General features: G+C 36.4%; 1 protein-coding gene across 3 annotated transcripts; it reads right to left on the bottom strand.

The window, feature by feature from the left end:
- Window positions 1-18,892: 18,892 nt before the first annotated feature.
- MYBL1 (MYB proto-oncogene like 1) lies at window positions 18,893-60,176 on the bottom strand. Of its 3 annotated transcripts, XM_069466433.1 has the most exons (16): window positions 59,785-60,176; window positions 50,113-50,218; window positions 49,740-49,811; window positions 47,476-47,568; window positions 45,921-46,141; window positions 44,157-44,331; window positions 41,669-41,743; window positions 40,702-40,806; window positions 31,266-31,499; window positions 29,795-30,163; window positions 27,720-27,862; window positions 27,168-27,282; window positions 23,602-23,718; window positions 23,402-23,506; window positions 22,777-22,956; window positions 18,893-21,506 (listed from the first exon to the last, which is right to left on the bottom strand). In XM_069466433.1, exons 1-16 carry the CDS (start codon window positions 59,802-59,804, stop codon window positions 21,378-21,380), a joined length of 2,259 nt encoding a protein of 752 aa, XP_069322534.1. In that variant the 5' UTR covers window positions 59,805-60,176; the 3' UTR covers window positions 18,893-21,377. The 3 variants fall into 3 exon arrangements, with proteins under 3 accessions (XP_069322534.1, XP_069322535.1, XP_069322536.1); XM_069466434.1 differs by lacking the exon at window positions 22,777-22,956; XM_069466435.1 differs by lacking the exon at window positions 22,777-22,956 and having other exon boundaries at window positions 31,266-31,496.
- Window positions 60,177-72,089: the final 11,913 nt, after the last annotated feature.

The raw sequence follows: 72,089 nt of genomic DNA, 5'->3' as shown, positions 1-72,089 counted from the left end.
GGGGCGGCCGAGAGGCGGCGCGGAGCCACCGGCTGACACCGCGGTGCTCGAAGCCGGGGCACAAAGGCCCGCGGGGGCGGCGCTCACCCGAGCGCAAACGCCGCGCTGGTCTCTGTCCCCAGAGGCCAGATGGCAACTCCCCCTCATTTGCTGGCCTGGGTCTGACAGCGCAAAAGGCTTTTATCCCAGGAGGGAAGAGCCCAGTTCCGAGCGGCAGCCCCGCCCCCGCGCGCACACAAAGTCAAAAAGACGTTTGTCCGAAGGGCCTGTCACACAGAAAACGTTCTTTTATTTATTTTGTTTTTTAAAAATGTTCTCTTCCCGCCAAAATGCCTGTAGCAGAAGCGGCGGCAGCAGGTCCACGGGGAGCCTCTCCTCGGACCTGCTTGTCACGTTCTCAACGCGTCCCATCTGGTGTCTGGCGCGCACAAAGGCCGCTGTGCCCCGGCCGCTGCGCATTTGTGCGGCGCAGCCTGCGGCCACCCCGCGCCGGGCCGGACGCGACACACTTCTGGCAGGTGCCAGGCCAAGGCCCCGCTGCGGCCCGTGCGGCCCTCGGGGACGCGGGGCAGACAAAGGGCGCGCCCCATGCCACGGGCCTGTGTCCCTTCCCCGCTCCTGGGCTGGTACCGAGGACATTTTGTCAGCCCCGGGGCTGACAGGTGATGTCGGTGGACTGGCCCTCAGCAAGAGAAAGTGGACGTTGGAGTCCAAGGGTCCCATCAAGTGTTGACAATTCGTATTAAAGTGTGCGTGCCTCCGACTCAGCAATTCACACCTTCTAGGACTGCATCCGGGGGCATCACGCAGAGTTGTCCTAAGATAAGGCCCCAGGTGTGCGCAGCACTACCTTTTTTGTGTAATAGCAAAACTTTGGAAACAAGAAAGCGTTGGATTACTTAAACTGTGGAAATATATGTTACGTAGCGATTGAACTATCAAAGACACTGGGGACAGGTGTAGGTTGGTGTCAAAGGATACCCACAAAGTCATTCTTAAATTTAAAAAGCAAGTTACAACATAATGCATACAGTATAAGTCTGTTTTGTTAATGAGATATATATTAATGTTAAATATACATGCATGAATGGATGAAGAAAAATATATCCAGGCTACAGTGGTTACTTCTGGGTACTAAGTTATGGCTGATTTTATCTTTTTATTTTTTATTATCTGTGTTTCCTAATTTTTTACATACTTTCTATAATTAAAAGTGTGTTACTTGTATAACAAAAAGGAAATATTAAAAATGAACGCTGGAGACAGCTCTCTTATTTATGCATAGATATTGGAAGCCACAGATGAAGCCATATGAGGGGACATATAGACAGAGACGGGGGTGCTGGCAGAGCCCTGGGGACTCCAATATTTAGAAGCTGGACATAGAAGGAGGAGGAGAAAGGAAAGGAAACCGAGAAGGGGCAGCCAGTAGGAAAGGAGGGAAGCCATGAGGATCCTGAAGGCGGAATAAAGGAAGTGATCCAGGTAGAAGAGGGTGGGCTCTGTCACATGCTCCCAAGAGGTCAGATGAGAGGAGAAGGACAGTAAATTGGACATTGGTCTGGCAAGGTGGGATTTTAGCAGAATAAAAGGGAAGGTGAGGAAGAGGAGTTTTGCTGTGAAGAGCAGCAGAGAAATCAGTGGGGGTTATGGAGGGGTGTGGGTTGAGGGAGGGTTGCTTGTTGAGGTGGGAGGCGTTTCCAAACTATTGCAGGATGGTGACTACGATCAGGTGGAGAGGAAGCAAATGGGGAAGCATCAAGGGATGCTGCAGAGAGAAGGGAGGTGTTCAGGGACAGTAAGCTTGGGTGGGGGACAGGGCACAGGGAGGGGTGGGCCACAGAACAGGCCAGCAGTTCACCCACTGCACGGAGAGAGGAGGCAGAGTACAGGCGCAAGACTGCGGGGAACTTGGTAGGGGCGAGGCCGGGAGAAGAGGTATCTCTGGCTGGTTATCACTATTTTGTCTAAAATATGGAGCAGAAACCAGAGTGAATGGAGGGCCAAGGAGAGAGGAGAGGATAAGAAAGATTCTCCCAGAGAGGGAGGATGGCGTCCAGGGGCTTCGGGTAGGACCGGGCCACATCGCTGAGCGACTGCTTGAAGTTTGTGGGCATTGATGCACGTTCACACACGGTCAGTTGGCGCTGCCCTGTGTTCTCCTCTTGCCACCCTCAGGTGTTTCCTCAAGATGGGTGAGGCCTGCAGAGGAGCAGACCTGCCCAGGGTGGTTTAGGAAATGACAAGGGCTGTCCAGGAAGGCTGACCTGCACACAGCTGCTCGCTTGGAACATGGGGTCCTGATGCTCTTCAGCCCCTTGCTGGAAATAGCTTCTGCCATCCCTGCCTAAAGTCTATTCTGACTTTAAGACTTAATTTAGGAGTCATACGCAGCAGAAAGCTGAGAGAGGTGTTGTCACCGAGCACATGAATTGTAATTATGTCTGTGACTGTTTCTAAAATTAGACTAGGAGTTCCTCCAGGGCTAGAAATGGGTTACCTTTATCTCTTGAATTCCTAGTATAGAACTTTAAAAATACATAGTATAAGCTCAATTAGTATATGTGCTGAAGGAAGAAACAAAGGGAGGGAGAGAAGGAGAAAGAAAAGAAGGAATGAAGGAAGGAAGGAGAGGAGGGAGGAGGCCGGGAGTGGTGGCTCACGCCTGTAATCCTAGCACTCTGGGAGGCCGAGGCGGGCGGATTGCTCAAGGTCAGGAGTTCGAGACCAGCCTGAGCAAGAGCGAGACCCCGTCTCTACTAAAAATAGAAATTAGCTGGACAACTAAAAATATATATAGAAAAAATGAGCCGGGCATGGTGGCACATGCCTGTAGTCCCAGCTACTTGGGAGGCTGAGGCAGAAGGATCGCTTAAGCCCAGGAGTTTGAGGTTGCTGTGAGCTAGGCTGATGCCACGGCACTCTAGCCAGGGCAACAGAGTGAGACTCTGTCTCAAAAAAAAAAAAAAAAAAAAAAAAGAGAGAGAGGAGGGAGGGAAGGAATAAGCTTCTCCATTTTAGAACTGAGGAGATCAAAACTCGGAAAAGTAACATAGGTCATCTGATTCCAAATCCTGCCTATAAAACCAACCAAGAGTTATATATAAATATTTGTTACAATATCTGATGCACGATTAGAGCTAGCATGACCTTGCATATGATTTTCTTATGTTTATTGCTCTAGAGTGATTATTAATAGCACCATATTTCAAGCTCCAAACTGTCCCGGGTTTAGATGATAAATTAAATGGTCACTCCAGTTACTGCTACTCTAAAGTCCACAAAGACCCTCTGGGGCACTCTCCCCTGAACACTCTTTCCTGTCCATGGTTCCTGCTGGCACTTCAGCACCTGGATGGAGCCATCGGTGGACCCTGAGTACAGACCTGGGGTGGTTACATGGGTCAAAGCATTCAAAACAATCTGCAAACTGAAAATTCAAAACTCTTTTGTATTCTTCATGTGGTTTAATATCAGATTCTCACTTTTGACCATTCCTCTATAACCTTACACTATTACACATGGATGTGAACTGAGATATCTCTTTCAAAAATGTTTTGCTACTATGTTCTTTTGTTACAGTTTTAGTGGTTATATATACCAAACAAAACTGAATTAATTTTTAACAGCTTTATTGAGGTAAAACTTACACACCATAAAATTCACTCATTTTAAGAGTTCAGTTCAATAATTTTTAGTAAATTCACAGAGTTGTGCAACCAACATCACAGTAATGGGATTAATTTTATTTATGTAATGGAAATCATACATATCCTGAGCTTTCTGTTATATGAATTGTTTAATGTACACAACCTCATCCCCAAACATTTCTCTCTCTCTCCGGCTTCACTTCAATTTTGCAATAATTTTTATCTGTCTCAGCAAATGACTTCACCTCAATCCTTAAGAAAATAAATGGGAATTATAAAATAATGGTTATATTCTTGAGCATGATAGTACTTTAGTATTTTTTTCCAGGACCCACTCCATCCTATGTTTTCATGAAAATGGGGAAAAGATCATAAATGAGAAGCTAGCTCTCTCCTTACAATGTAGGAGAAAGTCAGTAGCTGATACCTGATGATTTAATTACATGGCCTAGAGACATTCTGCCTCTAGGGCTCCTCTAATCACTATCACCCAAGCATTCTACCTCCTCTGCTAGCTACTTTTGTTTTGTGGTTATTACTAAGTAGACATCCTGCCTTGTCATTTAAAGCCATTTTCTCTGGATTACAACAAGAGAAGAAAATCCATGCACCTGCTGAGAATACAGTGGCTTGTTTTTTGGGGTGGGCCTCTTTGTTCTTTACCACCACGACACAACATTCTGTGCCAGGATTCCAGGTTTAAAGTGGCTAATCAACTTCACTTTCAATATGGCTTCAATGACCCAGTTTAAATGAAATCTACCACGACCATGTTCTTATACTTTTGATATCATAAAATCAACTACCGTGCTAACTACTGTGAGTGGAGTTTCTGATATCAACGTGCCAAGAAAACTTAACAGCAACAAGGGCTAAATCTCACTTCTCACCAAGCTCATGTCGTAGTTCACTGGCCACCGAACATACTGAAGAACATGAACAGTATAAGGAAGGACCTGGAAGAGAGTAAAAGTCAGAGACTTTTCTAGAGATGGGGTTTCTTATCCAACAACCACAAGAGTGGTTCCCAAAATTTTAGATTTCATATACTTGTAAGATTTCAAAAATATGGGGGGTTTGGAGAAGTGATTGCTTTGGGATTTGGCATGTTTTCTCAAATAAGTACTCTCCTCATTGTTTTTAAAATAAAGATTATTATTCAAACACACCCAAAATAGGAAGAACATGTTCTCAGAATAAATGATGATTCTACAAGTCAATTAAATTTTGTTTTACTTAAAAACTTATACCCACCCACTTTCCTTGAATAAGAGCATATCCTCACCCAAAATATAGACCATGAATTTGGAAAAATATTTTGTTTATATTTAGCTATTAGGAAACATGGAGATTCTGCCATTTGCCAAAACACGGATGGACCTGGAGGACATTATGCTACGTGAAATAAGCCAGATGCAGAAAGAAAAATATTGCATGATCTCACTTATATGTGGGATCTGAAAACAAAACAAAACAAAAAGTCAAATATATGGAGACATGGAACACAGCAGTGGTTCTCTGGCGTGTAGGAAGGAGGAAAGGAAAGAGGAAATGGGGAAATGTGGGTCAAAGGATGCAAAGTAGCAGATATGTAGGATGCAAAAGCCTAGAAATCTAATGTACAAGATGAGGTGTAAAGTTAATAAAATTACATTGTGTTAGAGATTTTTGTTAAATAAGACTTTAGTTGCTCTTGTCACGCAAAAAAGTAACTATATGAGATGATGTATATGTTAATTTGCTTTAATATAGTAACATTTTACTACCTATATGTATCTCTCTCATAGCATCACATTGTAAACCTCAAATATACATAATAAAATTTATTTTAAAAAATAAAAATGTTTATTTCTAATTCTTTACCCAGATCAAAAGATTGACTTAAAAAAAAAAAATCTCAAACTGAATTCTAGAATTCAGGCAATAAAATATGGTATTGCAATGGTCTAATGAATTCCAGTCACTCTATGTTCCTACCCTGCCATGTCCCACCCTTTAACTGGTAGTATGGCCCAGAGAAATTCTCTCTTATGCCACTCTTTCTCCACCAGCAAACTTGAGAAAACACTCACCTTTAAAATCACATCACAAAAAGTTAGAGTGAGAGAAACTGATTGAAAGAACCAAATCCCATAAAGAAGCTACCACTAGATCTAAAGTGCTCAGACAACCCCATTAAAAAGTGGGCAAATACATGAACAGAAATCTTTCAAAAGAAGATAGACCAGGGCCGGGCGCGGTGGCTCACGCCTGTAATCCTAGCACTCTGGGAGGCCGATGCGGGTGGATCGCTCAAGGTCAGGAGTTTGAGGCCAGCCTGAGCAAGAGCAAGACCCCGTCTCTACTAAAAATAGAAAAAAATTATATGGACAACTAAAAATATATATATAGAAAAATTAGCCGGGCATAGTGGCGCATGCCTGTAGTCCCAGCTACTCGGGAGGCTGAGGCAGGAGGATCGCTTGAGCCCAGGAGTTTGAGGTTGCTGTGAGCTAGGCTGACGCCACGGCACTCACTCTAGCCTGGGCAACAAAGTGAGACTCTGTCTCAAAAAAAAAAAAAAAAGAAGAAGATAGACCTAATGGCCAAGAAACATGAAAAAATACTCAATATCTCTAATCATCAGGGAAGTGCAAATCAAAACCACAATGAGATATCACTTAACTCCAGTGAGAATGGTGTTTATCAAAAAGTCCCCAAACAACAAATGTTGGCATGGATGGGGGGAGTAGAAACACTCATACACTGCTGGTGGGACTGCAAACTAGTACAACCTCTATGGAAAGCAGTATGGAGACACCTCAAAGAACTACAAATAGAACTACCATTTGATGCAGCAATCCCACTACTGGGTATCTACCCAAATTAAAAAAGACATTCTATAAAATGACATCTGCACTTGAATGTTTACAGCAGCACAATTCACAATTGCAAAGTGGTAGAAATAACCCAAGTGCCGGTCAATTTATGAGTGGCTTAATAAAATGTGGTATATGTATACCATGGAGTACTACTCAGCCATAAAAAATGATGAACTAATATGGAAACCATTCTTCTAAGTGAAGTATCACAAGAATGGGAAAACAAACACCACATGTACTCACCATGAAATTGAAACTAATCTATCAATGCTTTTATGTACATACGGAAATAACATTCATCGGAAATCAAACAGATGGAAAGGAAGAGGAGGGGAATGGGTAAATTCCCACCTAAGGGGTCCGAGGTACACTATCTGGTGGATGAGTACATATCCTTGACAAAAGCAATTTATGTAACCAAAATATTTGTACCCCTGTAATATTCTGAAATTTTTAAAAAAGAAATGGGGTTAATTTAGATGTTATCATCACATCTAGTCCCCAAACTTATTTAGGACTACCTGGTGCTATCATACATTTTCTCTTTTGGAAAGTGAACAGTCAACCAAATATAAAAGCATAAATTACATTTACTACTTTGAATCAGTTAAACGCATCGGAGGTTTATCAACCACCAGCTACTGCCCTCTCCAGGTCCTGGGAGAGGACAGAGAAGAATCCGATGTGGCCTCAAAGAAGTGAGTCAGACACAAAGAGCAGCCTCCAAGGATGAGGGGAGTGAGGTCAAGTTAGAGACACAACGTCCAGGGAGAACAAGGGGGACAGTCTTGTTCCCCATCTCTTCCACAATCCCAGCTTTCTTTTGCTTCTTCAAACATTTTTTGTTTAACTTTTCATTTTGAAATGATTCCACAAGAAGAGAAAAGTAACAAGAACAGTATAAGAAATTTCCAAATAGCCTTTCACACCAGGTCCACCAATTACTGACATTTTAGCCATGTTTGCTTTTATCATCCTCTTTCCCTCTCTCTGTGTCTACCCACACACATGCACACGTGAACACTTTTTCCTTGAACTACCTAAGAGAGTTGCTCCTTTATCCCTAAATGCTGCTCTTTTATCCCCAAATACTTCAATGAGTATTTCCTAGGAAGAAAAATATCCACTTAAATAACCATAGTGAAATTCTCAAAATCATTAAATTTAACATTGATACAATATCAATATTTAATCTATGAATTATATTCAAGTGTTGCCAATTGTATGGACTGAATGTGTCCCTCCAAAATTCGTATGTTGAAGCCCTTGCCCCCGGCATGACTGTATTGGAGATGGGGCCTCTAAGAAAGTAATCAAGGTTAAATGAGGTCATGAGGCTGGGGCCCTGATCCAATAGGACTGGTGTCCTTATAAGAAAAGACACCAGAGAGCTCTCCCCACTCTGCTCACAGGCACAGAAGAAAGGCCACCAACGCAGCAAGAGATGGCTGTTTGCAAGCCAGGAAGAAAGTCCTCACCGGAAACCAAATTTGCCAGCACCTTGAGCTTGGATTTCCCAGCCTCCAGAACTGTGAGAAATAAATGTCTGTTGTTTAAGCTACCTAGAGCTTGGTATTTTATTATGGCAGCCCAAGCCAATTAGTACACTAATGGTCCCAATAGTATCCTTTATGGAAATTTTTTTCTGGCCCAGTATCCAATCTTCCCCCAAACTCTTAAAAGCACTCTGTATATCCCTTCCTTTGTTACTTAGGAGAAACTGCCATGTGTTTTTCACACAGTATAAACTTTTCACAGTTGTATGTTCATCTCCCCAGAGCTTTACAATATGAATCTTTACATGAGTCTTGTACATCTGGGATTGCTACACGTGGTCCACTCAGGTCCTTGCACACAGGAGGTACCCAACCAATATTTGTTGATTGATTGAATGGGAATATGTTGTAACCACTAGCTGCAGCTTGGGGCCAGCAGTTACTAAGTGAACATTCCTCGGTGGCCCATCTTGACTGTTCTTCAGTAGGAATAATACATACTTATATCATATTCACACATAAGGTCTAGTTTTTAAAAGTAATTATTTGGTCATGCTCAGAAACATATAGGCTCCCAGATTCCTTCAGGATAAACGTTCAACCTCTTACTGTGATTTTAACGGCCCTCTAGAATCTGGCCCCAATGTGCATTTTCATCGATTGTTTCTTCAAACCAAAGTGAACCACTTGTCATTCCTTAGGTATGCCCTTAATTTTCCATTCTCCAGCCTTTACTTATTCTTGTTCTCCCTTCCTAAAACGCAATTCCTCCATCTCCATCAATCAAAATTACCCTATAACATTGGAGCCCAATATTGGAGTAGGGGAAAAATTCAGTCATTCTTGCGCATGTGCATGTATACACATGCACAATATTAATTCCACAAATATTTATTGAGCACCTGTACTACATGTTTGAACTACAGTAGTGAATGAGGCAGATTTGGTTTTCTGCCCTCTTAGTCATCCTTGCCTCTGCTAATTGGGAAGTCTCTTCTGAGAATTTGAGGCAGGGTTTCTATTTACAATGACTTGCTTTCCCGATGTAATAACACAATAGTTGGTCATTTCGCCAACAAGAATGCCTCACCTTTGCAGACAATTCCGTAGTTGATAGTCATGTACACACTCATTAGCTCATTTCATCCTTACTCAGAGGTTAGTAACAAAGATACGCCTGTTCCCATTTTATAAAAGAGGAGACTGAAGTTCAAAAAGGTTAAGGTGACCAACCTAGACTGGTGTCAGATCTAGGATGATGATCCTGGCCTTCTTTCTGACCCCTCATCCAATTTCCCCACCTCCTTTAGATACAAATGAAACTAGATGTGGAGGAGGGATAAGTGATATTAGCTCTACTTTATAAAAGAAAAACATATGTAAGTACAGTGGATGTCAAGGGTTTATTGAAAAATAAATGCAAGCTAGTAGTATTTGGAAATAAAATTCTATCTTACTTTTTTCATCAAGATAATATAAATCATACATCAATGCCTTCAGAGAAAATAAACTATTTGCCAGAATCTATTTGAATTTACAAGTTCAATTGTTGATAACTTGGCCTCGCTTTACATATACTTAAAACTTGAACAACTAGTACTATAATTTGTTAAACCAGTAAAAATTTTAAATGCAAGTTACTCTTCTGTTTTTCTAGTTTTGTCTTACGCTATTGAAGTCCCTGAGCATTTTAGAATATTTAGGAGGAAAAAAGAAAAAAAAAGCACTAATCCACAGATTCTAACAGATGGCTCTTACCTTACAAGTGTTTCCTTTCAGTATTTTATCAGATATAAAGTTTTACATCATTACAATTATATTGCTAATACTCTGCCTTTAGTTTTTTCACCTGATGTCCTATTGATACTTGGCTGTGTTCCTACATAATCTGAAAAGAAATAGAAATCAAAAGACTCAGATTCCAAACTCAGCTCTGTGACTTACCACCTAGAGGCAGAGGCAGATGCACGTTCCGAGGGGCCCACACCTTTTACAGTTTGCGGGCCCCGTCTTTCAGAATACAAAATTAGGCACAGAACTGATTTCTTTGGAATAAAAAAGGAAATCACAACACATTTCTGGAGATGTGGAGATTTCGCTCTTTTCTTCTGAAATCTCTTTAGGCCATTTACTAGAAATACTTCTATAGAAATGCTTTCTGATCGCTATCTGGTTTCCTCTCCTGCATCCCACACCGTGGGACTCCCCACACCCACAGGGAAACATGCAAGCTTCATTCACTGTACAATAAATCCACAGCTACTGGGATGATCTTGGGCAGGTCAGATAATTTCCCTGGTTTTCAGTTTGCTCATCTATAAAATGGAATCCTTATATCTCCCTGTGGAGTCACCATGAAGACCAAATGAAACCCTGCCGAAACTCGTGCTGGAAAGCACGCAGCCCCGCGCCGGCCGGTGGTTATTCCCCTGATGCCAGTAACCAGGAGGTGCACCCTGCAGTGTGCTCCGGCTCTTTATAGACACCAGGTCCTTTCCGTTATATTATTGCCATTTTTCAACAATCTATTCCTTCCTTTCTTATGTCACTTTTACTGGACCTTGAGACTAGTACATTTTGTTCATTTTTACAAATCCTTCTCTAGCAGTTTATCACTAAAGTAGGAGTTAGGTAAAGCAACACTTTATCTAGGTCTTCCCCTGGATTATCTCTTCTGAAAACAATGCCTAATGAAATCTGATTTGAAGGGCAATGCACCGAAGCAACTAGAAAAGAGGTTAGAGGACTCAGGAGATTCAGCAACTAGAAAAGAGGTTAGAGGACTCAGGAGATTCAACGGCTCTGGCCTGTGAGCAGACGGGCCATTCATGACTTTGTAGTTTCTGATTCGGAGCAGTCTCCAATGAATTTCCTGCCCAAGCTGGTCTGCTTATGGAACAAAAGCCTGGCGAGGCGTGTGTTTCACGCCCCACTGGAGGTGCACACTGCTCGGGGCTGGCCTCTCCGGCGGCCTGCAGTCATCAGAGGGACTTGCCGCCCTCGATGATTTGGCTTTTTACCAATCACTACAGGGAAATCCAGCTTAGGCAACACATAAACGCTTTCCTTCATACCGCAATCCTTTTATCTTATAAGTAACCCACAAAGGTTTCTATTAACTATTTCCTGTTACCGCTTCCTCACCAAGAAAGACACACTTTCCTGCAGTGACTTTTCCAAAATGCTATGAAAACCCTGAAAGTGATCACTGAGAGTTGTCCCTGAGTCATTTATTTCAGAGTTTACAACATAGATCCCTCTAAGGACCGTTGCATGGGGCTACATTTTACCTGATATCCTACCTGCTCTGAAAAATACTACCTCACCTGGTGAAAGGTGCTAATACCCCAACAGGCAAGTGATGCCCAACTGTCTCTTTCCATTTTAAACAATTAACCTTAACTTTACTCCTGCCTCTGTGAAGGAAATGCTTCTACAATCACAGCTACTTCGACCTCAGCCCCAAATTAGCTCACTTTATAAAATAATGGAAGAAGGAGTGGAGGCAGAGAACTGCAAAATGGGTAGGAAGAGATGAACCTAGCAATGGTGGCTTGGCACCATCTCATAAGCAGATCTGGGGCTGCAGGACAGGAAAACAGGCCCTATACAAACTTGGAGTACTGGAGAGAGGAAACAAGTTACCAGTTAACTAATTTAAAAGAGTGGGTGGTGAAGAATAGCTATTACTTCCTAAGATATCTCTGTCTAAATTTTAATTTTTCTCTTTCATATATAACAGTATGTTTAAAAAACTTGGAGATAGTTGAATACTTATAAGCAAATTTCCTTAAATATTAAATGTAAATGTCCAGTAATTGTGCATTCTGTAAGAGAGAGAATTGACCTCAAATTTTTAATTACATTTATAAAAATAGAGAAAAAATAGTGGCTTTGATTTACCAACTTTGGGTTCTATGGTAAACCTCATGATATCATCTCGCCTGAGACAACTTGGCCCAACTCTGCATACCCCAGTCTAAAGGCATGAGAAACTTATACTAATCCCTGCTATTGCCCTTCCCAGAGGTTCAACCCAGATTTCTTCTCCACATCTTTCTTGAATGTTGGCTTCCATATTCTTCAAACATTAGGCTAAATTGATTTGATTGTTGTTTTTTGTCACATCAGTGTAGCTTTATGAACAGTGATCGCTAGTAAGAAGAGTATGCCCAGCCCAGTGCCAGGGGAATACAGGTACATGGATGTATACTTATTGGATAAATGAATGAATGGTACAGAAACCCTCTTCCATGCTAAAATTTTTTTTAAAGTTAAGAATAAAACTGAAATAATTTAATAGAAAAAAAAGAGCATTTAAGATAAAATTCACTTTATATGGGCCTAGATGGATAGCTTTTTTAATCTATAATTTGACTATTATATAATATGGTACATTTACTTCATTATTTAAAATTTGTACATGGACTATATATCTGCCCAAAATGCAACAAATGACAATGTTATAATGGCCTGATGTGAGAGGTGAAATAATGATTCTGCCAAAGAAGTTGACATCTGAATCCCCAGGACCTGTGAATGTACTATTTTACACAGTAAGAGAGACTTTGCAGGTATGATTTAGTTAAAGATCTTGAGATGGAGGGATTATCCTGGATTATCTGGGACACCTTGATTTTGGCCCATTGAAACTGATTTCAAACTTCTGACTTCCAGATTATAAGATAATAAATTTGTGTTGTTTTAAGCCACTAAATCTTTGGTGATTTGTTACAGCAGCAATAGGAATTGAATACAACACAGTACAGTAAAATGATTTCTTATTTTACAAAAAGATACCTAAGATCTTTCTATTTCAAATTTCTGTGATTCAAAATAATTGAACACAGTGGCTTGAATAAAATGAGTTGATATTCCTTGAGTAGAAATGACAAAATGATGGGTCAGAGCCAGCCGGGTGACAAGAAACCAACCAACCTAGAAGTTAAAAGTGTCTAAGGAAAATCCATAAACATAATCCACTGTAAACTCTATTTATTATATTGTTTTTAAAGAATTTATTTAATAACTACCATTATATGCTTTACAAATCATTTCAAGTTTTGTCTCTATAATATTATTTCAATAAACTCTAGAGTCCTGTAGGACTTAATGATAAGAGTGAACTCAGTCTGTTGACAATTATAATAATGGTCCTAATTGTTTTTGCTGGGTTTGATTTTTCCAGATTTAATATAGTTATAGCAACAAATTGTAGATATTTGTAGAGGAAGTTTCTGCCAGAAGTATTTATGTTTGGTAATTGAGAACCAGGAGGTCAAAGGGCCTGTCCTAACAACTGGCTTTCCTTCTTCCAACACTCCCCAATCAGGTGCCATAGCTCTTGTGCCTTCCCAAAACTTTGAAAGATGCAGAAATCATGTCCAGATATACCTGCACCTCCTGCATCTGTGGCCTCTGAGCCTAGAATGCATCGTTCCAGCAGATGCAGTAGGAGCCTGGAAGGCCTGTCTGGTTGAGAGGGTGCACAGACTGGAGGTTCAGTGTAGATCCCAGGTAGCAAATGCCAACCAAAAAATAATTGTAGCCTCATTCTGTTCATATTCTTACATTTTATCTCTCTCCCTCTTAACCCCTTCCCCAGCCAGGGATTCTGCTCGAGCATCAGTTCCTGAGGAAAGTCTTCCCTTCCTGACCCATCTATTGGGTCCCTTCATTATAGACATCCATAAACTCTGTATTCCTTTTCCTTGGAATGTTTATCATGGTTTGTAGTTATATATTCATTAGGGCCATTATGTGTTTGGTGTACGTCTCTCCCACCAAACATTAAATTCTATGATGGGGGCTGACACCAGGACTGATCTATTCCTACTAGTTTATGGTAGGGCACAATATTTGTTGAGTGAAGCAATGAATGAATGTGTAAGGAACTTAGGGTGTAGATCTGGCCTCTCTTCCTCCTCCCCTAACAAATACTTAGCTAAGGTATAAATAAAGTCAATGGAGGTGAGTCTAAATAAAACCAGAGGATAACATTCCAGAACACTTAGAAAACATCTATGGAGGGCCCAATGGGAGCAGAGCTACACTGAGAAGGGGAGCTAAAGCAGACATAAACAGTTGTAACAAAAAATGGAATTAAGGACAACCACAAGTGAGAGGCAGATAAAACATAGTAAGAATTCAGAAGAGGTAAGGTGCCTTCTGGTTAAGGGCTATCCTGCCTTACTCCGTGGACCACTGTTCTTGGTGATATGCCACACTCTCATGCCCCTCCATCCTCCAACATCCATTTGGCAAGTGTATATGCTGTTTGCTGCTGCATTGGACCATCCTTGCCCTGTTGGAGAATGCCAAGGGCAGGATGGATGTATCTCATCATGCACTCATGCAGGGCCTCTGCCTGTGCTTGTGCACCCAACTGAGGGGGCAAGGGGGGCAGATCCAGCATAAAAGTGTCATTATGGACCTAGCAGAGGTCAAGGAATTGCCTCTGCTTACAGGAGTGTTCTTACCCAAGGGCAGGCCCCCTTCCTCGGGCAGCCACTTCCAGTAATAGACCCAGGGCTTTATAGACCTGGTCTCTTCACCCTGACTTGGGACACTTCAGAGCCACCCCATGGAATTTCTGAGGCCTCCATCGAGACTGCTCCGCAGCCCATCTTCTCCCTCTGCCAGTCCTGCTTTCTTCCCTTCCTCTGGTGTTGGTCACCAGATCACTCCCCAGTGCATTTCTTCCCTGCTAATCTTCAACTGAGTCTGCCTCCCGGGACTTCAGGAGCCTCCTCTGCACCTTCCCTCTCCTCCACCAACCTGTTTCAGCCACCCTGGCCCTTGGACCCTTGCACGTGGATGCTGGCTCCTTCCAGAGGGCCTTTACGTGCTGCTCCCCAGCCCTCTTTTCCTATTTACCTCATGCCTATCCATCTGTGAGATCTCACTTCAAATATAGCTTTCTCCTGATGAAAACAGATGTTTCATCTGTCACCTCTCATGGAACTGTACTTCTTTCCTTCAATAGCACTTGGGTTTATGCCTATCCCCTCTCCCAGAATTCAGCCATGCCAGCAGGGCTGCGTGGTTTGCTCACCATTGCATCCTTGGTGTTTTGCACAGTTCCAGGTGGCGTGCTAAATGCTGGACACATAGTGGTGAGCAAGACAAAGCTCCTGCCCTCGGGGAGCTTACAATCCACATAGAGAGAGACAGTGAGGGAGTTGAAAATGCAGAGCTCTATTTCACTAATGAAGAAACGAAGCTAGTGTCTTGGACAAGGCCCAAAGTCAGTAGGGAAAAGATCTGAGATTAAATTCAAATACCAAAAGTGTCAGGGAAGAAAGAAGGAAAAAGAGAAGGGAGAGAGGAAGGAAAGAAGGAGGAAGGGAAGGAGGAAAGGAAGAAAGAAAGCAGGAAGGAAGGAGGGGAAAGAAGGAGGGAGGGAGAGATTACAATGACTATAATTTATTAAGTTGTTCTATTGTGGCCTGAGATAGGTAGTGTTTCTTCTGAATTACAAAATATTTTGTGAATCCCTAGTGATTTAAAACTGCCCTACCCAGTACAGTAGCCACCTGCCACATGTGGCTATTGAGTCCTTGAAATGTGGCTGGTCTGAATTAAGATGTGCTGTAAGTGCAAAATGCACATTGGGATTCAAAGACTTAGGAAGCCAAAAAAAAAAAGATTGTGAAATACCTCATTGATAATGTATGTTAACAATGCTAAAATTATAATATTTTGGACAAACTGGCTTAAACATAATAAATTTTAAAAATATAGTAGAAGCCCTCTTATCTGACACTATCTATACTCGTTAATTGAGCAAAAGTGTTCAATAAACTGGAGAGAGGCCTACTCGCCCTTGGTGAACAGGGACATTGAGAACGATGAAAGTGAATTAATTGGATGAGTAAATTAAATGAATGTTGAATAAACAAGATGTTAACACATTGTGTATAAAAAATGCAGTTGATAAGGTAAAAAATAACTAGCTGACGACAGATAGATGACTATTTGGTGACAAGTGATTTGGTGAATATGGATATTTCGGTCGGAGTGGGAGTGAAAGGAACTTCGAGGTGGAGGGAAGAGGCTGAGCAAAGGTTCAGAGATGAGAAATTGTGAGGATTTATGGAGAACTGGAACTCTTCAATTCGGCTTAAGCGAAGAGTTGATGCAGTGGGGTACAGTAAGGTCTTACATAAAAAATTGGTATACAAAGTTCAAGGAAATAATCATTTATTTCATGCAGAAGTTTAGCGTAAATTTACTTTACCAGGAGAAATGGGCCCAGCACATGCACATGCTGGAGAATAATGGAAAGAAGTTGTGAGTGCTAGCTTTTTTTTTTTTTTTTTTAACTCTTACAAGCAAGCATATAAATGGTATAGTATAAGGAATAATTCATTATATTTTGCTCTAACTGAGCATTTTTATTTTCCTGTTATCCAACATAGGTTTTTAAAAAACTTATTGTCACATAAAGAAAAGTGCACATATATTTAATAGTAGAGCTTGAATTTTTACAAACTGTGGACACATCCATGAAATCAGCACCCAGAAAAGCAAAGCATTGCAGCATCTTCCAACCCTCCTGCCCATGGTGACCACTACCCTGACTTCTAACAGCATACTTTAGCTTTGTCTGTTTTTGTATTTTTATCTAAATGGAATCATATACTAAGTAATCTTTTGTGCCCTATGCTTAATTTTAAACCTTGAATGATTGAATCCTAGCTCAGCATTTTACTGCATGAGTTTGGACAAACCTCTTAACCAAAACCTGTTTCCATATCCATAAAAGTGGATTGATTATTAACAGCGTTTGCTTCACTGGGTTGCTGTGAGGATTAGATAATGTGTGTAAAGGGTCTAGCACATGTGTCTGGTACACGGCTGCAGCTGCTACATTGTATTCAAACTTTTAGTCTGTGAACTTCTTGGGTGCTATAAGACTCCAACAAACCACCTACCCAACCAATTCTGCACACTAGAGAGGAAAAAAAATCCATGCTATCTGGGCAGAGTCCAGCTATTCCTTTAGTCACAAATGAGCATCTACACATATAATTGGGAACGTGGCTACTTGATCCATCTCACTTTTGGCCAAAGACAACATTTCTGTTACATACATACTCATCTCTCCTCCTAGAATATCTGCTTCCTTAAGGGAAGGGTCATGCACCGTTTACCATATTATCCTCAGTACCTACCACAGGGCATAAGCACTCAGTTAAGTTGAATAAATAAATAAGTACTAACTGTATTAGGGCTTAGGATATTATTTCAGAATCTGCTCAAACCTTTGAGCTATGCTTGGCAAAATTCCAGCAGTTAAATCAGAGTACATGAATCACCCTCCCTCTTTCCCTCTTCTGGCCAGGAAAATCCAATCAAACCTAGCACATTCTGTACTTGGAACTTGAATAAGCACACCAGGTCTGAGAACTTCAGAAATGAGGGCCATACACAACACTATTTTTAATAATATTGTTTGCTCCAAACTCAACAACTTTTAATGTACTTTTACTAAGATACTAAAAAGTTTTCAAAAACACTCTCTTCTAGCATGTCAGTCAAGTTTTCTCACAGTACTCTTTATCTTGGTTTTCTACTGATGTATTTCACATATTCTTGACTGTATCTGTACTCATTAAAAAAAAAAAAAAAAAAGGCCAGGGGAAAGTGTATGTTCCAATTGAACTTCACTTGGTTCAACTTACCCTCTACTACTTAATTAAAAACAATAATTTTTTTTACTTCTCAGAGTAGAATGCACCTCTTTAAATACTATCATGTTTTACATTACAAATTAAACTGATTGGCTGGCAAGCCTATCACTATATAACTGGATAAATTAAGCAGGAAATTATACGGTTATAAAATGAGCTAAAAGATTTTAATAATACAGTTCCTTGGCTATGAAGCAAAACTGGTTTCATGCAGAAGTAGTCGAGCAGAGAGAATATTACAAACACAGGCAAGGAGATAGGCGCATGCATGTATGTTCTTGGGAGATCCAAGTCACCAGCGTGATTGAAAAATGAATTGTGGAAAGGTTGGCCAGGTCTAGATTAGGAAGTGAAGGAGGTAAGCAACAGAGAACTGAAGAAAGTCTTTAGGAGGGATGTGATCAGATCTCTGTGTTTTTTCATATTTGTTTCTTTCTGCTTACATATAAGGAGAGAATGTGCCTAGTCTTCTCAGTAGTTTTAATCCACACTATAAATAGATTGGCATTCTGATTTCATATGTCAGTCTTAAAACTTGATATAAGCTTTCTACTGAGAGGTAAACTCATTTTCAGTGAGTTAATACCACCAGATTTCTGAGTCTAGAAAGTTTAAGGTAGAATCTGGATGGTGATGGATTCACTGAGGTAATGTAATACCACAAGAGACCTGCTTGGGTGACCAGTTGGCCTTTCTCAGATGACAACCTGATGCCACTGCACAGTTTCTAGATATTTCTATAGAATGGAGATCAGAGTAATTAGTGCAATAATCCAAGTAAGAGATGATGGAATAGAATTACAACAGTGGCCTTATGAGGGCTGAGAATTTACAACAGATTTCAATGTGGGCAGTGGGCAATTGCTCAGTGAGTATCAAAGGCAAGGCAATATCATTACATGACAGAACAAAGGAAGGGAGGGTTGAAGTTGGGAAAAGAGGAAATCTGCTTTGGACATGTTGCATTTAAGGTGTCAACAGAAGCATCATATGAATGTTTCTAAAAGGCAGTTGAAAATATGGCTCTGAATCAGAGCCAGTAAAGAGGAGATAAATGTGTTTATAGATAAAATCATCTGTAAAGACAGTTCTAAGTGAGAAAAAAGGCCTAAAACAGAATGTTGGGTTAAGTCCTTAAGAGGCCAATTCCTGATAAAACACAAAACCAAAGTGAAATGAGCAATGCCAAGTCAGCTTGTACACAGATGCTTTATTTTGGATGTTAATACATGTCAACATTGTATGCAAGATTCTCGTACAATGGAAAGTTTTCCCATATATCAAAAAACTCAATTTAGTCAGGGTAATTGCTGTATTAATGTGAAAACCTTACAATAAAATGTAGTATTATATATGTGTAGTCAGTTTCCATGCAAGTATGGCTGCTACATGTATGTCTGGCATTTTTATAACATATTGAAAGAAATTCAAATGAACAAAACAGTATAAAGGTGACTTAAAATGCCTGACATATTTAAGATTAAAAATCTTGCAAAAAGCAACAAAGCAGTTAACTGGAGGATTCAACCAATGCCAACCCAAATACATACTATGTCCAATAAGCCCAGGCTTATCCGTAATATAATACATTTGGGATAATTTAATGCTCAAGAAAAATTATGCTTTAAAAAAATATAGCTCTTCCAAGATACTATACTTTGGTGATTGCAGGCTATGTACATCCAAACCGGCTAACAGCTACATTAAAAAAAACGAAACAACATTATGTGCTATTAGTTCAAGGTAACTGAAATGATCCAGTATGATTTTGTTATAATCATTGGTTTCACAAAGTAAAATTTCTGTGAGAAGCTCATTAATTAGAAAGCAATCAACATACTTAACAAACATGCTAAGAAGATTCAAATGGTTTATCTGTTATCAGCAAGGCATAATCTTAGTACCGTACATTTTCTTCACTTCTCACTATGTATAATATGCAAAAACTAGCAAGTGGATTTAAATAGCTTAAAACCCTTTTAGGTCTACTGTTCAAGAGCTAGGCATTAAAATACTTAGTATTTCCATTTCTATTAACCTAAAAACAGATCAGAAAATCTTATGCTGGCTTTGTTTTTTAAGGCAGAGTATTTTGGTATTTGTAATAATTTGCCTGGTAATGGTTGATTCCATTAAGTTAACTTGAGAACTTGCCATCATTTGCTTTTTATCTTTTCACACAGTGCAAGTGGTGGTTGCTCTTTCCTTCTCTCATAGCAGCAAGCCGATTCTGCTATTTTTCATAGCAGCATACTTCAGGAGTGGAGAGGGAGAGAGTGTGTCAATCATAAATAATTCAAACTACAGTGTACAATTCTATTTACCTGTCAGTGTTTAAGTTGACAGCACACCATTATATGACTCAAAAAAATTACATAAAATCTCTACCAGAAAAGCAAATAAAGACATTCTTTCAAGAAGAAATAAGTGCAAACACCTAAAACAGGCAACTGAAGCAACTGTTGTAACCTGTAGAGAAACACAAAACATTTATAAAAGGACAAAATATTTTTATAAATAAAAGATAATGTTCTCTACTTACTTCTGAAACATTGAGTAAATATAACAAACTTCTAAGTGCAGACTGGTTTTGGGGACCAAGGTACCATATTATTTTTTAAACAAAATGCAAATATTTCAAACACATATACAAATCACCAGATTAATTTATATGACCCACCCGATATAATTTAAAAAGAAAATATTAAATTATTATTTAGTACATTTTTAGAACTACTTTATAACCAACATGATTTAAAGGGCATAGTGCAATATTTAGGTAGATGTGACATACAGTATAGATATTATATTCTTTGCAGCTATAACTTACTACTGTTTCATACTTAAAGGTCAAAATTGTTCTTTACTATGTTAGTTGTAATAACAGGAAACAACACTGCCTTCTAGACATCCTGTATATATATAAATATCTACATTTAAGCTTTAAAAATGACAATAAATTATAAAAACAGACTTCTTTCCAATGTACAAAGATTTCCTGCTCCTACATACTGTACAATACATTCAACAAAACTCTCAGCTCTTCTGAGATTTATGAAGAAAATACTATTTACTAGTAAGGAAAAAAAACCTTTTACAATGCTTTTTTTTTTTTTTTAGTACTATGCTCAAATAAATACATTTAATACTGTAGTTAATTCTTATTGTTTCTGAAAAACACCAAAAACTAGTAGTGCAACTTTCTATCCTTCCTTTAAATTCCTTTCTACTGTGTTTCTTTGTAAATGATAGCCTAAGTAAATCAGCACGTGGGCAAAAGTACTTCATAAAACCATGTGTGCTTCCCATACACAGACTAATTTCAGAAATCATACATACTCATACACCTATCTATAATAAAACTGCAGCATCAAGAGAGTAGCAACATACATCTTGTGAAAAAGAAGTGAGAATTTACTTTTAGAAAATCCATGAACATTCTGTCATTTTCCCATCTTGTTCTTTAAAAACAATTTTAAAAATCTTATCTCTTAAAAAATAAACTATGAAATTGCCTACCCCTTACTTAAGTGGCTTATTAGCTTTTTTGCCTGTCCAATATGGAAAAAAGATGCTATATTAAAACTTTAAAAAAATTGAGAAAAATTTCACTGCAACCTAATTTAGAATAGAATACAGCAAGGGAGTGGGACATTTCATCAATTTTAATAACAATTATAGTATTAGAGCTCTTGAAGTACTGCTGGTAGCTGTGTAAGTACTCAGATATCTTCTTGCTTGTTCAGTCATGATAAGTTGGTCTTCTGTCTTCCCATAAACCACTGTTTCCCATTCACAGTTTGACTAGGAAGGAAATATTAATAGTAATGTAAAAATTACTAAAAATGCCATACTATTTCACAACTTGACTTTTAAAAGTCAGTAATTATAATTGATTGGATATTTAATAAGTAATTATAAAAATGTTTTGACAATGGCATCGTATTTCTTTTAAAATAATAATGTTATGTTTTAAAATATGCACTGAAATATTTATGATGAAGTTTTTAAAAAGTCAATTATTTTAGCTATCTATATTTCTCACAGGCCTAGGGAGGCAGTTTAAAAGTTTTGTTCCCAACAACTCCCCCCAAATCAAATGATTCTTAACAAGGAAAGAAAAGTTAGTCTTTATTATTTCAAAATTTTGCAAAAGATTCAGAGAGAGAATGTAATGTCAAAAAATGAACTATTAATATGAATGCTTTTTCTTACAAATTAGGAAACATATTCATAACACAAAGTCAGGTTTGTTTGCTTGATTTTTTTCCTTCCCTTATTATAAAGATTACTATATTATAGGTATGATTTGCTATATAACAACTTTCCCCAAAAGTTTTGTTAATTAAACACTGGGAACGCAGTCCATTTTAAATGATTAAGAGAATGTGCTATATGGCTCTTAGAAAGCAGTGGCTCAAGACAAATGTGAGGTAGCCATATGTGATTGCCAAAGATGTTTTCAAGACATGCTTAAGTGTCACTAGGAACACTAGCGTTCAGTCACTGTGGCATAAAGACGAAAACTTCTTCCTCAATGAACTCTCAAATTAACTTTAACTTTTAAGATAATAAAAGGTTAACTTTTAAGATAACACAGTAAAAAGTTTTCCAGCCTTCATTTGCAGCACATACTGGCCACACAGCAAGAAAAAAGGATTATGCTTTACAACTTCTAAGCCAAAAAAGTTCAATGGAAACTATTATAACAATAAAGTCATGCTGAAACTGCTTCCAACCACTTACCCTTTTCAGGATAACAATTAGAGCTATTCATATTTGTTATAGGAAAAGAGGTGCCAGAAGTGGATTTATGTGTCTTGAGTTTAAAAAGAAATAGTGCTTAAGAAATCACCAGAGTCTCTGGCTACAACTCCAATCGTTTAGTTTATATGTGCCCTGATGAATGAGTATCTCAAACTCAAATCTAATTTGAGTGACAAAATAATGGTGAATGTTTAGTTACTGCTATAGTCAAATTTAAAAGAAAAAGTATAATTTGTGATCAGTAAGTCCAAAGTGATCATTGATTAAACAACAACAAAAATCACTAAAAAAATGTTTAAGTCCATACCTGCAGATTCTTTTCCAATTTGACAACTTTGGAAGTGTTAATATTTGGTTTCTTTTTAGTAAGTGTATATGTTTTGTTGGTTGAATTTATATCTTGTATTTCAGGAGTCAAGTTGCACCTATTGTCATGCATTTCCAATAATGGTATCATGAATAAAGATGTTGTAAATATATTCTCTGACTAAGAGAGAAAAAAGAAAGAGGAAAATAAAATAACTAATTCAAAAATGAAGACAAACAGAGAGACTACTGAGTAAGTGGTAGTGGAAGCCCTGTTCATTTCCCCCCAAGAAAGTGGTTGGCCCCAAAGAAATTTCTAGTAATGTAGTAATATTAAATATTTTGGAAATGAACCAAAGATAAATTTTGAAATTTACATTTTTGAGAACTACCAGTTTTTGACATCATATATAAGAGAGCTAACTCCTCTCATAACAAAACAAATATAAAAAACAAAGAAGTAAATAAAATCTTCTCTACAGTTAATAGTTTCTCTCTGAATTAGGCAGAATGATACTAAAAAAACCTCTCGATGAATCTCTAATGAACTAGCTACACAGTGAGTAAAAAACAAGAACACTAGGACTTAAAGCAACCATTTAGAAAAATAATAATTCTTTACAAACCTGCATGTCTGCAATGTCTTCAGTCAATAGTTGAGTGCCTGGTTCTTCTTTTTCCCAATTATCTAAGACTAGTGATTTTCTGACTTTCTTCACAGAAGCAGTTTGCTAGAATGAATAATTTACATACAAGCTTTATGGCAAAGTCATTTGGACACAATAAGACTTTTCTTAATATAATAATGATACTACTGAAAGATTACCTCTTGTTTGCAGCTTTTGTAAGCAGGTTCATCTTCCTCTTTGAGGAATATATCTGTTCCAGTTTCTTCTTTTAAAACTTCCCGAATATCTTCTTCCAAGAAGGCAAGTGGCTGGGACTAAATTGTTTTTAAAAGGGTTTTTAAGTCACTTATAGCAATTCCTTTTTCTCCCTACATATATAAAAAACCCATCTTTTATACTTTTTCATTATTGACATTATCCTCTAGTCTCTATAGATATATCAATTAACTAATCAGTTTTATGGCAAAAATAATATTGTGCATTTGTAAGCATTGAATGAAGTGCAGCAATTTCTTCATTCTAGCCTACTAAACAAAAACATTCCTTTTTGGGGAAGCTATTGTAGCTCTTGCTTCAATCAGAATCTTCAGAATTAAACAGAAAAAAGACTATTTCTCAAGTATTTTTTTATATAACAATAGGAAAAATAGGAAACGTAGAACAACTTGGAAATATACTAGCTTTACTTACTCTACTTTCATGTATTTATTACATAGAGTGTTATTACTAGTTTCTATGTTTCTCTTACCACTAAGATTGTGAACTACTTGGGAGGAGTAATCACGCTTTTTTCATCTTTGTATACCTAGCCCTAAGGGTAGAGCTGAGACACAGTATCCAAGAAGGAATTGAGTGATTGTGTGTACGTGTGTGTGTGTGTGTGTGTGTGTATTTGAGAGAGTATAGGAGGGTGTGTGTCTGTGTGTGTCTTGGAGTGTGGGAGAGCAGGTTACAAAAAGACAGGAACTTGAGTGTGAGATGAGTAATGAATAGTCTCAAAATATTACTTACTCATCTAGCTTTCTATCAAATAGGTAAGCATACCTTATAACTCAGAAAAAATTTAAAAATTATATCTAATTTATACCCATCATAACCAAGATCTACTTTTTAAAAATGTAATCAAACCTCTACTAAATAATAAAACAAACTGGTAGTACTTAATGACCGGCAGCTTATACACTCAGCCAGCAAAGTTAGGGAGAATAGTATTCATATATAAATGAGGTTTTTCAGCATTTACAAAAACTTTTAAAATGGAAATAAAATTTTAAAATGCTCTCATCTAGAGCTTGACACATACAGAAATTATGTTGGTGTTTTTGTATATTTCTCTAAGAGCTCTTGTTTTAAGGATTACATTTCATCAAGAACGTAGATTAGGTGTTCTTAAAAAGAATCTGTTTTTTTTCCCCTTTAAGAATATAAATGTCCTAGAGTAGTGGCTTGGACACAGATGAATTCATTCACTACCAAGAACTAGTCTCTTAATTGTCCCAATGTGATAAAAGCAAAGAACTACTACATTTAATATTTTTCAGATTTGACTACCAAAATTAATAGAAATTTATACTTAAAGGATTTCCACAGAGTTTTTACTTTTGAGTAATTTTCAGTAAACCTTAGAAGAATCAATGTTTATTAAAAAGGCAACCAACATTCAAGATGCACCTGATTAAAATTCTAAAGCCAATCTCCAAGAAGTACATTTGATTCATAGTAACATATATTAGAAAGCTAAGTGGTTAGCACATAGTAGGTACTCAGTAAATAACTTGAGGAGGAGGAGCAGGAAAACTAAAAAGTCAGCTTATTGCAAAGAAATGTATGGGCTTATCAATATTTTTATTAATAATTGCTAAATCATTATCTTCCTTTTATCTTAAATTGCTGAAAGTAATCTGTTTTGGCAACGGAAAAATTCTATCCAAAGAATTGTGAGTGCTGCTGGTATTAAATTAAAAATGCCAGAAGGTCTCATTCCAAATTAAACTCAAACAAACAAACAAACAAACAAAAAAAACATGCCAGAAGGCCAGTAAACAAAACTGACGGGGGGGGGGGGGGGGGGGGGGGGGGGGGGGCCCCCCGCGGGGCCTCTAGGTAGTTTGAAACCTAATCTCCCACATACCATTATTCCCTATTATTATGTTAATCAGATGACCCAGACTCTCTGCAGAATTTTTAAATGCCTTCAAATCACTGTTTACTTGTCTAACATTACATCCTCAATGCCCAACACAGTGCCTGGCACCTATTGGGCACTCAATCAATATTTGCTGAATGAATGATGAATTTTTTAAATGAACAACAAAATACTGAAACATTAGTTAAATCAACTAGGTGATTCCATACAATGGAATATTTGTAAACATTAATAATTATGGGATAGATATATACATTAATTTGGTTAAATTAGAAAAAACAGGTTACAAAATAGTACATAAAGTGTGATCTCATTTTTGCTACATGTACATGCATAAAAAGTCTAGAAAGCTCTAAAGATAATATGATTGTTGACAGCAGTATATATAGCTAAGTGACAAAAAGACTTGATCAACCTTATAAACCTTCTAAAACAATATTTCAAAACAAAGGAAAAGATTGGAAGATTAGAGTGGCATGCCTTTTGGTAGAAAATAAATCAAGTAAGCTAGCATTTATTGATGAATCTACATAAAAAATAACTAAAAATAGAAGGACATAACTAAAGTATCCTGGAAGTGACCAGTATTTTAAACTTGTTAGAAATCTATATCTGCCTAGAATACCCACAGCTTTTCCAAGATATTTCAAAGGTGACAATATGCAACGAAAGCACAGATAACTTCACTTCCCAGCTCTATTCATTCATGAACTACTACTGCTACTACTACTATTCGAGTACCAATAGCAGCAACCAAACATGTACTACTTAAAACTCAGGCCGGGCGCGGTGGCTCACGCCTGTAATCCTAGCACTCTGGGAGGCTGAGGCGGGCGGATTGCTCAAGGTCAGGAGTTCGAGACCAGCCTGAGACCAGCCTGAGCAAGAGCGAGACTCCGTCTCTACTAAAAATAGAAAGAAATTATCTGGCCAACTAAAATATATATAGAAAAAATTAGCCAGGCATGGTGGCACATGCCTGTAGTCCCAGCTACCCGGGAGGCTGAGGCAGTAGGATTGCTTAAGCCCAGGAGTTTGAGGTTGCTGTGAGCTGGGCTGATGCCACGGCACTCACTCTAGCCCAGGCAACAAAGCGAGACTCTGTCTCAAAAAAAAAATAAATAAATAAAACTCAGAACAAGCCCCTTTACTTCTATTATATCTCTTTTACCTTTACAATAACAATTTGGGATGTGTTTTATGATCTTTGCACAGAAGAGGAAACTGAGCCTTAAGGAGGTACCTGATCTATCAGTTTCCTAAATATCATTATGAAAGTGCTTCAGTATATCAAAATAGTAAGAGTGTTTTATTCTACTGCAGGTAACCACTACTGAAACTACTAGAATGTGGATTTTAGCATTAAGAAAAGGGTTCTGACACCTGATTTGCTTTCTCTAGATGATATAAAGAATTCAAAATAAGCCAAGCAAAGGTTTATTTACAAGTCAAGAAAAAAGATTAACACAAATGCAAACTTATAAATCAAAAGATAAAACTTTGTATCAGTTTCAGTGAATATCCTTTTTTAAATGTTAAAAACCAAAGTGATAAAAATTACAATTTGTGTTTTATTAAAATTAGGAAAATTCTTAAAAATAAAAAGAATATACATACCACAATTTTAAGAGGTCCATATTTTTTCTCCTGAGCAGCAAGTGCATTCTTAAAAGGAGTAGGAGTTCTTGGTGTGGTGCCCAATATAGATCTTCTAATAGTAGGTGTTCTAAACCTATCCAATCATTTAGATATTTGTATTATAGTCACAATTTGATTTCATACAAGTTAAGGAAGGCAAAGCCATGATATAAGCATACACTCAATTTTCTTGCATATACACATGCTTTATTTAAACATTCTAGGGCTATTCTAAAGTATGCATGACTACAGTAATTCTTATTCTAATCAATTATCTTAAAATTTAAAAAAGACTAATGTAGGAAAATAGTACTAAAAATGTTGTTTTGCTCGAAATCAAAGTTTGACACTATATTTAGCTGGTTTTCACTGTCCTAGGGATAAAACATAAGGTTATGATTTTTTAAAAAAAATTGTAAGTCCTGTATGAATAGGGATTATGATACATGTTATTTATATGGACAAAAGGTAATCTATTCTTGATACTATACTCCCCATTTTCTCTAGCACAGTTATTTAATAGCTACTTACCCTACATTTTCCTTTTGATCTTTGGGAGTTGCTTCCTTATGAAGAGGAGTTGTAATGAGAACTTTTTGCCCACAAATAGGGGTAGATGTAAATGAAGGATTTTCTATATTAAGTTGTTCATTTCCAGGACATGTGTTGAAAAACTAAAAAGAGAGTTTAGTTTTTAGTTTAGGGAAGAGAGTTTAAAGACAATTTCTAGAACATCAAAATCCTTACACAAATATTAAACTGATAAGATTTTCAAATTACTTAGGAGCAGATTATCAATAATATTATATTTACACTCCACTTCATGGAAATTAAGCTCCACGAGGGCAGGAATTTTTGTCTGTTTTGTTCATAGCTGCTTCCCCAGCTCTTAGAACAATGTTTAACACATATGGGCATTCAAAAAACAGTTGTTCAACAAATATTCAGAAGTTATAAAACATAACACAAAAATTTTTATAAATAGTATATTATCAAATAGGGATCAATAGAAACCATAAATAGCTGCTGTGTTAAATGTAACAGTTTTGTAAAACAGCGTAACTGAAAAAAATAAGTTTTTTGGCTCTTATTAATAAATGATCTTAAGTGGCCTTTATTCTATGAGAGTACTTTGAATTCAGAATATAATAATAATCTTTTGCTGATAAGACATACAGCTGTCTGGCGAATTTGACTATCTAGAACACAGCACAGAACCTCTGAGCAGTCAAAATTGATATCACAGAGTCCGTTTTCTAAATTACATGATTTATTCATTGGGCCTTAACTTACACACAATTGTGAAATACTAATTTATTTTTGTAGCCAACAGACTAGAAGCAGTTATATAAAGAAGCAGAAATTGCTTCAAGGCTACTTATAACTGGAGTGAATTCTAGCTCTATCACTTCTTGCGCCTAATATCTGAATTTACCTTATCCTAAGATTAGCAATCAAACCCTCTTTTACAGTATAAAACCCAAGCATTTTGCCATGGGATATAAGCGCCTTTCAGCCACTTTCCACCTTAGAATTCACATTTCAAAAATTGCTAGTATATAAAACTCCGGAAATAGAAAACTGCTAATGTGCTCAAGCCTGATTCACCTTCCCCAATGCATTTTAACTCTGAGGAATGTGGTGGGGGTGGAGGGACGCACTATTTACATCATAGTCTATGTAAATAGAATCCTCTGAAGCACAAGATGCACAATTTTCAGAGATCGCAGTGTTTGTGTACTGTCAGATCCTATTCATTTTTCCAGTCTCAAAACCTCCAACAATATCCCAGCATTCTCCATGTATATTTATTTGACCATTAAACTCCCTTATTTTCCCATTAAACTTTTTAACCTCTGTCAAATGCTTTCAGCAAATACCAGCAGCTCCATATGTTACTAAGTGTGACCGTGGAAATGTAGCCCAACTTCGGAATTTTATTCCATGTAACTCCTAAGGTTTTTTGAAAGTGGATTAACTGAGATGCTATAAGAAGTGTCTGGCACACAGCCGGGAACATAGCAAGTGTTCAATAAGAAACTGTCCTAATATAAACATCTCCTGCCCAGGGACATTACTAGGAGAAGCAGGTAGTTCTGGACATCCCTAGAAAATCTCCTGACACATAAAACTCTTATAGTAAGCAGCTGCCTAAGTTTCTTCCAAAGAACATAAGAAGAAAAATTCAATAGGCAAACTAAAATCTAAATTACTGTAAATAGATGAGGTCTCTTTATACCTTTATCTGGTACATCTACTGAACAGTCATGAACTGGATCTCAGTCTCAGTACCATACTAGATAAATTTGGGCAAATCATTTCATCTTTTGGGGCCTGTTTACTGATGAGTTCTAAAAAGATGTGGGACTACAGGATAAAGAAAATGTCCCTTTTAGCTCTAAAAATTGTAGGCTACTATAATGCACCTACTATACTTATGCAGACACTTTCTGATCTATCAGAGTTTAGCATTCTCATGTATACATTTAAACACATTATCTATTTTTATGCATTATCAAAGCAACCAAATGCTAGTAAGGATATTAAAGATCTAATTTAATCTAGCTCATCAACATTTGGAACATAAACAAAAACAACACTACTACCTGTGAAGGAGAAAATGGTAGTGTTTTCACTGGTGTGTGTTTTAATGCTGTATTACCACCATCGCTGAATGAGCCATCACCAAGTTCGCTGCCTAGGGACTGACCCACTCGCATTCTTCTCTTCTTTCTGAGGATGGTTGGTGGCGTGCTAAACTTGGCCACATTTGGGGATGTTAAAGGAATAGCCTCACTGTCTCCACCATTACAACTATTTTTTTTCCCTTCAAGTACAAGACTGACATTAAATTGACATTCCATGGCTCCTTCATTGTGTTGAATTCTCATTAGTTTAACTGGGGTGGACTTGATAGGAGAAGCAGCAGCGTCAGAAAGATCAAAACTGGTAACATCACTCCATGCTACAGGATCCTGCAATAAATTAAATTCTTAGCTAAAGTTAATGCTATAACCTAATTAAATCTGATCTTGAACAGAGGATGATGATTTCCACAGAGTTAACTACTCATTTTTATCAGCAGAAACAGGCTTTCCTTGGACATCTTTTTTTTAAGCAAGAACATTTGAGAGGAACAGATTATGGTTTTCCTACAATGCCAATTTGGAACATTTCAAAATACGTAATAGCTCATCTAATTCAGCAGCTGAAGCTTGCTGTCAAAGTATTTTAAATAAAAGAAACAAATCATTTTATTAAGTTATCATAAAAAAGTACAATTTATCATAAAACTTCAAGTTCTAGTCCACATCAGGAAGATACTATCATATTCTGCATAATCGTTTGGTAATGTATATGGAACATGTTAAAAAAGCTGACACACTTTGATCCAGAAATTCAATATAACCTAAGGACATAAATCATGATTTTGTACAAAGCTTTATATAAATATGTTCTGCTTTGTTATTTGTAATACTGAAAAACTAGATACCACCTAAATGTCCAATAATAATGGTGCATTGGGTAAATAAATTCTCTTACATTCATTTGATGGAATACTATAAAGCCACTAAAATTCAAGTTTAAAAAACAATTAAGAAAACAGAGACATGCTCATGATATAAGTGGAAGACCAAAAAAATCCACAAACATAATACATATGTGTATATTTGGTTTTAAAATGTATACTGTACATATGTGTTTTACATGTATAGAACACAGAATGAAAGTAATACATCAAATTATTAACTCTGGGATTATGAGGAATTTTAATTTTTTTCTTTACAGTTTCCTCTAATTTCCAACTTTCTCTAATGCACTTGTACAACTTGTATAATAAACAAATGAATTAAGTTTTAAATTTTTAAAAATTCTATACAGGGCACATATTTGAGAAAAATTTTAACTTTTTTTTTTTTTTTTTGCCAGAAGCCACTGCAAAATATCAGAACAAATTAAGTGTGGCATACAAAATGCTTAACATACAATGGGTCAATGTCCATTAAACTGAGTTTCTGAGCATGAAACCAGGTAACTAAAATTAAGCTTTTGATAATCTCACAATTTCTAACTTACAGATTCAATAAGTTCTAGAGTCTCTGCAAATTCTGGAATGGTCTGCAGAGAGGACAGCACAGCATTTGCCTCCACAGCCAGGAACTTCGTGGGTGAATTCTGCTGAGCAGACACAGCCTGATTTTCATCCATACCATAAAACTCACGAGCGTGCTCGTCGAGGCTATTTAGAGTATTAGTCATGCTATCATCCACAAGGAAACTACCAGACCAGCTAGAAAAACTTCCAGGCTGCTAAAAGTACAAAAGAAATTTGAATATTACTTGTCATTCTCAATATAGGCATAAATTTAGATTTTAAATGAAAGTTTTTCTAGAACAACATAGTTCATATCATTTCAGCTAAAAATATGGTAGCAAATATATGGTTTTTCTTCGAAATTTGTATAAAAATTTTTTCATTAAATCTTATAACTTAACTGTATTTTTTTTTCTATTAAATTTTTTTACCTATAAAATCATGGTAATATAAAACAAGAATTTATATACAACATAAAGTCTAAACTCTTAGACTCTGGCTTCTCTTTTCCTTTCAAACTTCATCTCCTAACACTTTCACTCATAAGCCCTCTCGCAGGGAATATCCAGCTATAATAAATGCAATTCCCCAATGAATTATACTCTTTTTACCCTGGAGTGTCTTTGCACATACTGTTGCTCCCTTTATCTGAATGCTCACTAACCTACTGACCAAAGAAAATCCCATTCTTCATTTAAGACACAGTTCAAATATTGGAAAGTACTTCATCTGATTTAAACTTTCACCTGTTCCATTTATAATAATGTCCTAATTCACCTATCTTGCTAATATATAATCATTATCTATCTTCAAGACAGCTCAATTAGGACTTCTTCCACTAACCCTTCCTTGACTACCTGAATCTAAAACAGGTACCTCTCCTATGTGTTCCCATAAAACTTTGTGACTTAAAAATTGTCAAAAGTGAAAGACAAAGAATTCCAAATACAGCAAAAGTGTTAAGTCACATATAAGGGAATCTCTATTACACTAACAGCAGATTTCTCCACAGAAACCTTACAAGCCAAGAGAATGAAATGATATATTCAAAGTGCTAAAAGAAAAAAAAATGGCGGCCAAGAATATTATACCCAGAAAAGCTATTCTTCAGAATTTAGGGAGAAATAAAGACTTTCCCAAGCAAGCAGAATTCATCACCACTAGACTGGCCTTACAAGAAATGTTCAAGAGTGTCCTACAGCTGGAAGGAAAAAAGTGATAATCACTACCATGAAAACAGGCAAAAGTATAAAACTCACTGATAGAGCATATATGCAAAAAAGAGAGAAAATAATCAAACCTTAATATAAAGAAAACCACCAAACCACAATGATAAACAATAAGAGACGAAGAAAGGAACAAAGTGGCAATTAACAAAATAAGTCCTCACTTATCAATGATAACCTTAAATGTTAATGGATCAAATTCCCCACTTAAAAAATATATACTGGCCAAGTGGATTTTAAAAATGACCCAATTATATATGCTATGTACAAGAAACTCACTTAACCTGTAAAGACATATATTGACTGAAAGTGAAGGGACGGGAAAAGATATTTCATTTAAATGAAAACTAAAAGCAAGTAACAGTAGCTATACTTAGATAAAACAGACTTTAAGTCAAAAACTAAAAACAGATGAAGAAGATCATTATATAATGATAAAGGGATCAATTCAGAAAGAGGATGTAACAATTGTAATATATATGCACCCAACACTGGAACACCAAGATATATGATGAAAATATTAGATCTAAAGGGAATAATAGACTCCAATACAATATAGTTGGGGATGTCAACACCCCACTCTCAGCAACGAACAGATCATCTAGATAGAAAATCAACAAAGAAGCATGGGCTTTAAACTGCACTTTAGATCAAATGGACCTAACAAACACATATAGCATATCTCATCCAACATCTATAGAACACACATGCTTTTTATCAGCACATGGAACATTCTCTAGGATAGACCACTTAGGCCATGAAACAAGTCTCAACAAATTTAAAAGAAATAAAATCATATCAAGTATCTTCTCAAATGGAATGAAACCAGAAATCAATAACAAGGGAAACTTTTTTTTTAATTTCTTTTTTTTTTCTTTTCAGTAGAGACAGGGCGAGGTGGGGGTGGGTCTCACTCTTGCTCAGGGTGGTCTTGAACTCCTGAGCTCAACCAATCCTCCTGCCTCAGCCTCCCAGAATGCTAGAATTACAGGCATGAGCCACCACACCCAGTCAAAGAGAAACTTTTAAAACTGTACAAATACATTGAAATTAAACAACATGTTCCTGAACAACCAAAGGGTCAATAAAGAAATTGAGAAGGAAATTTTTAAAAATTTCTTGAAACAAATGAAAACAGAAACAACATACCAAAACCTATGGGATACAGCAAAAGCAGTATCAACAGGGAAGTTTATAGAAATAAATCCCTACCTCAAAAAAGAAGAAAGATTTCAAATAAACTACCTAATGATGTATCTCAAAGATTAGAAAAGCAAGAACAAACAAAAGCCAAAATTAGAAGGAAAAAAAATAATAAAGATCAAAGCAGAAATAAATGAAATTGAGACTGAAAAACATACAAAAGATCAACAAAAAGTTGGTTTTTTGAAAAGATAAACAAAATTAACTAACCATGAGACAGATTAACTAAGAAAAAAAGAGAAAAGACCCAAATAAATAAAATCAGAAATTAAAAAGAAGACATTACAACTAATATTATAGAAATACAAAGGATCATTAGAGACTATTACAAACAATTATATACCAACAAATTACAAGACCTAGGGAAAAGGATGAATTCCTGGACATACACAACCTACCAGAATTGAACCAAGAAGAAACAGAAAACCTGAACAGACCAATTACAAATACCAAGATTGAATTTGTGATTTTAAAAAAGTCTCCCATCAAAGAAAAGCCCAGGACCCAATGGCTTCATTGCAGAATTCTACCAAACATTTTTTTTTTTTTTTTTTTTGAGACAGAGTCTCACTTTGTTGCCTAGGCTAGAGTGACTGCCGTGGCGTCAGCCTAGCTCACAGCAACCTCAAACTCCTCGGCTTAAGCGATCCTACTGCCTCAGCCTCCCGAGTAGCTGGGACTACAGGCATGCGCCACTATGCCCGGCTAATTTTTTCTATATAGATTTTTAGTTGTCCATATAATGTCTTTCTATTTTTAGTAGAGACGGGGTCTCGCTCTTGCTCAGGCTGGTCTCGAACTCCTGACCTCGAGCGATCCACCCGCCTCGGCCTCCCAGAGTGCTAGGATTACAGGCGTGAGCCACCGCGCCCGGCCTCTACCAAACATTTAAAAAAGAATCAATGCAGCCACAAAAAGCAATGGTGATCTAGCACCTCTTGTATTATCTTGAATAGAGCTGGCACCCATTCTAAGTGAAGTATCACAAGAATGGAAAAACAAGCACCACATGTACTCAGCATCAAATTGGTATTAACTGATTAACACTTATGTGTACATATAGTGGTAACATTCATCGGGTGTCGGACAGGTGGGGGTGGGGGAGGGAGGAGGGGATGGGTATATTCACACCTAATGGGTACGGTGTGCACCATCTGCGGGATGGGCATGCTTGAAGCTCTGACTCGGCAGGGCAAAGGCAATATATGTAACCTAAACATTTGTACCCCCATAGTATGCTGAAATAAAAAAAATAGCCAATTAAAAAAAATAAAAGCTAATGCCAATTTTTTTCAAATTATTCCAGAAAATTGAAGAGAGAATTCTTCCAAACTGACTTCTACAAGGCCAATATTACCTTGATACCAAACCAGACAAGTCCAAAACAACAAAAAAGCAATAGGCCAATATCCCTGACGAACAGAGACTGCAAAACTCCTCAACAAAATACTAGCAAACAGAATTCAGCAGCACAATAAAAAGATCATTTACCATGATCAAGTAGAATTTATCCCAGGGAGGCAAGGATGGTCCAAAATACGCAAATTAATAAATATGATACATCACATCAACAGAATGAAAGACAAAAACTATATGATCATCTCAAAAGACACATATAAAAATTTTGATAAAATTCAACATCCCTTCATGATTAAAAACTCTCAACAAGTTAGGTATAGAACGAACGTACCTCAACACAATAAAGGCCATATATGACAAACACACAGCAAACAACATGCTGAACAAGGAAAAGTTGAAAGCTTTTCCTCTAAGATCTGGAACAAGACAAGGATGCCCATTTTCATCACTTGTATTCAACACAGTACTGTAAATTCCAGCCAGAGAAATTAGGCAAGAGAAAAAAATAAAAGGCATCCAAATTGGAAAGAAGTCCCAAATTGTCCCAGTAGGCTGATAAAATGATCTTATGTACAGAAAACCCTAAAAGCTCCACCAAAAAATTCTTAGAACTGATAAATTCAGTAAAGGTGTAGGATATGAAATAAACATACAAAAGCTAGTAGTGTTTCTATACACCATCAACAAACTAGCAGAAAAAGAAATCAATAAAGCAATCTCATTCACAATAGCAAAAAAAAAAAAAACAAAAACAAAAACAAAAAACCAAAAACCCCAGAAATAAATTTAACCGAGAAGGTGAAAGATCTCTACAAGGAAAACTATAAAACACTGGTGAAAGGAATTGAAAAGAACATACAAAAAAAAAAATGGAATGACATCCCATGTTCATGGATTGGAAGAATTAATATTGTGAAAATTACCATAATACCAAAAACGAACTATAGATTCAATGTAATCTCTATCAAAATACCAATGACCATCTTCACAAAATTAGGACAAACAATCCTAAAATTGGTATGGAACTACAAAAAACCCTGAACAGCCAAAACAATCCTGAGCAAAAAGAACAAAGCTGGAGGCATCACACTACCAGACTTCAAAGTATACTACAAAGCTATAGTAACCCAAACAGCATGATACTGACATAAAAACAGACATATGGACCAATGGAACAGAACAGAGAACCCAGAAATAAATCCATGTATTCACAGCCAACTAATTTTTGACAAAGGCAACAAGAACATTCACTGGAGAAGGGACAGTCTCTTCAATAAATGGTGCTCGGGAAACTGAATATACAGATGCAGAAAAATGAAACTAGACCCTTCTCTGTCATCATAAATAAAAAATCAACTCAAAATAGATTAAAGACTTAAATGTAAGACAGGAAAGTACAAAACTACTAGAAGAAAACATACGGGAAATGCTTCAGGATACTGGTCTGGGCAGATTTTCTAGAGAAGGCCTCAAAAGCACAGGCAACAAAAGCAAAAATAGATAAATTGGATTATATAAAACTAAAAAGCTTCTGCACAGCAAAGGAAACAATCAACAGAGCAAAGAGACAACTTGTAGAATGGGGGAAAATATATATAAACTATTCATCCAACAAAGAATTAATATTCAGAATATACAAAGAACTAAAACCACTCAACAGCAAAAAAAAAAAAAAATCCAGTTAAAAAATGGGCAAATGAGTTGAACAGACATCTCTTAAAAGAAGACATACAAATGGTCAACAGGCATATGAAAAAATGCTCAACATCATTAATCATCAGGGAAATGCAAATCAAAACCACAATGAGATATCATCTCACCCGTGTTAGAATGATTACTATCAAAAAGACAAAAAAAAATAACAAACGCTGGTGAGGATACAGAGACAAGGGAACTCTTACACACTGTTGGAGGGAATGTAAATTAGTAGCCATTATGGAAAATAGTATGGAGATTCCTTAAAAAACTAAAAATAGAACTATCACATGATCTAGCAATCCCACTATTGGGTATACATCCAAAGGAAAGGAAATCAACATGAGGAAGAGTTCTCTGTACCCCCTTGTTTACTGCAGCACTATTCACAATAGCCAAGACATGGAATAAACCTAAGTATCCATCAACAGCTGAATGGATAATACATATATGCACACACACATACATACACACACACACAATGTAATACTATTTAGTCATAAAAAAGAATGAAATTCTGTCATTCATTGCAACATAGATAAGCTTGGAGGACATGTTAAATGAAATTAGTCAAGCAGAGAAAGATAAATATTGCATATTTTCACTTATATATGGAAGCTAAAACAGTTGATCTCATAGAAGTAGAGCACAGAACAGTGGTTACTAGAGGTGGGGAAGTAGATGGGGGAGGGGGAAATAGTCAAAGTTAATGGATACCTAAGTATAGCTAGACAGGAAGAGTAAGTTCCAGTGCTTTATAGCACTATAGGGTGACTATAATTAACAACTTATTGTATATTTTCAAATAGCTATAAGAGCAGAATTCAAATGCGGCCAACACAAAGAAATAAATGTTTGAGATGACAGATATGCGAATTACCCTGACTTGATCATTACACATTGTATACACATATCAGAATATCACACTGCACCCTATAAATATGTACAATTATGATGTATCAAGTAAAAATAATAAAAGCAAAAATAAAACCTTTATGACTTATTTTATCATACTATATCCTGTTTCTTGTCTAGGACCCCATTGCAGAGTAAATCCTTTGAAGTCAGAGACCTATGTCATTTTTCTTTATTTCTTCAGAGACATATAATGGACAATTTACTTATCTTGTAAGCCTAGCTTCCTAGCGTATTATAATAAAAATTAAGAAAAGAGACCTTTAAGACTCATGAATGAGAAAAAACATGTAAAGTGTGCAGCACTGTCCAGCACATCTCAGAACTTTCTGAGATGATGAAAATGTTCTATATCCAACAGCTGCTTGATATGGGAGCCACGAGCCACATGAGCAACCAAAATGTGGCTATAAGTACAAATGAGGAACTGAATTTTAAATTTTATTTAAAATTAAATGTGGCTAGCAGCTGCAATATTGCAGGGGGCACATTGCCCACTCTATAGGAAGCACTCAATAAATGGTAACTATTACTATTATAAATAAAAATTACCAGAATGTGCTAGAGAGTCACAATAACAAAATATTAAGTTTCAAGTTAAATAAGGTGAAAAAACATTGTTGCAAAGCAAGTTTCACCTGTTTTAAAGTTTCCTAATAAAAGAAATTAAAGCAACCTTATTTCATTAGCATAGCTACCTTCTTAATTAATCACTTTCAAGAGATAGCTTCCAAACCATATATGCCTTTCAATTGAGTTTGCAGGTGGAAAAAAGATCCAGAAGACAAACAGGGAGGTAACCTGACCCAGTGGAAAACCACAGGGTTGCAATCATACAGACCTAAATCTGAATCTCTTATAACCTATCTCACAGAGTTAAAGTGAGGATTACCAAGAACACATCTAACATAAAACACATAAAACATCTATAAGAGTGGAACATAATGGATACTCAGTAAAATGGCTATAATTATTATAACATAATTATTTAAAAAAATAAATATTTTGTATGTGTATAGAATCTATTTTTTTTTTTTTTTTTTTTTTTTTTTTTTGAGACAGAGTCTCACTCTGTTGCCCGGGCTAGAGTGAGTGCCATGGCATCAGTCTAGCTCACAGCAACCTCAAACTCCTGGGCTTAAGCGATCCTACTGCCTCAGCCTCCCGAGTAGCTGGGACTACAGGCATGCGCCACCATGCCCGGCTAATTTTTTGTATATATATATATTTTAGTTGTCCATATAATTTCTTTCTATTTTTAGTAGAGACGGGGTCTCGCTCTTGCTCAGGCTGGTCTCGAACTCCTGACCTAGAGTGATCCACCCGCCTCGGCCTCCCAGAGTGCTAAGATTACAGGCGTGAGCCACCGCGCCCGGCCTAGAATCTATTTTTTATCAGCAACTTCTCTCTGGAATTCAGAATATCCTTATTCAACCAGATCTTTATGCAAACGGATTTTCAATAGCAAGTTCTAAGAAGAAATTAGTAACTTTCTCCCCTTTTAATGTAAAATGGTAATTCTTTTAGCTAGTTATATTTTCCTGTTAAATTAAAAACTAAGATTACTATCAAAAAATCCAAAATGGTTTAAACATGATATAATCATCTACAAATGTTGACTCTAACAATTATTTATTTGCAGCTTCCTAAAACCAAAATTAACTTTAAGATATGTACACTTCAGGTCTTCCTATTTGCTTCTGGTTTTTGTAGTTTCAAAACAGAAGCTGCATTTCCTATGGTTATATCTTGCCTATTACAATTAACAAATGTCATTTTTATTAATACCTTCTTAAATAGTATGAAGATATCACCAGTGGCCTCATAATACTATTTTAAGATCTCAGGTTATTCTATCTTAGTAATTTTGTCTGAGTTCCCAGTCACTCTCAATGTATTGTCGTTTCATTCAGCCCTAAACCAAGAAAAACCCTTTTCTAAACATAAAAAGGGCCAAGGCATTATTTTAAACTTTTAAAACTGTCATTTAAGGGAAAGGCAGGGGGACGGGAGGGATAGGGAGAGATTTGTTAGAGGATACAAAATTACAGCTAGATAGCAGCAACAAAGTTTTAGTGTTCTAAACCACTGTAGGATGACTATAGTTAACAACACACAGTCTCAAATAGCTAGAAGGAAGATATTGAATGTCCCCAACACAAAGAAATGATGTTTGAGATGAATATGCTAATTACCTTGATCAGATCAATATACACTATATATATTGAAACATCACTATGTACTTCATGAATATGTATGAAAAATCAATTAAAAATAAAATTAAAAACCTTAGAAAATTGTCATGTAAGCATAAACTTATTTAATATTTTCTTTTTTCCTTTTAATCCACCTAGCATAGCCTGCTTAACTCTGCTAGAATAACTACCATTTATCTTACTTTAATACTCCTAGTTATTCTCATCAAACAAATCTCAGACAATAGTTTGCACACCTGGTAACAAAACCCAACATCCACATAAAATTTCTTCTTTTGGAAGAGTTCTTTAGAGAGTATAAAATCTAAATGTTCTCTTTTCACATATTTTTAATGTTATTATTTTGTCCAACTTACTGAATTTATATTCCAAATATAGGAAAAATTTTCAAATAAAAGTAATTTTGGAGCTCATAAATCTCTCTATATCTATTAAATTCCTTATTTTTCAAGCTTTATTTTTCCTATTAAAGCCATCATTACAAGGAATGTCTACAATAAAACCAAAGACTAATCTAAATCACACACAATTTTCACAAATATATATATATATATTGATTTTACCTTAAGTTTGCTTGACATTTATAATTAAAGAAGCACCCTACTGTAGAACATTGTAAAATATGTTCAAAGAGAGGCATATCAAAATCAGACAACCTCAAAGTTGCAAATTAAAAAAACTATTTTTATTCCATATTAAATCTGAAGTCATACTGAATATGCTTTCTAGATGATGAAAACTATAAAAGCACACATAGGAAGGATTCCAACAATAAAATCTAAACACTTAAGCTTATTTCTTACGGATGGAATGCGCTTTCTTCTAACTTCGTTCTCAGCTGACATAAGAAGTAACTCAAGTTCCTTTATTTTCTTTTCCTTCTCAGGATCTTCATCAACAAAGGGTTGCTAAAATAAGTTAAATAAAAGAGAAACACAAGCTACGTACATAATTGCTTTATTATTATTAGTGTTCTAATTTTTATATTCTATGCAACATGAAATATATTTTCTATAATAAAGCTTAATGCATCTAAATCCTAAATACTCACCACAATCCCCCTGGTATCTCAAGAGGTGCTGATAAATACTTTCAAGTTAGCAGAAAAGATTTGGGAAAATTTAAATACAGAAAAAAACATGTTGTATCGTCTATATCAGTTGAAAAATGTATGCCTGGAATATTTTAGATTATTAAATCTTAATATATTCTATCCAATATGTGCATTGATAATTTGAATGCTTTAAGTGGACAGAATAAAAGGATCACCACACTGGTGTTGTCAATTACTTTACATTTACACAGTTTATATTTTTCAATCCCACTTAGACACTTTCTCCTTTAACGTTATAACAAAGTAAACCGGATAAATAAGTATCGTTTTTATCCTAGTATAATGAGGAAACAGGCACTATTAAACTTTTTTTTTTTGAGACACAGTCTCACTCTGTTGCTTGGGCTAGAGTGCCATGACGTCAGCCTAGCTCACAGCAACCTCAAACTCCTGGGCTCAAGCAATCCTCCAGCCTCAGCCTCCCAAGTAGCTGGGACTACAGGTATGTGCCACCACACCTAGCTATTTTTTGCTACTTTTAGTAGAGAGGGGGTCTCGCTCTTGTTCAGGCTGGTCTTGAACTCCTGACCTCAAATGATCCTCCCACCTTGGCCTCTGAGTGCTATGATTACAGGCATGAGCCACCACGCCCGGCCACTATTAGGCTTTTAAAATATGCTTGAACACATTTGTTTTTTGTTGTAAATGAAAGTTACCTGAATAAAGGCAGAAGAAGTCTGAACATGTTCTACACAATTGCCTTCAGGTGACACATACTGATAGCCAGGGATCTAAAAAGTAACCAAAGTATTACTATCATACATATAATGCTATAAAAATGTTTAAAATCTGAGGCAAATACCAAAAACTTTTGACTAAATATCAACATGAAAAACTTAGTATTGCTATAATTTTGAAAATTCATACCTACAATAGTTTCTTATCTAATAACTACTAACACTTAGGAAAGGCCTTTAACTTCTCCTAGATGAAATATGAGTATTACTTAGCCTAGAATCATCAGCCAATCAGCCCATTATTAATGCCTACATTACCCACCAAATATTTTTTAAAATCTGTTACTAGAAAGGTTGCTTTCTCTCCTAGAGAAGACGAACTAATTGTGTTCCTGTCTGTCAGAGGAAGGGACTAGTCCTATGAAGCACTCACAAGGACAGAGACTGCAGCAGGTTTTTCAATGTTCATATGCCCTACTCTTACCACCATCCCATGCCAATCTCTTGAGTAGAAAGATAAGAAAATAGAGGTTTCTTCTATAACTTGTCTCAGAAAACTAATCAGAATCACTCACATACTTTTAATAGATACTCTGAAAATAGACTAAACACCATTCTGCATCTTTTCTAAAACATTTATAATAAGAATTTTAAAGTTGTATATGAATTTAGTAAGCAGTGGTAGAAAGAAATATGGGAGAAGGTATTTTTAAAAAGCTTAAAATTGAATAAATATAAATATGAAACTGTCTAATTTCCATAATGGCCTACTTAAATCACTATCCAATGCAGAATCATTATAGATAACTTCTAACATAAAACTTAACTTTTACAACTCAATTAGTATCATTATTGATCACCTTGATAACTCCAATAAATTAGAAATTTATCTTTCTCAAACTTCTCGTAAAAATCTGTGATAGCATTTCAAACTGATCTATTTTTTTCTTCAAGTCACACTTTATAATAAATTAGAATTATCTTAGGTTAAATTAATTAAACTATGAATATATAAATATTTCTAAAATTAGCAAGGGAAACAATTCTTAAAGTATAAGAAATATCCTTATCTTTCCAATATGTTTTTATTAAGACTATTAAACACTCCATCGGCCCCAAGTAATTTTTAAAATCATCTTTCTATGAGTTAAAAAAATAAATTTAAATAACCTTTCTAAGATAGAAGAATGTTTCAGTTTATGCTGCTGAAATCTAGGATTCTAAAGAAAAATGTAAAAAAACAGACAATAAAAACCTTGAGTATCAGCAGATAACTATACTGTTTTTACATGTTTTCCTATTCGTTAATTAAAAAGTCATTACTTGAAGTGGTTCTTTTAAAATTATGCCTAAAAAACTTATGTCCCATAAAATGTCAAAAATCAAATCTGAGCACAAATTTTTAATGTCTTGCCCAATTTTATCTTTTGATAGATACTGTACTATTAAGTCCTAACTTAATCTTTACATTTTATGTGATAAGAACCAAGAACTACTCATTGTCATAAACAAGGTAGACAGAGAAATGTAAAACAAACCTTATGAAGACTCCTAAACTAATTTCTTGCAGGTAGGAAAATGCACTTTAAGGAACAACATACAGCTTGCCCCATTTTGAGCTTGGATAATATCTACTTTAATGAATCTGTCTAGACAAAGACTAAAATCATCCAACTGATTGATTATAAGGAGGAGAAGCCAAGTTGAAAGCCATCAAAGACCAATTAACACACCATCAGAATGATGGCATGAATGATTTTTTACTATTTTCTCCTTTAAACCATTTTATACACACCTACCTTTTAGAGATAGGCAATAAATACTATAATTACACAAAAGTTTTTTAAATGGAAACTACCCTATATGTTAAAGCACAGATAAAGATAACCATTAAGCTTTGAATCATAAATGAAGATTCAAAAATTAGAATATTAGGAAATGTTCATACTAAATTTTTTTTTTATTTTTTTGGAGACAGAGTCCCACTCTGTTGCAGAGTGCAGTGGCATCAACATAGCTCACTGCAACCTCAAACTCCTGGGCTCAAGCAATCCTCCAGCTTCAGCCTCCCGAGTAGCTGGGACTACAGGTGTGCGGCCATCACACCCCACTAATTTTTTTCTATTTTTAGTAAAGATGGGGTCTCACTCTTGCTCAGGCTGTTCTCAAACACCTGACCTCAAGCAATCCTCCCACCACAGCCTTCCATAGTGCTAGGATTATAGACGTGAGCCACTGTACCCGGCCCATACTAAGTTTCTTAATGTAAAAATTACATATAAAAGGAAACATTTTAATAAGTTTGTTACCAAAATGTTTATCAAAGGTATGGCATATCTTTTTCAGTTTGAAAATTTAAATGTCTATTTCCCCCTTAATATATATTTTACTTGTCCTATTAAGAAACCAAACACCTTCACATATAGCAACTAATTTTTAAAATAATAAAAGTATTAAAAATATGTGCCTGAACAGGTATGTAAAACTGATTCTGGGTTTGCAAATGGTCCATAGTTGCACAAGGTTTGTGTTGAAGTTTGGATGAAGATCGTTCTGATTTTATTCCATCTTGTAAATAGCCCTCCTGTTCCACTTTTCTTCGCATAGTAGAATTCCAATGATTTTTGATAGAATTATCAGTCCTAAGAAATGAAAGTGTACAATTTAAAAAGAAAAAAGGATTTCACAAATTTTAACACTGTATAACTTTCACAAAGTGCTTAAAACAAACTTTTACAACTGGCAAAATTAGATACCTTTTCAAAATTCAAAAGACAAACTGTATGTCTGTATGTCAGGCATTATTTTAAGCACTGGCGATATTGCAGTGAATGAGACAAAGAAGGTCTCTGCTCTCATGGAGCTTACATTCTCATTGGAAGTGTGGCATTGGGGAAGAAAAGAAGAATAGGAAAAAAAAGAAATAAGAAAAATATTAGTGCAATGCAAATAATTAAAATAATGAGTAACTGGGGTAATTCTGGTTATGTGGTCTAAGAAGGCCTCTGTGAGGTGAGAGTGAAGCTAAAATCTGAATGACAAGAACGAACTAGCCATACAAAAACATGAAAAAAAAAAAAAAAAAAAAAGAGCATTCCAGAAAAAGGGTATAACAAAGGCAAAGGCCTTAAGCCAGAAACAAATATGATCATCAAAGGCAACTACAAGTTACAGGATCCCAGTATTCTTTTTCACTTCTTAGAACAAAATATTTACAGAAAGAAAGAGTTCATTGGTTCCCTTTTAACCTAAAGTTCCCTTTACAAAAAATGCAAATCTTCAACATACAGCTACTTGTAGTATAAATTTCATCCTTCATAAAGTATACATTTATTAAAAACCTACTTTATGTTAAGGCACTAAGCTAGGTTCTATGGAAAGTAAAAAGATGTATCAGAGATTAAAAATATCAAAAATCCCTAGACCAGGTTTAGTAACTTAGATAAATAACATAACACTATGTCTTCATTTCCTTACCTATAAAATAAAGACAGCAATGTTTCCTCTGTATATTTTCTAAGTACATAAAGATTATCTAAGAATATATATAAAATCACTTTATTAACTATACAGTACTATACAGAGTACTATACAGATAAAGATTATGGCAATAAAAAAAACAAATGTATATCTTCTAAGTAAGGTAGGAATGTCCTCAAGGTTGTTGGTCTACACTAAAGACTGTCGTGAAACATTAGAACCAGTGTGATGTGAGCGTACTTAAGCATGTCACTGCCTCTGAGGGAAATGGTATACTTTAGCCACATGGATAAATACACTATTCCCATGGTTTGAATAATACCATAATTAATTAAGAATTGAATTTTCCCTAACACACTTTCACAGCAGTTTATTTCAGTCAGCATATTTGTTATTCTCTGGTCTTATGCACAGAATCTGGTACAAAAGAAATCTTACATTAGATTCCATTCCAACAGAGTTTGTACAAAGATGGTCCGCCTGACTGGCACCGATATGATTTTAGGAGTGTATTACATGCTTACATAATCTAAAAGCCTATCATTTTATTGAACAAATTACTGCTATAAAACATTTCATTAAAAAAGTAATCATATCCTTTGCCACAGAATTTATGACAAATGGTCCCAAAGGGTTGCTTATATTATGTAAATTTTAATTGTAAATAAAATAAAATTATGGGGTACTTGAAAATAAGGTAATAAAGACCATGTTTAAGTACAGAAAAATGTATATACATTCATATAAGCACCTTCCTGGAAGTAGTTTGGCAATTTCTGCCCAACGATTTCCCAACCGCTTATGTGCTTCATAGATGATTCTGTCCTCTTCCTCTGTCCACGAAGATTTCTTTACCTCAGGGTTCAGATGATTATGCCATCTTTCTCTACACTGCTTGCCTATTCTTCCTTTTAAATGTTTTGCAATTAAAGACCATCTTTTTGGTCCATATTTCTGTACTAATTCAATAACCTAAGAGACAGAAAAACAGTTTAAAACAACCTTACTTTGAAAGAATTTTAAAATATAACTCAAGAACACCATTTTAAATAAATGCATCAAATCCAAGCCACAACTACAATTTAAAAAAAACAATTTTACTAATAAATACTCTTCAGCATTTTCCAACTTCAAAAATTTATTCCAAACTTAATCTAAAATCCAAGGACTAGCTAAAGTGACATGAAGTTAAATTGCTTTCATGCAACATTAGTTGGAAATAACAGTAAAAATGTTGAGACTTGTATATTTTCTACTCTTACATCTTAAAAAAAAAAAAAGCTTCAGCAGAAAGCCAAAAAATCAGTTTGGAAGTAGAAACTTTACCAAGTTATTGGCTTTCATTTCTTCCTTTCTCAAACTGAAAGGATACAGATCATACATTTTATTTTTTTCCCCACATTTTAAATTTGTTTTTATTTTCCCTAAAATTCCAATAGCTATTCCCAGCCTGCTTTACCTCATTGCCCTATGTCAAATATCACCTAGTAAACATTTTGTATTCGTAGGATATTTAAATTTAATATATTGATATTTTCACTATATGCATCTATTAACTATCTTTAAAAAATTAAATTTCAGGCTTAATTAAATGTACTTTTAAACAAGATAACACATTTTAAAACTTATCATTGGCCATCAAGTAAATCAGATCAGTACTGAGCCTACTGAAGAATGTTGTTTTTATTTTGCTTCAAGCAAGAGAAATGATGTTCTAATTGCCTGACTACATTAGCAACTTTTATGTCTTAAAGGGCATGAACTAAAGAGCAATTTCTAGTGTGGTGCAGAAACTCTTCTATTCATCTCCAACTTTTATAGCACAAAGAATAACACTGGTTTTTCAATCACAAACTCTTTGGAAAAATGGTGCTCTGATATCTGTCTAATTCTGGGGCTCATTATAGGTCAAGAGGAAAAAGGATGACTTCCTTAACATATCGAGTTATCAGATGTAAAAATAAATTACAATCTATTTTTAAAATGTTAATTCAATTTCTGACAGGAAACTACACCCTAACCCTGTTAAACTAAGCTCTAAACAAGGTTAAACTAAGCTTACAGCAAGTATTTTTTCTTCTGCAAATCAAACTCTCAGAAAGAAAAAGCTATATATTTATACTTGGTTTGACTCAATTCAGAAAAAAATTACATTTCAAGACACTCAGCATTCACTTCTTAGGCAAGCAGCCTCAGAGAATAAAATCAAAATGATTTAAACATATACTTTGAATCAAAACAACATATTAGGAAGAAAAAAAGCTAGTCTACCTACACAGTGAACATAAAGAATATGAACATGTTACCCTCTGATCTTCTTCCTTAGTCCAAGGTCCCTTGATCAATTCTGGATTTAAAACTTTCTGCCATCGATGCTGGCATTGAAAATCAGAACGATTCTGAAAGAATTTAGATGATTTTGTTATTGAACCACTGCCTTCCAGAAAGCAAGTCAGCCTAAACTAATGTCTCATACTCTTAGGAACAAAATCTTCAAGAATAATATATTCAAATAACATTCTTTAAACGTGTAACATTTATTTTACATGGCTGTGTCCTGATTCTGTTTTTCTTTTCAAATTAGTCAGCAGAGTTTAAGCTACAATAAAAACAATGTATTAAAGCACGTATCTCTATACTATGCCTTTTAACACAGCAAGCAGGAAAGCCATAACACAGACACTGCCATAAAGAAATGGACCTAGGATTGAGGAATAAAAGGCAGTATAGACAGAAACCTATAAAAAGCAGATATAAGAACTCAAACAGCAAAATAGTCTGGATTCATACAGTACAGCTCTATACAGTTAAAAAAAAAAAAAAAAACTAAAGGCATTACTAGACTACTGCATGGTATTAAAAGGATGTTTATAAATGATAACCCCCAAGTTATCAAGAAAATATTAAATATATCTATATAGAAAATGTGTTACGTTTTAATTACATTGGTTAAGTGTTGACACTTTAAAGGAAAATGAATTTGCCAAAATAAGAAAACTTTGTATAGAAACATTTCAAACTCCAAAAATGATTACTAAATGAAGGCTTATTTTAATCAGTCCATGACCTAGTAATTTCTATGTTATTACAAGAATAATACTACCTAACATTTCATTAGTGATTCACAGTTCACAAAGTTGTTAGTTCATACACAAGATTACAGATAATCAATAAGCATATAAAGGGATAGATACAAATACTTTGTCTATCAATGGCTCTTTTGTCCAGTGAACTTGAAATTATCTTTCTTAAAACTCAGCCTCTTCATTTATGGCCCTATACATCAATGCTGATCCATTTTAAGGCTACTACTTTCTTCAAAATAATCAGGTGTTCTATATATCCTGACAGCATTTCTCTGTTAAAGCTAACATAAATAACTTTTGGCCAAGGGCAGTGGCTCACATCCATAATCCCAACACTTTGGGAGGCCGAGGTGGGAGGATCGCTTGAAGCCAGGAGTTCGAGATCAGCCTGGGGAACATAGCCAGATGCCATCTCTACAAAAAAATCTTTTAATTAGCTAAGCATGGTGGCACAGTGTCTGAAGTCCCAGCTACTTGGGAGGCTAAGGCAGGAGGATTGCTTGAGCCCAGGAGAGCAAGGCTGCAGTGAGCTCTGATTGTGCTAATGTGCTTCAGCCTGGGTGATAGAGCAAGATCCTGTCTCTATTTAAAATAAGAACAAAAACTTTTCTAATTGAGTTTCCATTTGTTGAACATCTGCTTAATATCAGAAACTGTGCCAAGAATAGTATATTTCTAACTTTCACACCATACTACAGAAGCAAGTACTATTTATTATCTAGATATTATAGATAAGGAAGCTAAACATCAAAGAGGTTAAGTAATTTTTCTAAGCTAGTGGAGCTGACATTTGAACACAATTCAGACTAACTCCAAAATTTATGTTCTATTATTTGGTCTCAATTTTCAGGTTAAGAGGCATTTATGACAATATAGAAAAAACACAGGTAACATGGTTTCTGAAACCCAAAGTAGTTGAATTTCAAAGTATTGAAACTCAAATATGAATATTTTGCCTAACTATCCACAGTGTATTACGGAACAAACAAGAATATATGTGAAAACACTCTGTAAATTATAAAATTACATATTCATGAACAGCATGTTGGTAGTATGGTGAACAGTTAAGTATAATTTTTTTAAAAAAATCAATTTCATTTTAAAAATGTAAACATTAGATGACAAACTTTTTTCAACAGAGTTTTTTCCTGATTTTATTGGTTAGCTATTGAAATACTTCGATACATTTAATTTCTCTCCAAATGTTTTAACATATATCAGCAAATATTTATAAGGCCCTACCCAAATTAATATCATTTTTGTTTTAGGTTAGTAATCCTTTTAAGCCCCTAGATAAATACATTACTAGAAAATTAGACTTTCTAAGCCATTAGCAACCAACTACAGGGGGACCAGAAAAACAGGGACGTTTTTTAGGAAGGAAATCTAAATCTAAAATATGTAGACACATTTTTAAAATTAGCAAATTTAACCCAATGGCCTAAGTTAGCCATGTTAAAAATATAATTTCATGTTTCACTTACTTGAAGATGACTAGCAATTAAAGTCCAATCATCAGTTCCATGTTGTTCAACCAACTTCTTTAACTTATCATCCTATTAAAACAGGTATGAAAATTAGAAAGCTTTCCCTCATCCTTTTCCTCTACCTCTAATATAAATAACTCTCTAATTCTGTCAAGTAATATCTGGTAACCATTTTTAGAAGGACTAAAACCACTATAATACAAGTTCCTCCATTTACTATACTGTTTCTGTCAGCCTCAACATAAACCCATTATTCATGTCTCTGGTACAAACTACCTCTCACATTTTGTTTTTAAATATTTTTCACAACTATAATAGTATTAATCAATAAATACAAGTATTAAGTTAGTAAACTTTGTCAGATAATTACCTCCTCTCTTGTCCATTTTACTCTGTTCCAGAGTTTCTTCAGACCTTTTTGTTGTGGTACTTCGTAATCATGATCAGCATACTGAAGGTCATCATCCTCATCCTCACTACAAAAAAAATGTGTGAAATCAAGAATTTCATTTAAAGTTATAAATTCAATCACTGAACCTGTGTGTTTAGATATGACTGCAGAAGTCACTCAGACTAAAAGACATATACACAATGAGATTATCCAAAGTATAAAAAGTAAGAGTCATACAATGGGGAGGAGCTATAGTTCTTACTGGCGTCAGAGAAATGAGGCTGGATATGCCACCAGGGACCAAATTATAACCTTGAATGTCATGTTAAGGAGTTTGATCTTTATTCTTTATTTGACCTTTATTCTAAAAAAGGACTTTAAGTAAGGGAGCAAAAGACAAAAATCTTGTGTTTCAGAAAAATCAACGGGAAGAGTGTGGTGAAATGGAAAAGGGAAAATGATTTAGTAATCTTCACAATTAACCCAGGCAAGAATTATTAGGGTATGACAAATGGTAACAGTAAAATACAATCCACAGACAGTTATAAGACACAATTGAAGAAGCAATCCATTAACAATACTCACCAAAAAAAGTTAAAACATCTAGAAATAATTTTAAAATACAAGATAAAGGTACAGTAAATGACAAGACACTATTGTGAGACAGAAGTCTTTTTTTTTTTTTTTTTTTAAGACAGGGTCTTGCTCTGTCACCCAGGCTGGAGTGCAGTGGTACAGTCACAGGTCACTGTTACCTCAAACTCCTGGGCACAAGCAATCCTCCCACCTCAGCCTTCTGAGTAGCTAGGACTACAAGCATGTGCCACCATACCCAGCTTATTTATTATTTTTTTGTAGAGATGGGGTCTTGTTATTTTGCTTGAGCAGGTCTCAGACTTCTAGGCAATCATCCTGCCTCAGCCTTTCAAAGTGCTGGGATTACAAGCCTGAGCCACCTTGCCCAGTAGAAGTTTTGAACAAATGGAAACAACATTCAGACCACATTCACAGATAAGAAAACAATATTGTAGCGATATCCACTCTTCCTAATTTCATAAATTTAGATTAAATGAATAAAAATACCAATCAGTTTTGGGACAGAATTAGACAAGCCGATCCTATAGTTCATACAAAAAACCCCACAAAAAGCAGTAATAGGCCAGGCACAGTGGTTTGTGCCTGAAATCCCAGCAATTCAGGAGGCTGTGGTGGGAGGATCACCTTGAGGCCAGAGGTTCATAACCAGCCTGGGCAACATGAAAAATAGCTGTCCATGGAGGCGTGTGACTATAGTTCCAGTTACTTGAGAGACTGAGGCAGGAGGATCCCTTCAGCCTGGGAGTTGGAGGCTATAGTGAGCTATGATTGCACTACTGCACTACAGTCTGGGTAACAGAGTGAGACCCTGACTCAGAAAAAAAAAAAAAAAGCAATAATAGCCAGAAAAGTTCTAAAAAATAATAATGGGAGAATTACCACTACCCAATAGCAAAATATACTGGAGAGAAACAATAAATACAACGCAATGGTACTGCACATGAACAGACACACAAATAAATGGAACAGAATATTCAGGGAAAAACCCCACAAAACCCATGTGGAATTTGGTAAACTGGAACACTAACATTTCATCAGTGAGGTATCTGGACTTTTTAATAAACAATGGGTAGCCATTTAAAAGAATTAAGCTGGAGTCCTATTCTACAATAAAATAAATTTTGATAAAGCACATCTTTACATTTTTAAAAAGGAAACCATAATAGAACCATAAGAAAATAGGCAAGAATTCTACTATTTACGTCTCTGGGTAGAAGAGAGGTAAATGTGACAAAAATCCAGAAGCCATAAAAGAACAGACCAACCCAGGTAACAATAGTGGAAATGAAATGAAGTACATGAAACAGAGAGATATTTAAAAAGCAGGAACAAAAGGATTTTGCAACTGATAGGTGAGGGACATGGAAGGAGGAGGAATCTAGGATGATTCCAAAATTTCTGGCTTTGGGGGCATAATTAAAGCTGTTCACTAAGAAAAGGAAAAGGAGGAGAGACAGAACACTGGGAAGGAGAAAGGAATAAGGAGAGTAAACACAGTTTTGGACTAGCTGTTTTCAAGGTACTTGAGAAATATACAGGTGGATATGTCTAGTACAGCACTGCCCAGTAGAAAGATAATGCAAGCCATATAAGTAATTTTCTAGTAGCCATATTTTTGCAATAAGACAGATGAAATTTGTTTTAATGGTACATATTATTTAACCCTATATATCAAAAATATAATCATTTCAACAACTAATCAATATAAAAAATTATAAGTGAAATATTTTACATCCTTTTTTCCCTACCAAAATCATCAAAATCTGGTGTGTATTTTATAGTTACAGTACATCACAATCAGACCAACCACATTTCAAGAGCTCAATAGCCACATGTGGCTAGCCTATTGGGCAAAGCAGACCTAGAAGGCAACTGGGCACATGGATCTTCTGCTCAGATATAAGGTCTAGGGTAGAGACAATTTTTTGGCAATCGCCAGCATACAAAGAATAGTTGAGGCCATGAAATGGCCCAAGGAAAGTTAATAAAGTGCAGAAGCTGAGTTTTGATGGAATGAAAAAGAGAAAGCAAGTTTAAAGAATGAAGTCCCAGAAAAGAGGGCAGGCCTTTATAACTGAATTAGAACATTTTGAGTAGATAGAGGACTGAATAAAGTCAAAGTCATGGCACCTGAAAATAACAAGCATTAACATGTATTTAAACCTTTCTAAGTACCAGATGTTGTGGTAGTCCATGAAATTTCTCTCTTAAAAACCCATAACAACTGGAAGAGGGGAATATTATCATTATTCCCACTTCATAAAATAGGAAACTGTGACTTAGAAAATTAACTTTTTGCCTACAATCACACCAAATATGGCATGACTGACCTCTAAAATCCACTACTTAATCACTATAATACAACATACTGGAAAAATAGGGGGAAAGTACCAGGAATATGGAAGATACCAAAGATAAAGTTCAAGTACATTTTGAAATCAGAACAAGGTTCTAATTCTAACTTAACTACTCACTCTGTAACCTTGAAAATATTAACCTCTCAGGGCTTTAGTTAACTTGTTTGTAAAAATGAGGATAATACCACTTACCTTAGAGTGCTGCTTTAAGGATAAAATTAAATGAGAAAACATATATATGACACCTCATACAGCACTTGGCACAGAAAGATGGCTCAAAATTATTATTGTGTGCATAGGCTGATCACCTAACAGTAATCAAAATTATTTTTGCCTTACTAGATTCAACTCTTTTCCAAAAATTTATTTTAATTTCAAACAGCAAATGTTTAAAGATTTATTTAACCTATCACATAGTTATGCACATGTGAGTAGTTCCTAATATCTATGTATGTTATATAATTTCAATCTTATAAAATTTTAAAATGAAGGCCTATATTTTATATACTGTCTACAAATCCTTTGCAAGAACCTCTAATTTCCCATGACTTTTCAATTCCATATGACCAAATTCTTCACGTCTAACCAAGCAAAACACCAAGATCTCCTATTCCCCATGATCTGCTTCTTTAGTTCAGTGCATTCCATACTACAATGTTCTCTCTCCCTGAAGCCAATGTTAATTTGTAACAATAATCTACCAGTCTTATTTCCATATATCTTTATTTTGTTAAATATGACAAAAACAAAAACACAGGTTTAATTAAAGAAAACATCTGTTATCTGCAGCCATCTTCACTTATCAGAATTATCACCTGATTAGCCAAGATTATATTGTTAAATTGGAGATGCTTCAGGCTCCAATGACTTCCTAAATTTCTAAGAAAGTTACTAAAGCAGATAAAGTACTACACCATAGCTTTCTGTCCTATTTGTATGTACTCAAGAGCATCTACCCTTCCTTCTTAATGTTTATCGTACCCGCCAAACTTCCCAGCCAAACAATAAGCTCAGGAGTACAGACCATGTCTATCATGTTCACTTCTCAGGACCAAGCATAGTACCTGCCACTCAAATATTTGTAAAATTAATGAACAACCTTCCTTACCCTTCTACCTCTCCAAGTGCACTATATTTCAAAATTACCTTGTTCCTTTCCAACCCAAGCAAAACTTCCACCTTCCTCAATACAGGTCATCTTAAAGTGGATCTGAGAACAAAAACTGTAATAAATGAAAATAACCTCTAGGAGGAGGTGAAAGGCATTCATTCCCATTTGTTAAAAAGGACTTTCGAAATCCAAATGCACCTCCAAGTGGTGGAATTTTAAGAAGCAGAACCTGCTGAAACAAACATTTTAAAATATTCAGTACAGAAGAGGTTCTTTGTGGGTATCTATTACATTGTTTAACCTTTCCTAGAAATGCCACCAGCAACATTACCGCTTCCTGACACCCCAAATAGCACTCGGGCATGCTTTTCATAGGTTTGCTTTTCCTCCCTCCACTCAGATCCCAAAAGCTTCAATAAAAGCTTATTTGAGACTGCTTTATTTCTAAGTCAAAACAATTTTTACCTTGGGAATTTGCCCATATAAATCTTGAGTATTCACAAAAATATCTATATTACATCTAATCTGAACGAAACCCACCTTAAGGTTATCAAAATATTTTAAGTTAAGGATATTTTAAGTCCAAAAACATTACTTTGGCAAAAAGATTAGTTTCCAAGGAGTAATTTTCCCCCAAACTTGCTCATTTTAACTGTAAAATTCTGCCCCCTTACTTTTTAACCACATATTTTATTTGTGAGAAATTTCTATTTCTACATGAGGTTTCATTCTCTGTTTTGCATTCACCATGGTCATCAGTTTCAGACACAGAGTTTATAAAGCCTATTCAATGTTCAGGAAGCAGGGTTTTTTGAGGGGGTGAGTGTAAGGGAGCACTGAAGTAGAATTCTTAGAATCATCTCTCTACTATCGGGACTTTCCTAGAGTCTACCTACTTCTTAGTTTTGACATCAAGTTATTTCTATTAATACATTTATTTAAGTGATCGTTGAAAGGATGATGTAACTTTCAAATATGTATGACAGAAAAAAGATCCTAGAAATGTATCAGTATCACTACCTACAACAGGAAGACGCCTGAGAATGTCTATAATTTGCCAAGAAAAAAACGGAAGGAATAAAACCCACAAGTAACCACACCAATATTCCACTTTCACTACATAACAGTGAAAAAAATCCCATCACTCAATAATGGTTAGACACCATCAAAATGGATCTGCTCTATTTTTCTACTTTTTATATCTACTTTTTATAGAATTTTTGTATAATAGCAATCAATGCTGGAATATGTAATAATTTAGTAAAATCAGCTTCCTACTACATAGTTAAATAAACAGTTTTTAGCCTAGTGTGATTAATTTAGAAGACAGCAAAAGAAGGTGAAATTATTTCTCCAGTCACAAAGCAAAAAACAGAAGAGGAATTTGGTCTTTGACTCTCCATTTCAGGACTTGCTTTCCAGAATGATTCTGCCAGTTTTCTTTTTTTAAGTCAAAGAAAATATTTATCCTATAAATGTCTAATATATAACCAAACTACTATATGCAAATGGAAACAGTTTTGTAGATTATGAACAAAGTGATTAGAGTGATTATGACAGCAAAAGGAAAGACCAAAAAATAAGTTCTGTAATTCATTAGGCCAGGAAAATGATTAAAAGTAACTTTATATTGGGCTGAAAGCTAACAGGATACAATAATCACGACTTTGCCTATAAAATAATCCACAAACTATTCACACTTGAAAAGATAGAACACTCAGGAGAAGTTCAATTTTAAAGGACAAAAATTATATCACCTAAAACCAGTAAAATGAAGTAGTCTAAGGGAAAATTTGAAAAATTTTTTAAAAATTTTATTTGAAAAGGAACTACTAGTTTGAAATTAGAGAAATATCAGTCCCATAAAATTTGCTCTAGTAAAACTGTTTTAACTTGATATTTTTAATCACCAACTACCTTATGCCTGAAATATTTATCATAATCAAAAAATACATCTTTATTATACTATCTTGAGGACAGGGAACTGTGCATTTAATTTTTTTAAGTCCAATTGTATTCAAGGTATGAAATTTTACCAGGTTGATTTAATAAAGTGAAATCAGGCCACCCAGTGGTTAGTATGATGTACTGCATACATAAATATTTCCAAATCTGGATTGTGCAAACTATCATTATTATTGTAAGACACATTTGACTTTACATAATCTTTGACCATTATTAATAGCAATACTGAAATAAATACTGAAGGGAGTTCTACCTAGCTCTCCATAAACAAAAACAATGTGAGAACATTTGTTTGATTCCATTAGTGTGTGTATTTTTAAATGAGAAAAGATGGTTACAAATGGCCTTCAAAATAGGATATATATTAAAACTAGAAGCTATCTCCCAGACCATAAAATCCAAATACCTTAAATTAACCAAATGAAAAACTGGGGCAGAACTTACCTGCCTTCCCAAAATAATATTCCAATGACAAATTTAAAAAAATCATTCTCCTCTTTCAGTATAATTTCACCCCCACCCATTTTGCTGGAAACAACATAGTAAAATTGCCTCCTACACACACCACTGAAAAAACATCTAATTCAAGAGCTGGCTTTTATCCTTTCAGTTAAGTGTAGTCAGTCATAGGTCATCTCAAGCGTAAATACCTTAATCTGTTACTAGGAAATAGACTTTCTAGCTTCTAAGTGACATTTTTTCAAGTTTATTTTAAAGGGCAGAACTGACTTTTAAAAACTAAAATTAATTATTTATACATAAATATGCTTAAAAATCAAGTACATGCTATTAGCAGATATATCAATTTTAGTATTGTCTGTAAATTATGTCATTAAAACCCCCAGTGAGATGTAAAATTATTTAAAGTCACAATACTAAATTAGCTTTTTCCTTTATGTAAATCTAGATGAGAGATACTACAGCTATCTTAAAGGTCAAAAGAGCCAGCATCCTTCAGTTGTTTCACACTTGAAGTAACACTTAGTCTTCTACTCTTAGGTGTTTTTTTCAGATCACACAGAAAAAGTATATTACAGGATTTATGCCTGTACTCTTATGCAAAACTTTTATACAGCAAAGTATAGTTATCACACAAATACTTAAATGGTTATATACTGGAGATCACACAACTTGAAATGACTGAATTATTTCCTTTCTCTTTCAACTATAAATTGGGCATATATATATATGTATATATATTTGTGCAAATTTATGGGTACATGGGTTCATATGTATTAAGATACTTAGCCAAAAGGCAAGAGAGTTTTTTCCCAATGACTAGATTATTTTCTCTTTAAAACATTTCACACTCTATAATCTTCTAAAATACATAATTATATTTACATATACAAGAAATATAATTTAAAGCATGAAACACATTCAAGTATGAAGACTTTAAGAAACACACCATTCACAAATGATAATTTCTGCTGGTCTGTAGGTAGTGAGTTATCTCACTTGATTGTCCACAGTCAGTTACAGACTGAACTGCTTGTTCTACTCTTTCCCCCTTCTTACTACTGCACTTGACTAGTCTAAAAAAAAAAAGGTAATTTCTCACCACATCCTCTATCTTTATGCTCCCAGAGGGGAGTGTAGCTTCACCCCACCATATTTAATTACTCCAGACTTATGACTCTTTAAAGTATTCTATAATGTTTCAATTAACTTACACAGCTGACAAGGAGTAAAAGTCAACAGTACAATTAATGTTTAGATTTCAAGCCCACAGTATTGTCAGTAAAAGAAAATAACATATAGGCAAACTAATCATTAAATCATTTCTCCTTTCTTAGTCCACTATTATGAAACATACACAATTATGAAATGGACAGAAAAACAAATTGGGAAGAGAGGATTCTGACATTTAAACATTCATGTCTAACCATAACTTTAACTAAATGCTAATGACAGGCCAAGAAACGGAATTAGCCAAGAAACTGTTCCAAATAAGATTTAATATCAGTAAGTAAACAATGCCACACCTTAAATATAAACAAACTTCTGATATTGAATTGATATATTCACTTGGCACCTTGCTTTAATAAAGTTATTTTTAAATTTTTTTATATTTAAAAATTTGAAAGAAAGGCCTAAACCAGTATGTCAGGAATCATAATTATAAGAGCTTTTAATATCTATCTTTTCTGAAGATTGAGAAGTTCACTGGGTCCTGGCAGGTCTAGCTGGGTGGTTCTCACCTGGGTGATTTTGTCCCCTGCAAAAGACATTTGGCAATGTGTAGAGACATTTTTACCATCATTACTGGGGGAAGTGGGCTATTACTGTCATCTATTGGGTAGAGGCCAGAGATGCTGCTAAACATCTCCCTACCACAAAGAATTATCTGATGCAAAATGTTCAATAATGCCAACCAATGTTGAAAACTCTGCATTAGAGGAGTGTAGGTGTACATTTGTTTCACGGCAAGAGTTTGTCCTATACTGTAGTTGCTACAAAATAACAAGCTAGCTAACAGGGACGTAAATTTTCTGATTACAGCAGATGCTTAATAGACAAATAAAAACATAGACCAATCTATTATTAAAAATAATAGACAAATAAGTAGACAAAGAATATTTTGTATAGTTTATTGCCAATTTTTAATAGAAATCTGCAGTGAATGAACCAGTACTAAATTTCAATTTACGAAATACATCTTCAGCTAAGTCTTTGGGGCTGTTTATCTAGATAAATAAAAATATTTGGAAATTTTGCCAAACATCTTTTCAGGTTGGTTTATTTAATAATACTGAAAATTAAAAGACAACCGAGATTTTTGTCATCTAAGTAATTACTTCCCACAATTTAGGAGTAGCTACTGGAGTAGCATATAAATAAAAATAAGACGTATAAATTCACCCTAGCGTATTTTCCAACAACAAAAAAAATGTGTTCTACCTCTGTGCAACACTTAGCTACAGTCAGAAACAAACGTGGGCACTCAAAATTAAGTGAATCAAACCCATTGTTTTATTTTAAAATCAAGCTACTGGTAGTAACACTGTGACATCTTCCCTGTAGAAGATATTAAAAATATACACATAGAGCTGAGAATATAGGTATGATAATTACAGAAAACATCAAAACGGTCCTCTCTCCTCAGCTATTCCTCAGTTTGTATAACCTTTCAAAGTAACAAAGTTGGCAGAGGGGAACCCGCCCAGGTTCACCGCGGAATTCCTATTTTGACTGATCCAGTAATTCAGAAAAGAGAGTCCCCCGGAACACCATTTTCAAGTCGTCCAGGCAGGGCACAACCCCTTCTATCTGCGTAGTGTATTCCCTGAAAGCGCACGACTTACCTGGCAAGAAACCTCTCTCCAAAAAGTGGCTGTGAGAGGTCAGGAGTCTGGACGTGCACTGTGGGGAGAATCAGCTCAATGGAGCAACCTGGGCGTTTGTTACTCACTTTCTGCGTCTTAAACACACTGGTCCCCAACTCTCCACACGTCGCGGAGGCGCTTGGGCCAACGAGGCCGACGCGGCTGTGGGGCAGCGGGGAGGAAAACCTCTGCCCCGGCTGGGGAGGAACTGATGGGGGGAGGGAGCAGCGAGAAAGGAAAGAGAATCGGAGCCAAGGCGGTGCTGACAGGCTTGGGCGAAAGGGATGTCACCCACCTGCGCGACCTCTTCGCCATCCTTCAAGTACCGCATAGGCGCGGGCTGGGCGGGGACACAGGTCAGCCTCCTCCAGCCTCAGGCGAATGCTCCTTCTCCCGGACCCTCCAGCCGCTTCCCTAGCTCCCTTCCCGAGGCGCCCGAGTGCGGAACTTAAGTCCCAGGCGGGGCAGGACCGAGGCACAGAGGGGCGGACCGCGACCCGTCCCCGGCCCGCAGCGCCGCTCCTAGCCCCTACCCGGCCTGGCCAGGGATGCCCCCAACATGTCAGAAGGCGCGCTCCCGCCCTCCCCCGGCCTCTCCCGCCTTCTCTCAGCCTCCCAGCTGCGGTCCCAGCGCGGCTCCGCCGCAGGCGCCGACCCCCGCCCTCTCCCAGCAGCGAGCAGCTCTGCAGCGCTCGCAGCCTCCTGCAGGGTTTTGTCCACACCGCCGAATCTCGCGCCCAGCCTCCCTCAAGAGCCGCCGTTTGAATCTGCGCACGCGGCCCTGAACCCCATTGGCTGTGGTGGCCGCACGTGGAGGGGCGAGGGCGGGGCGGGGAGAGCGCGCGCGACTGAGGGCGGGGCTGGGGAGCTGGAAGCCGGGACTGGAACTCGCCGGAGTCGGGGAAGAAGCTGGGAGCCAGGGGGGTGGGGCCGCAGGCGGGGCTCGCGGGCCCAGCTGTGACAGTACCATGAACGCGCCGAGAGCGGGACCGCGAGGGGGCGGAGCGCCCAGGGTCGCGCGGGGCCGACCGGGAAGGCGAGTTCCTGCACTCGCTGAGGAGCGGGTCCGGAAGCCACGGCGGGGCAGATGCCGCCGCCCCAAACCTCCCGGGGTGAGCGGACCGTGTCCCTGGGAGTTGGGCGGCCCTGCGGCCCGGCCTGGAGATGGCTCTACAGCCTTGTCTCGGCCACAGCTCCTCATTCCTTAGGTCTATACCTCCTCAGTAGTTAGGAGGGGCGGTCTTCGGACTTGGGACCACTCTAACCATAAAATTTCCGCAGCCGTTATTTTTTAAGCAAAAATGTGAGCTATTTTTACCCAGACCTCATAGCTACAAGAGTGGCGAAGACTCTGGCAGGAAACCAAGTATCACCTATTTTCCTCAAGAATGAGAAGTGTGACAAGCGAAAAAAGCCTTTAGCCGGAGACGTGCCTGGAACGGAAAAGGGAAATAATCTACGTCTGCAGCTGGCCCTAAAAGTGCTCAATTTCATACCCTGCTCTGCGGGAAATAATTGATGTGCGCGGTGAAGGAGCCCTGGTCTTGAATGATAATGCAGGAAGACTGGAGTGGACTGGGAATTTCGCCCAGATGAATGAGCAAGGTAGTTAACAGACGGTGACCTTCCTCTTGAGAGACGGAGGGGAGGGGGAAACTGCGCCGGAAGAGTTTCTAGCAGTTGCAACTACTTGAGGATCCAAGTCTAGTAACCGGGAACTGCCCATTTCAAGTGGCATTAAAGTAGATTAACTACAGTAACAATTAGACATGGTTAAGGATCCAAATTTGTAAGGCAACATGCTCTACTGAATAGAGCACTGAACCACATGTTAACATTGTAACAAACTGACATTTGCTATTTTGAAATTGTACACATCATCTTTTGCAAATCAGAGATGCAGGTGCAGAGTGAATTAAGGAGCTGAATTAAGAGGAGCTTGCATGCACTGTCAGAACTTAAACACACCTTCCTTTTTATAGTTCCCTTTTCTCAAGATACAGATTCTGGGAAGGTAAAGCAGCTTTTCTATCAAATCATTCCTTACTGGGCTGCTAGTTCCCTTTAAAAAGAAAAGAAAAACTAATTCAGACATTAGTTTCCAGATTTTATTAGATTCCACATAACATTGGAATCAGTATTGTCTTATTTATTTCTGGGTCAGACATTACTGCACTTATATCAAACAGGAAGCAAAGCTTCTGCTATAGTTAGGCTATAGTCAGCCTTACACAGAATACCTTTTTGGAGCTTGAAGGCAGGTGTTTTATATTTTGACAGCAAAATAAATTTTCCTCATTTTACATATAGAGAACAATTCCTCGGAAGGATAACATTGTGAAATCATTTAAATTAGTTATAAAGCTCAAGACAGGCCAGGTGTGATGGCTCATACCTGTAATCCTAGCACTTTCACCAGGAGTTTGAGGCCAGCTTGGGCAACATATCAAGATCCCATCTCTACAAAAAATTTTTAAAAATTAGCTAGGCTTGATGGTGCATGCCTGTAGTCCCAACTTCTCAGGAGGCTGAGGCAGGAGGATTGCTTGAGCCCAGGAGTTTGAGATTGCAGTGAGCTATGATGATGCCACTGCACTCTAGCCTGTCTCAGAGCTCGAGACCCTGTCTAAAAAAAAAAAAAAAAGAAAACCCTCAAAAAATATATATATTTAAAAAACTCAAGACAAAGTGTGGAATTTAAGTGGTTTACTAAAGTCATTTGAACACATATACTCAAATATATCATAAACTAAAATAGGTGAGGTTTTTTTTTAAACAAAACATATTTAGAGGTTTTATTCAGAATATATAAAAGAATTCTCAAAACTGAATGAGAAAAAAGAAGCAATAAAAAAATGGGCAAAACAGTTGAACAGATAGTTCACCAAGCAAGATATATACATGACAAGCACATGAAAAGATGCTCCACCTCGTTAACCATTAGAGGAATGCACAGTGAGATGCTGCTACACATCTGTTAGAATGAGGGGGGGAAAAGACTGATTATACAAGTGTTAGTGAAGATGAAAATGCTGAGCAAATACAACTTTCATACATTGCTAGTAGAGGAGATGCAGATGGTTCAACCACTTTGGAAAATGTTTATATTGGCTTTATTTGTAATTATCAAAAATTGAAAACGCATCAAGGGACAGTCTTCCTCATATTTACTTCTCAACTACCTGTAAAATAGTTTTGAATAGTCTGTTCACGCTTCTCAAGTTTTTCCACCTGAGAAATTACTCTCAATGTATAGGGGACTGAATATCAAGAGGAAACAGGTGTTGGGGCAGGTATTGGAAATTTCTTTGAAAATTTTTTTATATTTAAAAACTCATGTAAAGTTTTCTTTCTACTTCATGGTAAATATATTCACATTTTTATTATGAAAATAATAGAAAATGCTTTACCAATTCATTTTCTTACTCTAAATCTTTAAGTAAATTGCTCCCCCAGAAATATACACCATTCATATAGGTGCATCTACTTCTTCCCATCCGCCCACAAAGAAAGGCCAAATACTCCCAAGGTTTGCTTATGCTCGTTTGAAAAGCCCTGGTAAATATATCAATAGTACTTAAGAGACTATACTTTAAATAGAGCTGTATACACAACCGTTTCCATAAGGGGATTTTTGTCTTTTATTTACTGCTAGGACCGTGGTCCCTGGATGCTCGATAAATAACAATATCTATAAAATAAATAAAAAAGGTGAATAATAAGTATGCACTTGAATAAATATGCTCACAAGGATGCAAAAAAAATACAAATTAAAATAGATTTGAACGGCAAGTGTGGTGGTATGTGCCTTTAGTCTCAGCTACTGAAGAGGCTGAGGTAGGTGATGGCTTGAGCCGAGGAGTTTGAGGCCAGCCTGGACAATATAGTACAAGCTTCCCCAACCCTCATCTCTGGAAAAAAAAAAAAATAATAAGATTTGAAATACCATTTATTTTATGACTACTGAGGTAGCACAATTTTTCTAAATCCTGCCAACAAGTTTTGAATAATTCCTTGATAGTGGCATTGAAAACTGGTATAATCCTTTTGGAAAGCAATACTGAACAAAGGCCACAAATATGTGCATAGCCTTTGACAGACACTTTATCTTAAGAAAATAATTCAACAGAAACCAAAAAAGTGCTTGAATGCTTATAGTAGCGTATTACATTAGAACCTCAGTTTGGAAGCATTCAAGTTTTGAGACTAGCTTAAATGGTTCATCAGCACGAAATAATTACATAGCCAGTAAAAATAACATAAAATTGAGGAGATGCCATTAAATGGCTATATACTGCTAGGTCCTTCTAGGCTTAGCCTGCATTTGTCTTAGGTAATATTCACAACTTCTATAATCGTAACAACCCTATGAGGCAGGCACTCTTATTTTCATCCACTTTATAAATTAGAAAAATTGAGCACCAAAAGGTTAACTTGCCCAAGAGCATACAGTGGCTGAGCCAAGATTGGACTAAGAACCCAAGTTCTCAATCACTATACTACTTTAAAATCTATGGGCACTCGGCTCTAAATGTAGCATACATGTATTAATAATATGGAAGTATTAATAGGATGTTGTGCAAAGAGAGTAGAAAAACTGTATAATTAGTATGATGTCATTTATATAAACAAAAACTCAGGGTATAAGTGGGTTTGTGTCTATCATTCTATAAGAGAAAATGATCTAGAATACACAAACTCTTAATAGTGTTTTACTATGGAGAAAGGAATGAGATGGGGACAGGGCAGGCTTTAACTTTTTATCCTGTGTATTTTTGTGTTACTGACTTTTTTTAAAACATGAATTCATATGTTTATTTTTTATTTAAAAAAGTGAGTTGGTGCTAAATTCCAAAAGTAGCTGAAAATCCTAGAAGGAAATAGCTCAGGTATGGTATGTAGAGCTTATCCTTGGCTAGAAAGATTCCAAAGAGGAAAAGAAAAAAGAAAAAAAAAAAAAGCTTGCCCCAACATTGATAATGTGGGGGGAAAAAATGTTCCTTGACAGAAATTACGAAACTATATATTATATATTCAATCTGAAAGCAAACCTAGGCTTAGAACTATATCTTGAATACAGAAATGTTTGCTCCAATTTCTCTCCCCTCACCACCAATATTTTTGCTAACCTCCACCCTACATTTAGGGTGCTATTTTCAATGGGATGGAAATTATAAATAGAAATCACACTGTCTAATGTAAGCGGCTATAGAATTCTTAGTTTGGCTTTTAAAGTTAAAAATAAGATCAGTTAAACTGCACAGAAAAAAAAACTGTAAAAAGAAGAAATGTTTTAAAATGTTCCTATTTCAACCCAATACTCCTTGCTCTACCCTTTTGTGGTAGCTAAAATAATGATTCCCCAAAGATGTCCATGTCCTAATCCCCAGAACCTGTGAATATGTTACCTTACATGATGACGTTGCAGATGTGATTAAGAATCTCAACATGGTGAGACTAACCTGAGCCCAGTGTAAGAGGATTGCACTGGGCCCACTAACACGTCCTTAGAGGGTAGTTAAGAGCAGAAGAGGGAAACAGGAGAGTCAGGGGGATTTGAAGATGCCATGCCACTGGCTTTGAAAATAGAGAAAGAGGCTGTGAAACAAGAAATGCGGGCCACCTTGAGGAGCCAGAAAAAGCAAGGAAACAGATTTTCCTCTAGAGCTCTCAGAAAGAAATGCGGCCTGGCTGACTGACACCTTGATTTTAGCCCAGTGAGATCCTTTCTGCACTTCTGGCCTCCAGAACTTTAGGATAATGTTTATATTGTTTTAAGCCACTAAATTTGTGATAATTTGTTACATCAGCAATAGAAAACTAACATACCTTCTCTGAAATTTTCAACATTTTTGGTCTGTAATAATAAAAGTAATACTTTGTCTTTAAAAAGTAATCTTTCATAGCGTTCAAATTTTAGCCCTTATTTACAACAAATGAGCCTACTAATTGAGAGTTCAAAATGAAGAATAGGAGCTCCAAGTTAGGAGAGAAGGTACTCGGGGCATCAAAAAGAGAATTTACCAGCATACCACAAATCCTTAAAGCAGAGTAATCACTCATTGGTGGGAAACATGACATCCACCAAGATATGAATATGTGTACGTCTCCTCTTGAATTCTAAGCTTTCTACCTCTATTCTGAATGTTATCATATTCCACTTAATCAGGAACAATAACCTTTCCTGTCTTTTTCCAGCCTCCTCTTCTCTAATGGCCTGGTATGTCCAGACATTACTAATGGAAATGGTGAATTTTGGAAATTTTAAGGGAATCTGTATTTATTGAAGGTCGTTACTGGCACTTAGTGTGCTGGGACTAGGAACACACAACTCTTGCAATGTTCTAGACAGTCCTGAACAAGGAAGAAGTATCCTGCATTCATTCCACTCAACTTTCAACCAGTCATGTAAGTGAAAAACCTGATTATAATTATTTAAACCTAGAACCAAACTCCTTTTTACACATAGACACAGGTGTACAAGGTTTTTTTTTTTTTTTTTGCACTGTTAAAATACATTATTTCCAGAAATGCAGCTACCACGTAAACCAAGAGAAGATTGTGTTTTATTTTGTTCAGACTGAACCAAGAGTTGTTTCTCCATTTTAGAAAATCATATCACTGAAGGCAACCCAGCTCAAGGTTTAAGGCACTAATACAGCCCACCAATGTCTGTGGTTGTGGCTATTGTGTTTGTGGTGAATTCTACCCATAATCAACTGGATTACTTGTACCTGAAAGAGGTTTTGTTATAAATTTTTTCTGTTTCTCCCTATATTATAGGTAGAACAGCAAACTATTTTTTAAAATTTGTATGTAAGTTATCTATAAATTTCATTTTAGAATGATATAAAGAGTATAAAATATTGTTTAAAAAGGGGATATTGGCTTCAGTAGGCTTGAAATCATTGCTCTAAATATATTTATCCATTCATCTATCCATCCCACCCTCCCTTCCTCCTTCTGTATGTGCTGCCTTCCTTTCTTCCCTTTTAACCAAACTTGTTCAAAGAGTGTCTTGGCTTCACTACGTAATCAGTCTTCAGTCTTCTTGCAATATGACTTTTACCACCACCATGCCATTGAAATTGTGGCCACAAAAGTCACCAAACCCTATTCAATCCAGAGGACACTTGTGGAAAGAAATCAATCTTCATTTTATCTGAACTTTCTATAGCATTTAACCTCATTTCTCCCTGTCCCCCCTCCTTCTTTTGAGACAAGATCTCACCCTGTCACCCAGGCTGGAGTGCAATGGCACGATCATAGCTCACCATAACCTCAAATTCCTGGGCTCAAGGGATCCTCTTTCCTCAGCTCCCAAGTTGCTAGTACTACAGGCGCATGCCACCACACCAGGCTAATTTTTTATTTTATTTTTTTGTAGAGACAGGGTTTTACTGTGTTGCCCAGCTGGCCTCAAACTCCTAATCAAGCGATCCTCCCGCCTTGGCCTCCCAAAGTGCTGGGATTACAGGCATGAGCCACCATGCCTGGCCCACTCATTCCTCCCTTTTATTTGAAACTTTCATCCCTTGATTTCTGTAATGTCACCTCCATTATTTCCAACCCTCAAACTCCTTTGCAATCCTTGGTCTTTTGCTTGCTCCTTAAATGTTGGCATTCCGGAATGGTCCATTTTTAGCCCACTTCTCACTCTACACTCTCTTCCTAGGCAATCTCATCTCCTCCTATGACTTCAGTCATAGCCTATGATTCACAAATCTTTACTTTCGATCCCAACCTCACTCCTGAACTCCATCTCTCTCCATCTGGAAGCACTAAATACCCAAAATCCAACATGTGCCAAATTAGAACTTACTTCCTACCTACAAATCTATAATTACTCCTGTATCCTACTCCAAATTATTTATAGTAGCACCACCAGCCAGCCAGTCTTTCAAATAAGGGCTGAGAGTTTGGATTCACCTTTTTATTCTTTCTCCATGATTCTCTCCCCTTCATCTCCACTGCCAATTGCATTGGTTTAAGCTCTTATCTCTCACCTAGTTACAGCAAGTCTTTAACTGATCTCCCAGCTTCTAGTCATGTCCAATTCAGTATATCCTGCACATGGTTACCTGGGGGATTTTTTAAAACACAAATTTGGGCTGGGTGCAGTGGCTCACATCTGTAGTCCTAGCTACTTGGGAGGCTGAAGCAGGAGGATCACTTGAGCCCAGGAGTTCAAGGCTACAGTGAGCTATCATCGTGCCACTGCACTCCAGTCTGAGTGACAGTGCAAGACCCTGTCTTTAAAAAACTCAAAAAACAAAAACCCCCATAAATCTGTTTATTTTTGCCCTACTTTAAAAAGCAACAGAGAAAGTAGAGTAGTTGTTGCCTAGGATTGGGAGCCTTGAGAAGAAATGGGTTGACTGCTAATGGATATAGATTTCTTTTGGGGGTGATGAAAATGGTATAAAATTGATTATGGTGATGGATGCACAACTCTGTGAACTTACTAAAACCCATTGAATTGTACATGTTAAATGAGTGGATCATATGGTATTACTAGAGTATGAGAGAGTGAGTGAGAGGAGATGAGATAGCTAATTCAGATTCAGATTGGGAGGAGAGAAGACATGTAGATTTGTATAGTAGAAGAAGAGATTACTCATTTTAATATTGAGAATTAACTTACCTAGTTATAGCTAATCCAAAACATTTTATAGGTATTATTAAAATAATTTTGTGAGTATGTCCTTTATTTGTATGTTGATTTTTTTTTTCTTTTTTTGAGAGAGAGTCTCACTCTGCCACCTGGGCTAGAGTGTAGTGGTGTCATCATAGCTCACTGCAACCTCAAACTCTTGGGCTGAAGCGATCCTCTTGCATCAGCCTTCCAAGTAACTGGGACTATAGGCCCAAGCCACGACGCCTAGATAATTTTTCTGTTTTTAGTAGAGACAGGGTCTCGCTCTTGCTCAGGCTGGTCTTGAACTCCTGAGCTCAAGCAGTTGTCCCACCTCAGCCTCCCAGAGTGCTAGGATTATAGGTGTGAGCTACCGTGCCTGCCTTGTACATGATTTTTAAGTACATTGTTGTATGAAAAAAATTTCAAGTTGGTTCTGGTTCTCAATTTAGAGATGTAGGTTCAAATCTGATTTTGCTATTACTTTCATAATTTATAGTTCTACCTATAAAAGTTAACTTAGTTGAAAAATAAGAGTAATTTAGAAGCTAGAATGCTTGACTTTTCCTGGTGACAGTATGGAACTGCTTTGAAAGCAAACAGAAAGGATAAAAGTTGAAGTAACTCAAATATTTATATAAAAGTTTATAACTAGGTAATACAACAAAATAAACACTTGATTAATAACCAGGAAAACTGGAACTTTCTGTGTGAGTTGGGGCAATTTACATGTTATACTTGAATTTTCTGTACACATCATGCTTTTCATGTCTCTGTGTGTTTGCACATACTTATCCTTTGCAAGAAGGTTCTTCTTTGCCTGTGAAACTTCTATTTACCCGTCAAAACCCAGCTCAGATGTTACCTCTCTGGAAAACCACCCACCTCACTCTACCTAAAGAGTTAATCTTTACCTTCTGCTTCTGTCCCTGGAATATATTTCTGCTGATACATGTAACATTTTAGTATAATATGTTTATGTCTCTATTTCTCTCACTTGCTGGACTATAAGGTTTTGGGTAGTGTTTGGTTTGTTTTCCCTTTGTTGTTGAGACAGGGTCTCACTCTGTTGCCTGGGCTAGAGCGTAGTAGCACAGTCATAGCTCACTGAAACCTCAAACTCCTGGGCTCAAGCAATCTTCCTGCCTCAGCCTCCCAAGCAGCTGGGACTACAGGTGTGCACCACCACACCAGACTAATTTTTTTATTTTTTGTAGAGACGAAGTCTCACTCTGTTGTCCAGGCTGGCCTCAATTGATCCTCCCACCTATGAGTTGTTATTTATCTCTGTGGTACAATGTTTAGCATGAGTAGGTGCTCAATAACTGTTTGTTAAATTGAATTAAATGATAAAATTAACACTAATAAGCATTTGTTCTCCTCTAATAAAAGGGATTCCCAATCTTTATTATAGCACCAGATACCGTGTGCCCTGTGTATAAATTCTATATTACACCACCACCTGATTATTATAGTAATTTACACAAATATGTATTAATACATATAAGCCAACTTTATCCTAATTTGTTTACTATGATATTAATCAGTAAATCACTAAAGAGGAACAACAGAACATCTCTAGCTTTTCAGTGTTCCAGCCCAGTATTGCAGCTCTTAAAAGTAGATTATTCTAGGCTGGGTGCAGTGGCTCACGCCTGTTATCCTAGCACTCTGGGAGGCTGAGGCAGGAGGATTGCTTTAGGCCAGGAGTTTGACACTAGGCTGAGCAGGAGCAAGACCCCATCTCTACAAAAAATGGAAAAATTAGCTGGGCATGGTGGCATGTGCTTGTAGTCCCAGCTACTCGGGAGGCTGAGGCAGGAGGATCACTTGAACCCAGGAGTTTGAGGTTGCAGTGAGCTATGATGACACCACTGTACTGCAGCCCAGGTGACAGAATGAGACTGTTTCAAAAAAAAAAAAAAAAACGAAAAAAGAGAAAAAGTTATTCTAAAACTAAAAATCAGAATGTTCTTCAGATTTTCATTTTCATAGATTTTTACCAAATAAGCAAAAAGGAGCCATTCACAAAGTAGGAAGGGGTCAACATTAAGCATAAATGTTTTCAATGCCTCTGGAGCTCCATATCCAATAAAACTACAGGCATGAAAGAAGGGTGCTTGCTGGCGCTATCTTTCTACCACAAGACGTAAGCTTTATCTGGTCAAAGTCAGGCTTGGGAATTTAGGAACTTTTGAAAAACAAAAATTTACTTGGTGGAAATTTGAATCTAGTAAGGAGAGTGACAGGGGCTCCAGAACATCTGTGACTGCCCCTTTATTCATGACATGCTAGGCCGTAGCTATCAGGTCTGGGATTGGATTTTTCCCTACCTACAAGTGAAATTAGTCTGTTACTGGTTCATGGATGCCAGCAGAAGACACTAGAATCTTACGTTGGAGACAAAGGATTGTTATTACTTACATGAGCATTGGCATATTGGTGTCAGTTCCTCTTGCTTTTGGGTCCCATGAGGCAATGTGATGGGCCCAGATGGATGTCATGCACACAGTGGGTTTGTGCTACAGTTGAGAAACACTGAACTTGGGCAATCCACCGCTTTTATAATAAGCAGAAAGCAAACCTTTTTTTGTCTGAGGGTGAGAAGATGTTACCTCATCTCCCAAGGTTACTAGCTGCAAACAACCCTTAGAAATGGCCTACATAAAAGAATAGTTAGGATCTTGCAATCTTGGCACACCCAGGAAGATGTATGTAGGAGTGCAAGAAGCCCAAGGAAGACTGTTTCTCCAATAGTGGCCACACCAGATCTCTAAAGAATAGCCCTATAGTCAATTCCTCGAATGTCTTTTTTTTTTTTTTTAATTTGTCCTGTTTTCACACATTAAAAAAACAATGAAAGATAAAAAGTGGTTTTTATTTATATTTTTAGCATTGCTTTCTTGGCAAAACAATAACACTCTACCCTTTGAAGTTAAAATGTCTTTGCTTTACAAAGTACTGGAGTCACCTAAAAGGAGACCAAAATGAAACAAAACAACAAAAACAAAAAACCCTGCAATTATCCCGTGCTATTTTATTACAAATGTAAGACCTGGGCTTTTTGGTCCAATTTGGTGAGTTAAACATATGTGATTATCTCTTCTCCATCCCAAATCCATGTTGTTATTAATATTATGGTAAAGCATAAAAGAGAACAAACCCAACAGCTAAGAAGAGTAAGAAGAATATCTGAGGACCTCAGTTATTAATGTGTTTCTGGAAGGCAGGAAACAGTAACATATTGATATATAAAACATATTGATGGCAACCACACCTCAGAAACTATACACAGGAGAAGACTGCAACAGAAGTGGGAGCTGAATTTCTCAGTGGGATCTGAAGGCCCCAAATTAGGAAGTGAATATATGACAAGCAAGAGTGAATACTGGAACACAAAACAAAATAGTTAAAGTGTCTATGGGACAGTTGTGCTAATTAATCTCCTCCATAATCTATTCCTACTTTCTTCCTGTGGAGTAACTGCTGGTGAATTTATAACCAGGCAAAAACAAGAGGACCATTCTCTAAATAAATTAAGTTACAGTATCTGCCTTGGGAAAGCTCCAACTTCTAGTTCGTGTCCCAGAAAAAAGCCCTTTTCATTTTAACGTTTGGGATCACCTCAGCTGTTTATTAGTTTAATCAAACTATAGATTTCTTAAAAAGTAATTATAGCTACAACAATATATTTTGAATACCATAAAACCTTGACAATGTAAAAGTAATAAACAGTATAGCTGATAAAAACTTCCTAGTAGAATGGGAAAGTTAAGTGTAGAAATGCTAATTTCTTCATTTTATATGAAGTCAAGAGCTGATGTCTGAAATGGATGGCTTAATAAACAGAGATGTAAGTTTATTATTTGAAGTTATAAAGATAACCTAAAAAGGTCAAGGGAACTCTTCTTTCATATTGATGAATAACGTACTGTCTAAATTGATAAATCAGGAGATTAGACCTA

This window comes from Eulemur rufifrons, chromosome 3 (genome assembly GCF_041146395.1).
Source record: "Eulemur rufifrons isolate Redbay chromosome 3, OSU_ERuf_1, whole genome shotgun sequence".
Lineage (NCBI taxonomy): Eukaryota > Metazoa > Chordata > Mammalia > Primates > Lemuridae > Eulemur > Eulemur rufifrons.
The sequence above is the reverse complement of the archived record's forward strand: the minus strand, read 5'-3'. Positions and strand labels throughout refer to the sequence as shown.

Excerpts from the sequence above, each read along its gene's own strand:
- MYBL1 (XM_069466433.1), bottom strand. The coding sequence starts at position 59,804 with ATGGCGAAGAGGTCGCGCAG. Across the intron at positions 40,807-41,668 it reads CTTCTTCTGCCTTTATTCAG|CAACCCTTTGTTGATGAAGA; the intron begins GTAACTTTCATT and ends AACTTATTTTAG. Across the intron at positions 23,719-27,167 it reads ATGGACCTCTTAAAATTGTG|TCCCAGCCACTTGCCTTCTT; the intron begins GTATGTATATTC and ends AAAACAATTTAG.